The sequence below is a fragment of the Salvelinus namaycush genome, chromosome 4 (genome assembly GCF_016432855.1).
Source record: "Salvelinus namaycush isolate Seneca chromosome 4, SaNama_1.0, whole genome shotgun sequence".
Taxonomy (NCBI): Eukaryota; Metazoa; Chordata; class Actinopteri; order Salmoniformes; family Salmonidae; genus Salvelinus; species Salvelinus namaycush.
In genome coordinates, this window is record NC_052310.1 from 11,242,178 (window position 1) to 11,314,266 (window position 72,089).

Below are 72,089 nucleotides of genomic sequence, written 5' to 3' on the forward strand. Positions count from 1 at the left end.
TAGGGGAACTATACAGTTCACCTCTCATGGCAGACCTTGTGGATCTGCTGCCATATGTTTGGGTTTTCTGTTTAACAAAAATACTGAGTGGAGGGGGAGCCAAGCCATTTAGGATCTTGAATACAAGACATGCATCGGTGTATTACACAAGATTTTCACCAACTCAGGAGCTCATGCTTTCTGAGGATGTGACAGTTGATGATGGCTATTGGGCTTCCTATCAAGCACTTTGAGAGCCTGTTTGTAGACAGACTGAATAGGTCTTACTGTTGTACAGCAAGCTTGGGCCCAACTAGTCAAGCAGTATGTTAAGTGGGGGAGTATCATAGATTTGAAGTACAGTTTTACTACCTCTGTAGTCAAACCATTTCGTATAAATCGGAAATTGATATTATTTATTTTATATTTAACTAGACAAGTCAGTTAAGAACAAATTCCTTATTTACAATGACAGCCTACCCCGGCCAAACCCTAACCCGAGACGACGCTGGACCAATTGTGCGCCACCCTATGGGACTCACAATCACGGCCGGATGTGATACAGCCTGGAATCAAACCAGGGTCTGTAGTGATGCCTCTAGCACTGAAATGCAGTGCCTTAGACCGCTGCACCACTACGGAGACCAAAATTAACTGTCTTACTTCAACACGATATCAGTTACTATAACTCTGTTATAAAATTGATAAGTGCAAAGAATTCAAAGGTGCCTTTTTTCCATGGCTGTCTACCCACCATGCAATATGTCTAATTGGCTTCTCATTCCTGATGCTCATACAATCTGGAATTCAGGTGGAGAAGCAGAGGATACTGCCTGGTCTTGATAGCCTCGGGATGGCATATGTTTATGATGGCGGTTTTAGGAGTCCTTCCAGGTAAGAGGGTGTAGCGTGCCTACCTCTCCATGCAGCAGATACAGCATACCTGTACGTTGTGTGAAAACATGTTTGCAGGATTTCCGCTTAACCTAATGTTACCACCATAAGCTATCTGTGTAGCCGGCGCTTCACTAGCTAATCAATCATACTCCAAAGATTGCTCCTGTAGGCAATAGTATTGCTCTCATATATTGGAAGGTTGAATCCCACCTCATCAGTTAGCCTACATGTGCTCTTTGATACAAACATCTGGAAAGCATACATGCTGCCATTACTGGTAAATGTTTTCATTATATGTGACCTGCTATTCACCTTGCTATTCTCAACTGTGTTGATGGTTAATCCACTTATTTTGTATCTAACAAAGTTCAGAGTCCCCAAATGCTGATTCAATAATCTCCCTATTGGTGTGAGCCTGCCAGCAGTCAATTTCAGGACACCCTCTTCATTTGAGAAGTGAAACATTCTGTATTTTCTCCATCTTGATGAGACACATGACCTGCTCCTGCTGAACTCAATCTCTTGAACCAAGATCACCCGCTGTCCAATTATTGTTTGAGCATGTGGCAAAATGTTTTTTTTTTCTAAACTTGTAGACATTTTATGAGCTGAGTTGTATGTATTTTGTTAGTAGTTAATGTTAGATTGCTATCGTTAGCATTTCTCTATCAGGATTCGCTTGCATTTGGTTAGCATTGAGTTTGTCACGCTGCTCGGCTAGCTATTTTCCTATTCATGTAAATTGCTCATGTTGATGGTATTCATGTTGTTTAACCATTATTCAGCTCTGTACTGTTATTTGAGCACATTTATATTTATTTTACCAGACAACCTTTAGTGGTTACTAACTTAATTTAATGTAAATAAACACTTTTTTTATTCTTCATGGTCCTTTGATCCCCTACATACAGTGTCATTCCTTTTTGTCAGGCAGTATCCTCAGTCAGTGGTTCACAGCCCACCCAGCAAATCAATTGGCTCTGTGAAAGTTACCAGAACATTTGTTAGGTCGCGGAAAATGTTCTCATAACACAAAACTGTCCAGTTATGCTGATGATTATAGAATGCTTTATTAAACATTAGCCTAATGTTGCAAGAACATTCCCAGAACACATTTAGTCTGTTCTTTAAAGGTCCCCAGAATGTTTCATTATGTTGTGGGCACAGTCTGGTGGTGTCACGATCGTCTTCGGGTGAAAGGGAGGACCAAGGCGCAGCGTGATATAAATACATTCTTCCCTTTATTAGAAGAAGACAAACGAAACGAACACTATACAAACAAAATCAAAACAACAAACCGACGACCGTGAAGCTATACAAAACAAATAAGTGCATATACTGGCAACTTACACATAGACAATCACCCACAACCTACCTAATGACTATGGCTGCCTAAATATGGCTCCCAATCAGAGACAACGATAGACAGCTGTCTCTAATTGAGAACCAATCTAGGCAACCATAGACTTACATAAACACCTACACTGTACACAACCCCATGAACTCTACAAACACCCCCTAGACAATACAAACACCCTAGACGAGACAAAAACACACAAACATCCCCCATGTCACACCCTGACCTAACTAAAATAATAAAGAAAACAAAGATAACTAAGGCCAGGTGACAGGTGGGAACATTTTGGGGGGGGGGGGGATCACAAAAGAAATGTTCCCAAAACACAAACTGTCCAGTCATGCTGATGATTATAGAATTTTTATATAAAACATTCGCCTGATGTTGCAAAAACATACTGTACATGGAACACATTTAATCTGTTATTTTAAACATTCCCAGAATGTTTCATTAGGTTGTGGTAACGTCTGGTGAAAACATTGTGGGGACATCACAAAATAAATGTTCCCAAAACACAGACTTTCCAGTTGTGCAGATTATTCTACAATGTTTCTTTTATGATGCAAAAAACTTTCACCTGATGTTGCAAGAATGTTCCTTGTGTCACGCCTAGACCATAGAGAGCTGTTTATTCTCTATGTTGGTTGGGGAGTGACAGTGACTAGGGTGGGTTATCTAGGTGATTAATGATTTATGTTGGCCTGGTATGGTATGGTTCCCAATCAGAGGAAGCTGTTTATCGTTGTCTCTGATTGGGGATCATATTTAGGCAGCCATTTCCCCATTGTGCTTTGTGGGATCTTGACTATGCACAGTTGCCTGTGAGCACTATTGTAGCTTCACGTTTGTTCGTTTTATTGTTGTTTTTTTTGCTTTGAGGTTCACATAGCAATAAAGATGTGGAACCCAGATCACGCTGCGCTTTGGTCCAGTTATTATGATGATCATGACAGAAGATACCACCAACAACGGACCAAGCAGCGTGCCCAGGAGGAAAGCCAGGAGTGGAGGACATCCTGGACGTGGGACGAGATTATGGCAGGAGACAGAAGCCTGCCATGGAAGCAGGCGGAGGCAGCGAGGGAACAACAACGACAACACCAGGGTTCGCGGCCACGAAGCAAGCCCAAAAGACAGCCCGAAATTGTTTTGGGGGGGGGGGGCACACAGACTGTTCGGCGACGCTGAGGGGTGAGTCAGAGACCGAGGAGGAATATTGGGACCGATTGAGCGAGGAGTGGGCGGCAAAAGTTGAGGGGAGTGAACCAGAGACTGTCAGTGAGTTGAGGGAGAATGTGGAGAAAGAAATGTTATTGAATTGGTGGAGGATGCACGACATTTGCCCTAAGGAGCGTGTTATCGATTTAAAGCCACCTGAGTCAGCTCTCCGTACTCATCCTGAGAAGTGTGTTAAAGTTCCGGTACAAGTGTTGCCGGCTATACGCACCAGGTCTCCTGTACGCTTTTCCAGCCCAGTACGTCCTGTGCTAACTCCCCGTACTCGTCCTGAGAAGTGTGTTAAAGTTCCGGTACAATTGATGCCGGCTATACGCACCAGGTTTCCAGTGCGCCTTCACAGCCCAGTACGTCCTGTGCCAACTCCTCGTACTCACCGTGTAAAGAGTGTCATCGTTCCGGTACAATGTGTGCCGGTTCTACGCACCTTGTCTCCAGTGCGCCTCTACAGCCTGGTACGTCCTGTTCCTGCTCCTCGCACTCTCCTTGGAGTGCGTGTCCCCAGTCCAGTACGTCCTGTACCTGCTCCTCGCAATCACCCTGAGGTGCGTGTCACCAGCCCGGTGCCACCTGTACCAGTCCCACGCATCAGGCCTCCAGTGCGCCTCCACAGTCCAGTACGTCCTGTGCCTCCTCCCCGCACTCGCCCTGAGGTGCGTGTCACCAGCCCGGTGCCACCTGTACCGGCCCCACGCATCAGGCCTCCAATGCGCCACCACAGTCCAGAGCTTCCGGCGACAGTTCCCAGTCCAGAGCTTCCGGCGACAGTTCCCAGTCCAGAGCTTCCGGCGACGTTTCACAGTCCGGAACCTCCAACGACGGTCCACGGTCCGGAACCTCCAACGACGGTCCACGGTCCGGAACCTCCTGAGACGTCCACGGTCCGGAACCTCCTGAGACGGTCCACGGTCCGGAACCTCCTGAGACGGTCCACGGTCCGGAACCTCCTGAGACGGTCCACGGTCCGGAACCTCGCCTGTTCTTTTATTAAAAGTTCCCAGAATGTTTCTTTAGGTTGTCAGAGACCTGGCAGTTTGGTGCCTGGACAAAAAGCTCTCCCTCAATGTGAGCAAGACAAAGGAGCTGATCGTGGACTATAGGAAAAGGAGGGCCGAACAGGCCCCCATTAACATCGACAGGGCTGAAGTGGAGCGGGTTGAGAGTTTCAAGTTCCTTGGTGTCCACATCACCAACGAACTATCATGGTCTAAACACATCAAGAAAGTTGTAAAGAGGGCACGACAACAACGTTTCCCCCTCAAGAGACTGAAAAGATTTGGCATGGGTCCCCAGATCCTCAAAAAGTTCTACAGCTGCACCATCGAGAGCATCCTGACCGGTTGCATCACCGCCTGGTATGGCAACTGCTCAGCATCTGACCATAAGGCGCTACAGGGCAAAATGAGGGTGCGTACATCGCTGGGGCCAAGCTTCCTGACATCCAGGATCTATATACTAGGCAGTGTCAGGAAGGCCCAAACAATTGTCAGACTCCAGTCACCCAAGTCATAGTATGTTCTCTCTGCTACCGTATGGCAAGCGGTACCAGAGAGCCAAGTCTAGGACCAAAAGGCTCCTTAATAACAGCTTCTACCACCAAGCCATACGAAAGCTGAACAATTAATCAAATGGCCACCCGGACTCGCTGCATAGTCACTTTACAAATTACCTCCACTAACCTGTACCCCCGCACATTGACTCTGTACCGATACCCCCTGTATATAGCCAAGTTGTGTAATTTTCTTGTTTATTTTTTATTAATTTTTTTCACTTCAGTTTATAGAGTACATTTTTTCTTAAATCTATTTATTTAACTGCATTGTTTGTTAAGGGCTTGTAAGTAAGCATTTCACGGAAAGGTCTACACCTGTTGTATTCAGCACATGTGACAAATGAAATTTTGATTTTATATGACGAGGTTCCCAAAAGACTAAAACTGTCCAGGTCACTTGTGCTGACATTTAAATCATGTTTGTATCAGGGTACATGAAACATTCCTTTGATGTCGTGGGTACATTACAAGAGATAGGTTCCCAAAGCGCAAAATATGCTCAGTTGTGATGACATTCATATAATGTTATAAGAATGTTGACAAAACACCTGGTCTAAGTTCCCAGAACCTTTCATTAAGTTATGCGAGTTGTCTGGGATGTTGCAAGAAAATTATTGTGATATTCGTTTCGGTTGCACAGGACATTACCACAATGTTTCACAATTTCAAACAAGTCCGTTTTTTTTTTATGACGTTCATAGCATATTTGTTTTCGGTTTAACATAATATTCCATTGATGTTCACGCAATATATGGTGAACAAAATAAATATGCAACAGTTCAAAAGATTTGACTGAGTTACAGTTCATATAAGGAAATCAGTCAATTGAAATAAATTCCTGAGTGCCTAATCTATGGATTTCACAACTGAGAATACAGCCTTAAAAAAATGTAGGGGCATGGATCAGAAAACCAGGCAGTAGCTGGTGTTACCACCATCTTCCTCGTGCAGTGCGACACATCTCCTTCGCATAGAGTTGATCAGGCTGTTGATTGTGGTCTGTGGAATGTTGACCCACTCCTCTTAAATGGTTGTGCGAAGTTGCTGGATATTGGCGGGAACTATAACACGCGGTCGTACACGTCGATCCAGAGCATCCCAAACGTTGTCAATGGGTGACATGTCTGATGCATTATCATGCTGAAACAATGGGCCTTGTTGATCTTGCATTTAAATTGCTATCGATAAAATGCAATTGTGTTCGTTGTCCGAAGCTTATGCCTGCCCATACTATAACCCCACCGCTACCACGGGGCACTCTGTTCACAACGTTGACATCAGAAAACCGCTTGCCCACACGACGCCATACACGTGGTCTGCAGTTGTGAGGCCGATTGGGCGTACTGCCAAATTCTCTAAGGCTTATGGTAGAGAAATTATTATTACATTCTCTGGCAACAGCTCTGGTGGACATTCCTGCAATCAGCATGCAAATTGCACGCTCCCTCAACTTGAGACATCTGTGGCATTGTGTTGTGTGACACAACTGCACATTTTAGAGTGGCCTTTTATTGTCCCCAGCACAAGTTTTAAAAATTTAAAAAAAAAATGTATTTCACCTTTATTTAACCAGGTAGGCTAGTTGAAAACAAGTTCTCATTTACAACTGCGACCTGGCCAAGATAAAGCAAAGCAGTGCGACACAAACAACAACACAGAGTTACACATGGAATAAACAAACATACAGTCAATAATACAATAGAAAAAGTCTATATACAGTGTGTGCAAATAAGGGAGGTAAGGCAATAAATAGGCCATAGTGGCGAAATAATTACAATATAGCAATTAATCACTGGAGTGAAAGATGTCCAGAAGATGAGTGTGCAAGTAGAGATACTGGGGTGCAAAGGAGCAAAATTTTATTTTTATTTTTATTTTTTATTTCACCTTTATTTAACCAGGTAGGCTAGTTGAGAACAAGTTCTCATTTGCAACTGCGACCTGGCCAAGATAAAGCATAGCAGTGTGAACAGACAACAACACAGAGTTACACATGGAGTAAACAATAAACAAGTCAATAACATGGTAGAAAAAAAGAGAATCTATATACAATGTGTGCAAAAGGCATGAGGAGGTAGGCAATAAATCGAATAATTACAATTTAGCAGATTAACACTGGAGTGATAAATCATCAGATGATCATGTGCAAGTAGAGATACTGGTGTGCAAAAGAGCAGAAAAGTAAATAAATAAAAGCAGTATGGGGGGTGAGGTAGGTAAATTGGGTGGGCTATATACCGATGGACTATGTACAGCTGCAGCGATCGGTTAGCTGCTCGGATAGCAGATGTTTAAAGTTGTTGAGGGAGATAAAAGTCTCCAACTTCAGAGATTTTTGCAATTCGTTCCAGTCGCAGGCAGCAGAGAACTGGAAGGAAAGGCGTCCAAATGAGGTTTTGGCTTTAGGGATGATCAGTGAGATACACCTGCTGGAGCGCGTGCTACGGGTGGGTGTAGCCATCGTGACCAGTGAACTGAGATAAGGCGGCACTTTACCTAGCATAGCCTTGTAGATGACCTGGAGCCAGTGGATCTGACGACGAACATGTAGCGAGGGCCAGCCGACTAGGGCATACAGGTCGCAGTGGCGGGTCGTATAAGGTGCTTTAGTAACAAAACGGATGGCACTGTGATAAACTGCATCCAGTTTGCTGAGTAGAGTATTGGAAGCTATTTTGTAGATGACATCGCCGAAGTCGAGGATCGGTAGGATAGTCAGTTTTACTAGGGTAAGTTTGGCGACGTGAGTGAAGGAGGCTTTGTTGCGAAATAGAAAGCCGACTCTAGATTTGATTTTGGATTGGAGATGTTTGATATGAGTCTGGAAGGAGAGTTTGCAGTCTAGCCAGACACCTAGGTACTTATAGATGTCCACATATTCTAGGTCGGAACCGTCCAGGGTGGTGATGCTAGTCGGGCGTGCGGGTGCAGGCAGCAAACGGTTGAAAAGCATGCATTTGGTTTTACTAGCGTTTAAGAGCAGTTGGAGGCCACGGAAGGAGTGTTGTATGGCATTGAAGCTCGTTTGGAGGTTAGCACAGTGTCCAAGGAAGGGCCAGAAGTATACAGAATGGTGTCGTCTGCGTAGAGGTGGATCAGGGAATCGCCCGCAGCAAGAGCAACATCATTGATATATACAGAGAAAAGAGTCGGCCCGAGAATTGAACCCTGAGGTACCCCCATAGAGACTGTCAGAGGACCGGACAGCATGCCCTCCGATTTGACACACTGAACTCTGTCTGCAAAGTAGTTGGTGAACCAGGCAAGGCAGTCATTAGAAAAACCGAGGCTACTGAGTCTGCCGATAAGAATATGGTGATTGACAGAGTCGAAAGCCTTGGCCAGGTCGATGAAGACGGCTGCACAGTACTGTCTTTTATCGATGGCGGTTATGATATCGTTTAGTACCTTGAGCGTGGCTGAGGTGCACCCGTGACCGGCTCGGAAACCGGATTGCACAGCGGAGAAGGTACGGTGGGATTCGAGATGGTCAGTGATCTGTTTGTTGACTTGGCTTTCGAAGACCTTAGATAGGCAGGGCAGGATGGATGTAGGTCTGTAACAGTTTGGGTCCAGGGTGTCTCCCCCTTTGAAGAGGGGGATGACCGCGGCAGCTTTCCAATCCTTGGGGATCTCAGATGATACGAAGGAGAGGTTGAACAGGCTGGTAATAGGGGGTGCGACAATGGCGGCGGACAGTTTCAGAAATAGGGGGTCCAGATTGTCAAGCCCAGCTGATTTGTATGGGTCCAGGTTTTCCAGCTCTTTCAGAACATCTGCTATCTGGATTTGGGTGAAGGAGAAGCTGGGGAGGCTTGGGCGAGTAGCAGCGGGGGGGGGGCGGGGCTGTTGGCCAAGGTTGGAGTCGCCAGGAGGAAGGCATGGCCAGCCGTTGAGAAATGCTTGTTGAAGTTTTCGATTATCACGGATTTATCGGTGGTGACCGTGTTACCTAGCCTCAGTGCAGTGGGCAGCTGGGAGGAGGTGCTCTTGTTCTCCATGGACTTTACAGTATCCCAGAACTTTTTGGAGTTAGAGCTACAGGATGCAAATTTCTGCTTGAAAAAGCTGGCCTTTGATTTCCTGACTGACTGCGTGTATTGGTTCCTGACTTCCCAGTATGGGGATGTGGTAGTTGGATGGGCTATTTACAGATGGGCTATGTACAGATACTGTGATCTGTGAGCTGCTCTGACAGCTGGTGCTTAAAGCTAGTGAGGGAGATTTGAGTCTCCAGCTTCGGGGATTTTTTTCAGTTCATTCCAGTCATTGGCAGCAGAGAGCTGGAAGGAAAGGCGGCCGAAATTAGGAATTGGCTTTGGGGGTGACCAGTGAAATATACCTGCTGGAGAGCGTGCTACGGGTGGGTGATGCTATGGTGACCAGTGAGCTGAGATAAGGCGGGCTTTACCTAGCAAAGACGTATAGATGACCTGGAGCCAGTGGGTTTGGCGACGAATATGAAGCAATGGCCAGCCAACGAGAGCATACAGGTCGCAGTGGTGGGTAGTATATGGGACTTTGGTGACAAAACGGATGGCACTGTGATAGACTGCATCCAATTTGCTGAGTAGAGTGTTGGAGGCTATTTAGTAAATGACATCGCCGAAGTCAAGGATCAGCCTTGGGCACGTTGATGAATACAGCTGCACAGTATTGTCTCTTATCGATGGCGGTTATGATATCGTTTAGGACCTTGAGATGGCTGAGGTGCACCCATGGCCAGCTCGGAAACCAGATTGCATAGCGGAGAAGGTACGGTGGGATTCGAAATGGTCGGTGATCTGTTTGTTAACTTGGCTTTCGAAGACCTTAGAAAGGCCGGGTAGAATAGATATAGGTCTGTAGCAGTTTGGGTCTAGAGTGTCTCCCCCTTTTGAAGAGGGGGATGACCGCGGCAGTTTTCCAATCTTTGGGGATCTCAGACGATACGAAAGAGAGGTTGAACAGGCTAGTAATAGGGGTTGCAACAATTTTGGCAGATCATTTTAGAAAGAGAGGGTCCAGATTGTCTAGCCCGGCTGATTTGTATGGGTCCAGAATTTGCAGCTCTTTTAGAACATCACCTATCTGGATTTGGGTGAAGGAGAAATGGGGGAGGCTTGGGCAACTTGCTGTGGGGGTGCAGGGCTGTTGACCGGGGAAGGGGTAGCCAGGTGGAAAGCATGGCCAGCCGTAGAAAAATGCTTATTGAAATTCTCAATTATAGTGGATTTATCGGTGGTGACAGTGTTTCCTAGCCTCAGTGCAGTGGGCAGCTGGGAGGAGGTGCTCTTATTCTCCATGGACTTTACAGTGTCCCAGAACTTTTTGGAGTTTGTGTTACAGGATGCGAATTTCTGTTTGAAAAAGCTAGACTTTGCTTTCCTAACTGCCTGTGTATATTGGTTCCTAACTTCCCTGAAAAGTTGCATATAGCGGTGCTATTCGATGTTAATGCAGTACGCCACAGGATGTTTTTGTGCTGGTCAAGGGCAGTCAGGTCTGGAACGAACCAAGGGCTATATCTGTTCCTGGTTTAAATAAAATTCAATGGGGCATGCTTATTTAAGATGGTGAGGAAAGCACTTTTAAAGAATAACTAGGCATGCTCTACTGACAGAATGAGGTCATTATCCTTCCAGGATACCCGGGCCAGGTTGATTAGAAAGGCTTGCTCGCTGAAGTGTTTTATGGAGCGTTTGACAGAGATGAGGGGTGGTCGTTTGACCGCAGACCCATTACGGACGCAGTTAATGAGGCAGTGATTGCTGAGATCCTGGTTGAAGACAGCAGAGGTGTATTTGGAGGGCAGGTTGGTTAGGATGATATCTATAAGGGTGCCCGTATTTACGGATTTGGGGTTGTACCTGGTAGGTTCATTGATAATTTGTGTGAGATTGAGGGCATCAAGCTTAGATTGTAGGATGGCCGGGGTGTTAAGCATGTCCAAGTTTAGGTCACCTAACAGCACGAGCTCTGAAGATAGATGGGTGGCAATCAATTCACATATGGTGTCCAGGGCACAGCTGGGGGCAGATGGTGGTCTATAGCAAGCGGCAACGGTGAGAGACTAGTTTCTGAAAAGGTGGATTTTTAAAAGTAGATGCTAAAATTGTTTGGGCACAGACCTGGATAGTAAGACAAAACTCTGCAGGCTATCTCTGCAGTAGATTGCAACTCCGCCCCCTAGGGCAGTTCTATTTTGTCTGAAAATGTTATAGTTAGGGATGGAAATTTCAGGGTTTTGGTGGTCTTCATAAGCCAGGATTCAGACACGGCTAGGACATCCGGGTTAGACGAGTGTGCTAAAGCAGTGAATAAAACAAACTTAGGGAGGAGGCTTCTAATGTTAACATGCATGAAACCAAGGCTTTTACGGTTACAGAAGTCAACAAATGAGAGCGCCTGGGGAATTGGAGTGGAGCTAGGCACTGCAGGGCCTTGATTAACCTCTACATCACCAGAGGAACAGAGGAGGAGTGGGATAAGGGTACGGCTAAAGGCTATAAGAACTGGTCGTCTATTACGTTCGGAACAGAGAGTAAAAGGAGCAGGTTTCTGGGCATGGTAGAATAGATTCAAGGCATAATGTACAGACAACGGTATGGTAGGACGTGAATACAGTGGAGGTAAACCTATGCATTGAGTGACAGTGAGAGAGATATTGTCTCTAGACATCATTTAAACCAGGTGAGGTCACCGCATGTGTGGGAGGTGGAACTAAAGGGTTATTTAAGGCATATTGATCAGAGCTAGAGGCTCTACAGTGAAATAAGGCAATAATTACTAACCAAAACAGCAATGGACAAGGCATATTGACATTAGGGAGAGGCATGCGTAGCCGGGTGATCATAGGGGTGCAGTGAGTAGCTCGGCAGGCCGGAGACACGGCGATTCAGACAGCTAGCGGTCCGGGGCTAGCAAGCTAGCAGAAGGGCCTTAGAGGGACGTTGTGACGGAATAAGTCTGTTGTAGCCCCCTCGTGCTGTTACGTCTGTAGACCAGTCGTCATGGATCAGCAGGGCTCCGTGTGTTAAAAGGGTGCAGGCCAATTGGCAAAATAGGTATAGTGGCTGTAATAAATACCATTTAAAATAACACAAGCATATTGCTATTACGTTGTTATAACTAACTTCTTTCAAAACAGGGTTTCTCACAAACTCATAAGGAGATACTGAGACCCACACACACCCAAGGACAGAGGGCTGACGTAAACCTTTCATAAACACTGATAAGAAAAGGGTGCTTGGGTCTGCATTTCACGAGATAATAAGACACACACATACCCAAGGACAGAGGGCTGACATAAACCTTTCATAAACACTGATTAAAATGGGAACATCTACGCACACACAAAATCTCCTGCTTAGCTGAACATTTGGTAACAAAGAACTTTTGCTACAAGACTCAGAAGGATGACGCCCAGCTCATCAGGACCAATCTGAGAAGACAACAACCTGTCCAGAACCAACCAGAGGACCAGAACTTCCAGACTCAACCTACTTTCTGTGCTGTATAAAATGTCTATGCACTCTGTTATCTGGGCTTTTTCTGGAGGTTCCTTATGAGCTGAATGAACGAGTCCGTATACGCTTGTACCAGATATCTTTACTCTTAAATTAAACTGTCGCTTGTCATACAATTTACCACCTTGTCTGAATCGATCCTTGACCGGCTCACCCTTCTCCATATCCCATTATCAACAGAAACTTGGTAGCAGAGGATGGTTGTCTAGATACCCGGTCCAGAGTGGTTGATGTGGATGTGAGGGGGCGAGTTGGTGGAAGGACGGTTCGCGGAGGACAGGTGAAATCTTTGGGGGGAGGACAACAGTTCTGCTCAGCTCGGGAAACTGATCTCCTGGTCGACCATAAACAAGGTAAGCAAGACCTGTTAAATCAAACTTTGCATATTGTCGTATAGTCTATCCAAATTTCGATCAGTATTACCGAGTGTGGGTAAGAATTCTTGTTTAAATTTATGTGCATAGATGACATGTGAATGACAGTGAAGTAAACATATGTGGGAATAATTTATAAGACTTAATCATATAGTCTGGCACCAGTCGATGTGATGATAGGCTGGGTGCACAGTGAGGATTAAGCTTAGTGATAAGACTTAATCATATAGTCCGGCACTAGTCGATGAGATGATAGGCTAGATGTACGGTGAGGATTAAGCTTAATTTGTGTTAGTGATAAGACTTATTCACATAGTCCGGCACTAGTCGATGAGATGATAGGCTAGATGTACGGTGAGGATTAAGCTTAATTTGTGTTGTGATAAGACTTATTCACATAGTCTGGCACTAGTCGATGTGATGATAGGCTAGATGTACAGTGAGGAATAAGCTTAGGAGGATTTCATATAGTCGGGCCATAGTCGATGTGATGATAGGCTAGAGGTTACCGTGAGGAATCCATAATTGTGTTTAGTGTTTAATGTTTAATGTTTAATGTTTAATGTTAAATGTTAAATGTTTACTGTTTAATGTGTAATGTTAACTGTGTAATGTTCATTGTTTAATGCCAAATGAGAGAAACGCTCCATGTACCAATAGGGTCGGATGTGTAATGTTAGCTTAAACTGAGAGAAACGCTCCATGTACCAATAGGGTCGGATGTGTAATGTTAGCTTAAACTGAGAAGGTTCTAAATTAGGACTGAGTGTATAATCTGTTGGTTGCGCATTCCACAACGCCTGATAAATAAACAACACATATAAATATAAAATTCTGAGTGTACGAGGGAGGGGCTCTGAGATAAGACAGAGTACATGTCTCCAGGAATACATCGCTGGTATTAACCGGTGACGGGCTAAGTATATTCAGATAGTCTAATTAAGGTATTTCTTTTTATTAAGCTAATAAAATAAAATATAAATAAGCATAAAATATACGATATATGACAAAATGACGACCCCAAACACTCCAAAGCTTAAATTCAATGATTTTCTTGATCAGAAGATTCGAGATAGGTCAGGGGGAAAAGAACAGTGGAAGTCTATAAAGAAGGTTTGGGAAGGGTTGAAGTTGAAATGGACACAAGCAGGTTATCTAGGAGGGGGACCGCCAAGCCGGGTCCAATTGAGTACGATGGAAGGTGGACTGAGAGGGGCGGTGGAGGAGGCTCGGAGAGCACAACTGAACAAGAAACCAGAAATGATGGGGGTAGTCACCAAAAAGGAAGGAGAGGCGTCACTGGAGGCCCAGCAGGGTAGCATGCCAGACATGGGTTGAAGCCCTGCCCCTGGCATTGATGGCCATGAGAGCCTCTCCAGGGGCAGGCACCCATCTCTCTCCTCATGAGATAATGACTGGAAGAGTCATACCTGGTCCACCAAGAGAGGGAGGTCATATGCCCGCTCTTGATGTAAATATGTGAAAAAACTGACGGAACTTTCTGCAGCTCTCTCCAAACAGATTCACAAGTTCCGAGAGGGGGAGCTGCCAGGAGGCACGCCACCGATGAATGTAAAATGGTGACTGGGTGAGGGTTAAAGTCCACAAGAGAAAGTGGCTGGAACCCAGGTGGACTGAACTGTACGAAGTGAAGGAGGTTACTTCACACTCAGTTCAGGTCAAAGGTAAATCAGGCGCACCTTGGCACCACCTCACACATTGCACTCCAGCTCCAATTCCTTCCAGAACACTGACAGAAGTCAGAGCTGATTTGAGCGGCCTAAATTCGATTCCAAATGAAGACACTCCTGACTCAGGTGATGCGGCATCAAACTCCGCCTCCCCTGAAAAAGGAACCTCACCCAGTTAGAAGGACATTTCTCCCTCCCTGGGCAAGACTAGGGATATCTGGCCCCTTATTTGTGATATTCCTCCACACACTCATAACTCTTAGAATAGTTGGGGGTGGAGAGCTGTGCAGAGAATGGACAGAAGATGGCAGTATTGCAGCACTCAACGGTCTCCCAGCAAACGGGGAGCCTGTTTGAATGCTGGTGACAGAGAAAAACTTAAAACCAATTCGGAGTAGAGAGAATACATTTAATAACTTATTTAGGTTAAATTTACAGACTAATGATATTATTGTTATGGATTGGCTGACATGCGATATAAATTTAGCGAAGTATATGGTAAGTTTACACTTTGGAATGGAGAAAGTTGAGAAGTTGATTTTACTTATACGATAGTTTTGCTGCCAAACTTAGTTGGAGTAACTAGATGTTTTGCCTAGAGGCATGAATAAGACAGTCATTTTTGGTATTATATTGGCTAGTTGCTGCGTTCTGAACACAGGTTGAGCGCTAGGAAACGCATATCTTTATTTGAACTATACTAATCTATTTGATAAAAGTACTAAACCTGTATATTTAACATTTGATAATGATTGGCAAATCCATATATTTAACCACAACTTTGAATTTAGCATTGAGTATTATAGGAGGAACGGGATAAAATGTGTACTTTCCCCACCGGGTGTGGCCGTATTAAATTATGCTAGAGAAAATTGGTTGTGTCATTTAGAGGGAAATTGTGTACATTATAGCTTTGAGATACTTTTCAAAAGTTGCTGAAAGTTATTGGTTTTTGTTTAGGTAACACCAGAGAATTCGAACAATAAGTAAACGTGTTCTAAACGTGATCTGTTTTCATTATGGGGAACAATGAACGACTCGCAACCTGGTATGGCTGGCAGGGAGTTTTTAAAGGGACAGTACACGTTTATCACAGTTGTGTTACATGAAACATCGGGGAAATTTAAAACGAATGATTTAAGGGTATTATCATAATTATTAGGTTTTGTTTTTGTGGTAAACGTTTGGGTTAAGGGGTTTTCCGTGTTCCCAGAGACAAGATATCTTAAAAGAATACACTCATATTGGAATAGGAGTTTTACTTTCTGAGTTTTATTTAGGCAAGGGACTTTGAGAAGATAAAGGGTTCTTTTGGTATGTCTAGATATGGTATGGAACACGAATGTAGGTGTAACCTTTTTGACCTATTTTCGTTGCATTTTCCGGTGACTTGATCACTCACGGGGGAATGTAGTGAGAATAATGAATTTGTGTCATTTGGGATACTAGTTTATAACTCTTGACCATAAGGTTAGCATTTGTTGTGGCCATTAGAAGATAGAGATAGGTTTATTAAGGTTATGTAAGGACTTTAGAGATTGACACTATAAGACATGTTGTTATTTTTAAATCCATTTGGGATAGATAAAGTCAAAACAGTGAGACACTTAGTTAATATTGCAAAAGAACACATAGTTGTTATTGACTATTATTAGAAAAAGGCAGACAGATGGGTCTACCCCGCACTGTTGAGACCTTGAAGGTTTGAGAGTAGAGTGGGGAGGGTGGACCAGGAAATGAGCAAGGTAGGCTGTGAAATAAGATAGGAGAGAAAGGGTTTAACATATATAAGCAGCACAGATACATTTTAAAGTAGATAAGTCACTTGACAGAGAATTGGAAAAGAATAGATATGAATGTACGCCCAAGGGAGAATTGGATATGCGGCGAATGAAAGGGACGTTTCTATATTATAATGTACTAAGTCATTATTTAGAGTAGGTAAGGTTGATACCTGGCCAGAGCCAGGTATCAAACGGGGGAGGGGTACATTGTGGTCTAGGATAGGATGGGGCCTATTGGATAATAAACTAATTTAAAATTTAAAAAAATCTAGCTAAAAAAAATAGGCATAGAAGTTAAATATATAATCAGATAGAACAAATGAGAAACTGTTTGTTAACCAAACCTGTATGTCCAAGATTTTATGCATTACAGGTGAATTAAAGGAGAAGGTGATTCACCCGACCTGGGGGCATATCGCACTTGGAGGGTGAGACACACTGACACTGTCGAATGATCACAGAGTTAAGGAGAAGAACCGTTGCTAATAGAGTTCGGGGGTCAACTCCTTAATGAAGAATTCCCTGCCCCCGACCTTTCCTCACTGTGTACGTTCATAGAAGTGAAAGTGTTGCTTGATCTCTGGCTGATGATGTGTTCTCTGGGAGAGGATGGGGCTTTACAGGACTACTTGTAGTCCTGAGCTGTCTGTTTGGGATACGATGGAGATGTTACCATCACAGTACTGCCAGAACCACCACCAGTTTCAACGGACCAGGGTTCAGCCGGCCTCCTCCACCACTTCAAGACCAAGTCCCACGCCATCACCTAAGCTCTCCAATCTGGTATAGGTAATAAATGTAAAAGACATCTCAGATAGTGACCAATTGGGGACTGAAACTGGTTATGAGGGAAGGGAGAATATGTGGTTGGCCTACAAAACACTTAATAGAAAGGACTGTGTCGTATGTGGACATGCCAGACCTATTCTGGCTGCTCACCCATTTGCCCTAAGTAAGGGGGAAGGTTGGATGTGCATATTGGAAAGTTTAAGCCAAATTCAACCCTGTGTAAAACTCTGAGTCTTGTGTTCCCAGAAGTCCGTCCCCAGAAGACACCATGGGGGGTTAAGGCATATGGGGGATATTACAGCTGTAACACTGGTATAGGTAGAGGTATAGACTATGGGAGGTTCCCTACTACTGCCTGCATCACTAATGTCACTATTAACTAGAGGTGTTGCTGATGTATGGTGGATGTGTGGACCTGCCAGGCGGTTGACCCCATTTTGAAAGGAGATTATCAGGGAACATGTGTTTTGGCCAGTCTGATAAACACCATTGCCTATTATTGAGGTTACAGCTAACCAACTTTTGGGAGCTTCACATGACAGAGGCTTGGGACCAACCCAGGAGACGGCAGAAACGTGACGCTCCTTGGTCCAAGAGTACAGATAACATCCACACCAACCTGTTGGGGGTCCCAATAGGGGTCCCCCACGAATTCCAGACATTAAACAGGAATGATGGCCTGTGGCATCTGATGCCCATCATTGGCCCAGCTATTGTTGATGCTAAGCATAATGCCTGGATCAATTATATCTACTATAATTAATGATGATTTGTTAAATACACCCACACAGCACTTACGGGGATGGCTGAATAATTGGATGCTACCTTTCAAACCAGTAGACAAAATAGACTAGCACTGGACATGATTCTGGCCAACCAGGGAGGTGTATGTAACAATACTAGTCCGGATGGGAGCATTTCAAAAGCTCTGAGTGGGTTGGCAAGGTTATCGGTGGAGGTGAGGGGTCTTGCAGGTGTGGAGGAGAGTGGACTGTTCCCCTGGCTGGGTGGTTGGTTTGGTAAGTACACTGCAATGATGATTACTGGATTTCTGACCCTAAGTTGTTGTTTTTCGTATGCTCATGTTCCGTAATGCCTGTATCATACCTTGTTTGAAGAAGTCTGTTACAGATGTGGAAAGGGCCTATGGTATGATGCCGCTGCTTGATGCTCCAGTTGGAGAGGCTGATACGAAATCAAGCTTTCGCAGGAGAGTGGGCCTGACAGAGGAGGACCCTTGGTTCGCTGTAGTTGATGTTGTCGAATGAATAAAAAGTGATGTTTGTCCTCCCTGTTGTGAAGGTTTGAAGTTCCCGGGTGGCGACGAGCCCACCTGATACAGGTTGTATAGAGGGATGGACCTGAGGGTTTAACATATTCTCGTTTTTTGGTTACTAATGTGTCCAGGGGTAGTTCTTGGAGTGGTCTCCTTTTGGTCCTTGCTCATCCTTATCGTGGGCAAACTTGGTATGTGAGACTAATTATGACTGGTCCAGTTACACCTCTACTACATTAGGAAAACAATGGAGGAAACTCTTGACTTTGACAAAAAACTCTGAAGGACTTAAAATTACTATCCATCCTGGTATTGCATTAGGCTGCCAGGACTTTACACTTGCTCCTTATGTAAGCAGTACCACTGCACCAGTCCATTGGGATGTTCGAATTTGCCATATTAATAACACAAAAGCACAGGCTATTACTGACAATAATAATAAAATTAATTATATTATTTTACTTGCAGCACCGCCTACTCTTGACGGTGCTATCCTTACAGCTACAGGGGTCTCGGGACTTACAAATAACTGGCTACTATTGGCTGAGGAAGCTGGAAAGGCCACCCACCAGAGCTGTGTGGTATGTATGGGAGCCCGACCACTCCTTCGCATTGTACCGGCTACTCTACCTGATGTATGTCTGCTTCCTGTTATGAAGCATGACAACCCAACTGCCAACTGCACTAGCTGGGATAAGGTCTATCCTGTTGTTAAAAGTACCAGACGGGCCCCGATGTTTTCTTCTCGGGTTGCCAGGGCTAATTTTACTTGTATAAATATGTCCCTTGGCCCTCCAATGCTGGGAGCACTACCTTATGAATGGTGCAATAACACCCATAATCCTAATGCCCCTTTCCAACCTGTGTCTAGAGCTGATGTCTGGTGGTGGTGTGGAGGAAATCATCTATATGACCGCCTGCCAGGGAATGCCACTGGTCTTTGTGCTCTTGTCTCTCTGCTTCTTCCTGTTTCAGTGTATCCTATGGAAGTAAAAGACCTGATGGCCCGTGTAGAGAGGGACGGGGATTTATCCCGGTCCAAAAGATCAACAGGAGTGGATCCTGGAGACCCCACCTATATTGACGCCATAGGAGTCCCTAGGGGGGTGCCAGATAAGTATAAACTAGTAGACCAGGTTGCAGCCGGTTTTGAATCATCAGTGTGCTGGTGGTGCACCATTAATAAAAATGTTGACAGGATCAACTATATCCATTTTAATGTCCAAAAACTAGGCAATTGGACCCAGCAAGGCTTTGAGGCGGTACATGGCCAATTGGCGGCTACCAGCTTGATGGCCTTCCAAAACCGCATTGCAGTAGACATGCTACTCTCTGAGAAGGGAGGTGTATGCTCTATGTTTGGTGAACAGTGTTGCACCTTTATACCTAACAACACCGCCACTGATGGTAGCCTGACCATTGCCTTAGAAGGCTTGAGGACTCTTAATGGTAAGATGAAATCCCATTCTGGTGTAGACACCTCCATGTGGGATTCCTGGATGGATGCTTTTGGGAAATATAAAACCCTGGTGTCCTCAATTTTGGTTTCTATCTCAGTGTTTGCAGCCATTTTGGTTTTGTGTGGTTGCTGTTGCATACCATGCATTCGTTCACTCACCACTAGGGTCATATCTAAAGCCATTGACCCAACAAGCCCTTCCCAGATGTTTCCTCTTTTAGGGGATGAAGGCCCTCCATCTTTTGAGGACAACAACATGCCTGCTGCTTTTACCTTTTTCTAGTTTATGTCACGTCTCTTAGGAGACGTGAAGAGAGGGCATATGAAACTTTCTCTTCAAGAAAGTTTCTGCATATACTACTCCTGCTTGATCCCATGTTTATGTCACGTCTCTTAGGAGACGTGAAGAGAGGGAATCAAAACTTTTTCTTCTGGAAAAAGTTTCCCTTCTTGTGCCTGGATTCGCTTAAAGTTTATGTCACGTCTCTTGTGAGACGTGAAGAGGGGGAATCAAAACTTTATCTTCTGATAAAGTTTACTCTAATTTTGCCATTTATAGCTTTTGTCCTAGCTTTTGTCACGTCTCTTATGAGACGTGAAGAGGGGGATTTGTAATAAATACCATTTAAAATAACACAAGCATATTGCTATTACGTTGTTATAACTAACTTCTTTCAAAACAGGGTTTCTCACAAACTCATAAGGAGATACTGAGACCCACACACACCCAAGGACAGAGGGCTGACGTAAACCTTTCATAAACACTGATAAGAAAAGGGTGCTTGGGTCTGCATTTCACGAGATAATAAGACACACACATACCCAAGGACAGAGGGCTGACATAAACCTTTCATAAACACTGATTAAAATGGGAACATCTACGCACACACAAAATCTCCTGCTTAGCTGAACATTTGGTAACAAAGAACTTTTGCTACAAGACTCAGAAGGATGACGCCCAGCTCATCAGGACCAATCTGAGAAGACAACAACCTGTCCAGAACCAACCAGAGGACCAGAACTTCCAGACTCAACCTACTTTCTGTGCTGTATAAAATGTCTATGCACTCTGTTATCTGGGCTTTTTCTGGAGGTTCCTTATGAGCTGAATGAACGAGTCCGTATACGCTTGTACCAGATATCTTTACTCTTAAATTAAACTGTCGCTTGTCATACAATTTACCACCTTGTCTGAATCGATCCTTGACCGGCTCACCCTTCTCCATATCCCATTATCAACAGAAACTTGGTAGCAGAGGATGGTTGTCTAGATACCCGGTCCAGAGTGGTTGATGTGGATGTGAGGGGGCGAGTTGGTGGAAGGACGGTTCGCGGAGGACAGGTGAAATCTTTGGGGGGAGGACAACAGTTCTGCTCAGCTCGGGAAACTGATCTCCTGGTCGACCATAAACAAGGTAAGCAAGACCTGTTAAATCAAACTTTGCATATTGTCGTATAGTCTATCCAAATTTCGATCAGTATTACCGAGTGTGGGTAAGAATTCTTGTTTAAATTTATGTGCATAGATGACATGTGAATGACAGTGAAGTAAACATATGTGGGAATAATTTATAAGACTTAATCATATAGTCTGGCACCAGTCGATGTGATGATAGGCTGGGTGCACAGTGAGGATTAAGCTTAGTGATAAGACTTAATCATATAGTCCGGCACTAGTCGATGAGATGATAGGCTAGATGTACGGTGAGGATTAAGCTTAATTTGTGTTAGTGATAAGACTTATTCACATAGTCCGGCACTAGTCGATGAGATGATAGGCTAGATGTACGGTGAGGATTAAGCTTAATTTGTGTTGTGATAAGACTTATTCACATAGTCTGGCACTAGTCGATGTGATGATAGGCTAGATGTACAGTGAGGAATAAGCTTAGGAGGATTTCATATAGTCGGGCCATAGTCGATGTGATGATAGGCTAGAGGTTACCGTGAGGAATCCATAATTGTGTTTAGTGTTTAATGTTTAATGTTTAATGTTAAATGTTAAATGTTTACTGTTTAATGTGTAATGTTAACTGTGTAATGTTCATTGTTTAATGCCAAATGAGAGAAACGCTCCATGTACCAATAGGGTCGGATGTGTAATGTTAGCTTAAACTGAGAGAAACGCTCCATGTACCAATAGGGTCGGATGTGTAATGTTAGCTTAAACTGAGAAGGTTCTAAATTAGGACTGAGTGTATAATCTGTTGGTTGCGCATTCCACAACGCCTGATAAATAAACAACACATATAAATATAAAATTCTGAGTGTACGAGGGAGGGGCTCTGAGATAAGACAGAGTACATGTCTCCAGGAATACATCGCTGGTATTAACCGGTGACGGGCTAAGTATATTCAGATAGTCTAATTAAGGTATTTCTTTTTATTAAGCTAATAAAATAAAATATAAATAAGCATAAAATATACGATATATGACAAAATGACGACCCCAAACACTCCAAAGCTTAAATTCAATGATTTTCTTGATCAGAAGATTCGAGATAGGTCAGGGGGAAAAGAACAGTGGAAGTCTATATAAAGAAGGTTTGGGAAGGGTTGAAGTTGAAATGGACACAAGCAGGTTATCTAGGAGGGGGACCGCCAAGCCGGGTCCAATTGAGTACGATGGAAGGTGGACTGAGAGGGGCGGTGGAGGAGGCTCGGAGAGCACAACTGAACAAGAAACCAGAAATGATGGGGGTAGTCACCAAAAAGGAAGGAGAGGCGTCACTGGAGGCCCAGCAGGGTAGCATGCCAGACATGGGTTGAAGCCCTGCCCCTGGCATTGATGGCCATGAGAGCCTCTCCAGGGGCAGGCACCCATCTCTCTCCTCATGAGATAATGACTGGAAGAGTCATACCTGGTCCACCAAGAGAGGGAGGTCATATGCCCGCTCTTGATGTAAATATGTGAAAAAACTGACGGAACTTTCTGCAGCTCTCTCCAAACAGATTCACAAGTTCCGAGAGGGGGAGCTGCCAGGAGGCACGCCACCGATGAATGTAAAATGGTGACTGGGTGAGGGTTAAAGTCCACAAGAGAAAGTGGCTGGAACCCAGGTGGACTGAACTGTACGAAGTGAAGGAGGTTACTTCACACTCAGTTCAGGTCAAAGGTAAATCAGGCGCACCTTGGCACCACCTCACACATTGCACTCCAGCTCCAATTCCTTCCAGAACACTGACAGAAGTCAGAGCTGATTTGAGCGGCCTAAATTCGATTCCAAATGAAGACACTCCTGACTCAGGTGATGCGGCATCAAACTCCGCCTCCCCTGAAAAAGGAACCTCACCCAGTTAGAAGGACATTTCTCCCTCCCTGGGCAAGACTAGGGATATCTGGCCCCTTATTTGTGATATTCCTCCACACACTCATAACTCTTAGAATAGTTGGGGGTGGAGAGCTGTGCAGAGAATGGACAGAAGATGGCAGTATTGCAGCACTCAACGGTCTCCCAGCAAACGGGGAGCCTGTTTGAATGCTGGTGACAGAGAAAAACTTAAAACCAATTCGGAGTAGAGAGAATACATTTAATAACTTATTTAGGTTAAATTTACAGACTAATGATATTATTGTTATGGATTGGCTGACATGCGATATAAATTTAGCGAAGTATATGGTAAGTTTACACTTTGGAATGGAGAAAGTTGAGAAGTTGATTTTACTTATACGATAGTTTTGCTGCCAAACTTAGTTGGAGTAACTAGATGTTTTGCCTAGAGGCATGAATAAGACAGTCATTTTTGGTATTATATTGGCTAGTTGCTGCGTTCTGAACACAGGTTGAGCGCTAGGAAACGCATATCTTTATTTGAACTATACTAATCTATTTGATAAAAGTACTAAACCTGTATATTTAACATTTGATAATGATTGGCAAATCCATATATTTAACCACAACTTTGAATTTAGCATTGAGTATTATAGGAGGAACGGGATAAAATGTGTACTTTCCCCACCGGGTGTGGCCGTATTAAATTATGCTAGAGAAAATTGGTTGTGTCATTTAGAGGGAAATTGTGTACATTATAGCTTTGAGATACTTTTCAAAAGTTGCTGAAAGTTATTGGTTTTTGTTTAGGTAACACCAGAGAATTCGAACAATAAGTAAACGTGTTCTAAACGTGATCTGTTTTCATTATGGGGAACAATGAACGACTCGCAACCTGGTATGGCTGGCAGGGAGTTTTTAAAGGGACAGTACACGTTTATCACAGTTGTGTTACATGAAACATCGGGGAAATTTAAAACGAATGATTTAAGGGTATTATCATAATTATTAGGTTTTGTTTTGTGGTAAACGTTTGGGTTAAGGGGTTTTCCGTGTTCCCAGAGACAAGATATCTTAAAAGAATACACTCATATTGGAATAGGAGTTTTACTTTCTGAGTTTTATTTAGGCAAGGGACTTTGAGAAGATAAAGGGTTCTTTTGGTATGTCTAGATATGGTATGGAACACGAATGTAGGTGTAACCTTTTTGACCTATTTTCGTTGCATTTTCCGGTGACTTGATCACTCACGGGGGAATGTAGTGAGAATAATGAATTTGTGTCATTTGGGATACTAGTTTATAACTCTTGACCATAAGGTTAGCATTTGTTTTGGCCATTAGAAGATAGAGATAGGTTTATTAAGGTTATGTAAGGACTTTAGAGATTGACACTATAAGACATGTTGTTATTTTTAAATCCATTTGGGATAGATAAAGTCAAAACAGTGAGACACTTAGTTAATATTGCAAAAGAACACATAGTTGTTATTGACTATTATTAGAAAAAGGCAGACAGATGGGTCTACCCCGCACTGTTGAGACCTTGAAGGTTTGAGAGTAGAGTGGGGAGGGTGGACCAGGAAATGAGCAAGGTAGGCTGTGAAATAAGATAGGAGAGAAAGGGTTTAACATATATAAGCAGCACAGATACATTTTAAAGTAGATAAGTCACTTGACAGAGAATTGGAAAAGAATAGATATGAATGTACGCCCAAGGGAGAATTGGATATGCGGCGAATGAAAGGGACGTTTCTATATTATAATGTACTAAGTCATTATTTAGAGTAGGTAAGGTTGATACCTGGCCAGAGCCAGGTATCAAACGGGGGAGGGGTACATTGTGGTCTAGGATAGGATGGGGCCTATTGGATAATAAACTAATTTAAAATTTAAAAAAATCTAGCTAAAAAAAATAGGCATAGAAGTTAAATATATAATCAGATAGAACAAATGAGAAACTGTTTGTTAACCAAACCTGTATGTCCAAGATTTTATGCATTACAGGTGAATTAAAGGAGAAGGTGATTCACCCGACCTGGGGGCATATCGCACTTGGAGGGTGAGACACACTGACACTGTCGAATGATCACAGAGTTAAGGAGAAGAACCGTTGCTAATAGAGTTCGGGGGTCAACTCCTTAATGAAGAATTCCCTGCCCCCGACCTTTCCTCACTGTGTACGTTCATAGAAGTGAAAGTGTTGCTTGATCTCTGGCTGATGATGTGTTCTCTGGGAGAGGATGGGGCTTTACAGGACTACTTGTAGTCCTGAGCTGTCTGTTTGGGATACGATGGAGATGTTACCATCACAGTACTGCCAGAACCACCACCAGTTTCAACGGACCAGGGTTCAGCCGGCCTCCTCCACCACTTCAAGACCAAGTCCCACGCCATCACCTAAGCTCTCCAATCTGGTATAGGTAATAAATGTAAAAGACATCTCAGATAGTGACCAATTGGGGACTGAAACTGGTTATGAGGGAAGGGAGAATATGTGGTTGGCCTACAAAACACTTAATAGAAAGGACTGTGTCGTATGTGGACATGCCAGACCTATTCTGGCTGCTCACCCATTTGCCCTAAGTAAGGGGGAAGGTTGGATGTGCATATTGGAAAGTTTAAGCCAAATTCAACCCTGTGTAAAACTCTGAGTCTTGTGTTCCCAGAAGTCCGTCCCCAGAAGACACCATGGGGGGTTAAGGCATATGGGGGATATTACAGCTGTAACACTGGTATAGGTAGAGGTATAGACTATGGGAGGTTCCCTACTACTGCCTGCATCACTAATGTCACTATTAACTAGAGGTGTTGCTGATGTATGGTGGATGTGTGGACCTGCCAGGCGGTTGACCCCATTTTGAAAGGAGATTATCAGGGAACATGTGTTTTGGCCAGTCTGATAAACACCATTGCCTATTATTGAGGTTACAGCTAACCAACTTTTGGGAGCTTCACATGACAGAGGCTTGGGACCAACCCAGGAGACGGCAGAAACGTGACGCTCCTTGGTCCAAGAGTACAGATAACATCCACACCAACCTGTTGGGGGTCCCAATAGGGGTCCCCCACGAATTCCAGACATTAAACAGGAATGATGGCCTGTGGCATCTGATGCCCATCATTGGCCCAGCTATTGTTGATGCTAAGCATAATGCCTGGATCAATTATATCTACTATAATTAATGATGATTTGTTAAATACACCCACACAGCACTTACGGGGATGGCTGAATAATTGGATGCTACCTTTCAAACCAGTAGACAAAATAGACTAGCACTGGACATGATTCTGGCCGACCAGGGAGGTGTATGTAACAATACTAGTCCGGATGGGAGCATTTCAAAAGCTCTGAGTGGGTTGGCAAGGGTTATCGGTGGAGGTGAGGGGTCTTGCAGGTGTGGAGGAGAGTGGACTGTTCCCATGGCTGGGTGGTTGGTTTGGTAAGTACACTGCAGTGATGATTACTGGATTTCTGACCCTAAGTTGTTGTTTTTCGTATGCTCATGTTCCGTAATGCCTGTATCATACCTTGTTTGAAGAAGTCTGTTACAGATGTGGAAAGGGCCTATGGTATGATGCCGCTGCTTGATGCTCCAGTTGGAGAGGCTGATACGAAATCAAGCTTTCGCAGGAGAGTGGGCCTGACAGAGGAGGACCCTTGGTTCGCTGTAGTTGATGTTGTCGAATGAATAAAAAGTGATGTTTGTCCTCCCTGTTGTGAAGGTTTGAAGTTCCCGGGTGGCGACGAGCCCACCTGATACAGGTTGTATAGAGGGATGGACCTGAGGGTTTAACATATTCTCGTTTTTTGGTTACTAATGTGTCCAGGGGTAGTTCTTGGAGTGGTCTCCTTTTGGTCCTTGCTCATCCTTATCGTGGGCAAACTTGGTATGTGAGACTAATTATGACTGGTCCAGTTATACCACTACTACATTAGGACAACAATGGAGGAAACTCTTGACTTTGACAAAAAACTCTGTAGGACTGACATTTACTATCCATCCTGGTATTACGCCAGGCTGCCAGGACTTTACACTTGCTCCGTATGTGAACTGTATCACTGCTCCAGTCTCATGGGAGGTTTGAGTTTGTTATATTGATGACGCAAAAGCACAGGCTGTAACTGAAAATGGTAATAAGAATAATTCTATTATTTTACTTGCAGCACCGCCTACTTTTGACGGTGCTATCCTTACAGCTACAGGGGTCTCGGGACTTACAAATAACTGGCTATTATTGGCTGAGGAAGCTGGGAAGGCCGCCCACCAGAGCTGTGTGGTATGTATGGGAGCCCGTCCACTCCTTCGCATTGTACCGGCTACTCTACCTGATGTATGTCTGCTTCCTGTTATGAAGCATGACAACCCAACTGCCAACTGCACTAGCTGGGATAAGGTCTATCCTGTTGTTAAAGGTACCAGACGGGCCCCCATGTTTTCTTCTCGGGTTGCCAGGGCTAATTTTACTTGTATAACTATGTCCCTTGGCCCTCCAATGCTGGGAGCACTACCTTATGAATGGTGCAATAACACCCATAATCCTAATGCCCCTTTCCAACCTGTGTCTAGAGCTGATGTCTGGTGGTGGTGTGGAGGAAATCATCTATATGACCGCCTGCCAGGGAATGCCACTGGTCTTTGTGCTCTTGTCTCTCTGCTTCTTCCTGTTTCAGTGTATCCTATGGAAGTAAAGGACCTGATGGCCCGTGTAGAGAGGGACGGGGATTTATCCCGGTCCAAAAGATCAACAGGAGTGGATCCTGGAGACCCCACCTATCTTGATGCCATTGGGATCCCTAGGGGGGTGCCAGATAAGTATAAACTTGTGGATCAAGTGGCAGCCGGTTTTGAGTCATCAATATGCTGGTGGTGCACCATTAATAAGAATGTCGATAGAATCAACTACATTCATTTTAATGTCCAAAAACTAGGCAATTGGACCCAGCAAGGCTTTGAGGCGGTACATGGCCAATTGGCAGCTACCAGCTTGATGGCCTTCCAAAACCGCATTGCAGTAGACATGCTACTCTCTGAGAAGGGAGGTGTATGCTCTATGTTTGGTGAACAGTGTTGCACCTTTATACCTAACAACACCGCCACTAATGGTAGCCTGACCATTGCCTTAGAAGGCTTGAGGACTCTTAATGGTAAGATGAAATCCCATTCTGGTGTAGACACCTCCATGTGGGATTCCTGGATGGATGCTTTTGGGAAATATAAAACCCTGGTGTCCTCAATTTTGGTTTCTATCTCAGTGTTTGCAGCCATTTTGGTTTTGTGTGGTTGCTGTTGCATACCATGCATTCGTTCACTCACCACTAGGGTCATATCTAAAGCCATTGACCCAACAAGCCCTTCCCAGATGTTTCCTCTTTTAGGGGATGAAGGCCCTCCATCTTTTGAGGACAACAACATGCCTGCTGCTTTTACCTTTTTCTAGTTTATGTCACGTCTCTTAGGAGACGTGAAGAGAGGGCATATGAAACTTTCTCTTCAAGAAAGTTTCTGCATATACTACTCCTGCTTGATCCCATGTTTATGTCACGTCTCTTGTGAGACGTGAAGAGAGGGAATCAAAACTTTTTCTTCTGGAAAAAGTTTCCCTTCTTGTGCCTGGATTCGCTTAAAGTTTATGTCACGTCTCTTGTGAGACGTGAAGAGAGGGAATCAAAACTTTATCTTCTGATAAAGTTTACTCTAATTTTGCCATTTATAGCTTTTGTCCTAGCTTTTGTCACGTCTCTTATGAGACGTGAAGAGGGGGATTTGTAATAAATACCATTTAAAATAACACAAGCATATTGCTATTACATTGTTATAACTAACTTCTTTCAAAACAGGGTTTCTCACAAACTCATAAACAGATACAGAGACCCACACACACACCCAAGGACAGAGGGCTGACGTAAACCTTTCATAAACACTGATAAGAAAAGGGTGCTTGGGTCCGCATTTCACGAGATAATAAGACACACACACACATACCCTAGGACAGAGGGCTGACTACGCACACACAAAATCTCCTGCTTAGCTGAACATTTGGTAACAAAGAACTTTTGCTACAAGACTCAGAAGGATGACGCCCAGCTCATCAGGACCAATCTGAGAAGACAACAACCTGTCCAGAACCAACCAGAGGACCAGAACTTCCAGACTCAACCTACTTTCTGTGCTGTATAAAATGTCTATGCACTTTGTTATCTGGGCTTTTTCTGGAGGTTCTCTATGAGCTAAAGGAACGAGTCCGTATACGCTTGTACCAGATATCTTTACTCTTAAATTAAACTGTCGCTTGTCATACAATTTACCACCTTGTCTGAATCGATCCTTGACCGGCTCGCCCTTCTCCATATCCCATTATCAACACCAGGGACATGAATGTAGGAAAACTTAAATCGGTTTTACCACATTTTTACCAGGATGTCACATGTACCACCAGAGGGAAAAACGCTAGACCACCTTTACTCAACACAGATGCATACAAAGCTCTCCCCCGCCCTCCAGTTAGCAAATCTGACCATAATTCTATCCTCCTGATTCCTGCTTACAAGCAAAAACTAAAGCAGGAAGTACCAGTGACTCGCTCAACACGGAAGTGGTCAGATGACACGGATGCTACGCTAAAGGAAGATGACACGGATGCTACGCTAAAGCCATGGATTACAGGCAACATCCGCATTGAGCTAAAGGCTAGAGCTGCTGCTTTCAAGGAGCGGGACACTAATCCGGACGCCTATAAGAAATCCCGCTATTCCCTCGGACGAACCATCAAACAAGCAAAGCATCAATACAATATTTAGATTGAATACTACTACACCGGCTCTGACGCTCATCGGATGTGGCAGGGCTTGATAACTATTACAGACTACAAACGGATACCCAGACGTGAGCTGCCCAGTGACGTGAGCCTACCAGATGAGCTAAATGCTCACTTTGAGGCAAGCAACACTGAAGCATGCACGAGAGCACCAGCTGTTCTGGATGACTGTGTGGTAACGCTCTCGGTAGCCGATGTGAGCAAGACCTTTAAACAGGCCGCAGGGCCAGATGGATTACCAGGATGTGTACTCAAAGCATGTGCACACCAACTGGCAAGTGTCTTCACTGACATTTTCAACCTCTCCCTGACTGAGTCTGTAATTCCTACATGTTTCAATCAGACCACCATAGTCCCTGTGCCCAAGGAAGCGAAGGTAACCTGCCTAAATGATTACCGCCCCGTAGCACTCACGGCGGTAGCCATGAAGTGCTTTGAAAGGCTGGTCATGGCTCACATCAACAGCATCCTCCTGGATACCCTAGACCCACTACAATTCGCATACCGCCCCAACAGATCAACAGCTGACGCAATCTCAATCGCACTCCACACTGCCCTTTCCCACCTGGACAAAAGGAACACCTATGTGAGAATGCTGTTCATTGACTACAGCTCAGCGTTCAACACCATAGTGCCCACCAAGCTCATCACTAAGCTAAGGACCCTGGGACTAAACACCTCCCTCTGCAACTGGATCATGGACTTCCTGATGGGCCGCCACCAGGTGGTAAGGGTAGGCAACAACACGTCTGCCACGCTGATCCTCAACACTGGAGCCCCTCAGGGGTGTGTACTTAGTCCCCTCCTGTACTCCCTGTTCACCCACGACTGAGGGCCAAGCACGACTCCGACACCATTATTAACCTGTCTGGCTCTGGCGTTCCGCTAGCGGAACTCCTCCCACATTCCACTGAAAAGGCAGAGCGCGAAATTCAAAAGATATTTTTTAGAAATATTTAACTTTCACACATTAACAAGTCCAATACAGCAAATGAAAGATACACATCTTGTGAATCCAGTCAACATGTCCGATTTTTAAAATGTTTTACAGCGAAAACACCACATATATTTATGTTAGCTCACCACCAAATACAAAAAAGGACAGACATTTTTCACAGCACAGGTAGCATGCACAAAGCCAACCTAACTAACCAAGAACCAACCAAACTAACCAAGAAACAACTTCATCAGATGACAGTCTTATAACATGTTATACAATAAATCTATGTTTTGTTCGAAAAATGTGCATATTTGAGGTATAAATCAGTTTTACATTGCAGCTACCATCACAGCTACCGTCAGAAATAGAACCGAAGCAGCCAGAGTAATTACAGACACCAACGTCAAATACCTAAATACTCATCATAAAACATTTCTGAAAAATCGATGGTGTACAGCAAATTAAAGACAAACATCTTGTGAATCCAGCCAATATTTCCGATTTTTTAAGTGTTTTACAGCGAAAACACAATATAGCATTATATTAGCTTACTACAATAGCCTACCACACTACCGCATTCATTCATCAAGGCACGTTAGCGATAGCAATAGGCACGTTAGCGATAGCGAATAAACCAGCAAAAGATATATAATTTTTGACTAACCTTGATAAGCTTCATCAGATGACAGTCCTATAACATCAGGTTATACATACACTTATGTTTTGTTCGAAAATGTGCATATTTAGAGCTGAAATCAGTGGTTATACATTGTGCTAACGTAGCAGCTTTTTCCCACAACGTCCGGATATTTTTCTGACACTTTTTCTGACACACATATTCTGACCAAATAACTATTCATAAACATAACTAAAAAATACATGTTGTATAGGAAATGATAGATAGACTAGTTCTTAATGCAATCGCCGTGTTAGAATTCTAAAAATAACTTCATTACGACATCCAGCTTAGGTATAGCGAGAGAGTACCCAAAATCTGGGCGCAAACGACTAGTACAACATGTTCGACAGATATATGAAATAGCATCATAAAATGGGTCCTACTTTTGCTGATCTTCCATCAGAATGTTGTACAAGGGGTCCTTTGTCCAGAACAATCGTTGTTTGGTTTTAGAACGGCCTTTCTCCCTCTCGATTTAGCAAGCACACTTGCCAAGTGGCGCGAATCTCTCCGTCGTCAACAAACTCAGAGAACGGAACACGGCAAAACTCCCGAAAAAATTTCAATAATCTGATTAAACTATATTGAAAAAACATACTTTACGATGATATTGTCACATGTATCAAATAAAATCAAAGCCGGAGATATTAGTCGTCCATAACGACAGCTTATCAGAAGGCAAATCCAGGTCCCTTCTCGCGCTCTCCAGAAAACAGGAAACTGGTGACACGTCATGCCAAGAGCTATTATTCGAGCCCAGATCAAGTTACACACTCAATTTCTTCTCTCACTGCTTGTCGACATCTAGTGGAAGACGTATGAAGTGCATCTAAACTAATAAATATCAAGGACTTTAATAGGCAGGCCCTAGAACAGTGCATCGATTTCAGATTTTCCACTTCCTGTCAGAAAGTTTGCTGCAAAAGGAGTTCTGTTTTACTCACAGATATAATTCAAACGGTTTTAGAAACTAGAGAGTGTTTTCTATCCAATAGTAATAATAATATGCATATTGTACGAGCAAGAATTGAGTACGAGGCCGTTTAAATTGGGCACGATTTTCCCCCAAAGTGAAAACAGCGCCCTCTGTCCTCAACAGGTTAAGTTTGCTGACAACACAACCGTGGTAGACCTGATCACCCACAAAGATGAGACAGCCTATAGGGAGGAGGTCAGAGAACTGGCAGAGTGGTGCCAGGACAACAACCTCTCCTTCAATGTGAGCAAGACAAAGGAGCTGATCATGGACTACAGGAAAAGGTGGGCCGAACAGACCCCCATTAACATCAGCGGGGCTGTAGTGGAACGGGTCGAGAGTTTCAAGTTCCTTGGTGTCCATATCACCAACAAACTATCATGGTCTAAACACACCAAGACAGTCGTGAAGAGGGCACGACAAAACCTATTCCCCCTCAGGAAACTGAAAAGATTTGGCATGGATCCTCAGATCCTCAAAAGGTTCTACAGCTGCACCATTGAGAGCATCCTGACGGGTTGCATCACTGCCTGGTATGGCAACTGCTCGGCCTTCGACCGCAAGGCACTACAGAAGGTTGTGCGTATTGCCCAGTACATCACTGGGGCCAAACTATCTGCCATCCAGGACCTCTATACCAGGCGGTGTCAGAGAAAGGCCCTAAAAATTGTCAAAGACTCCAGCCACCCTAGTCAAAGACTGTTCTCTCTGCTACCGCACGGCAAGCGGTACCGGAGCACCAAGTCTAGGTCCAAGAGGCATCTAAACAGCTTCTACCCCCAAGCCATAAGACTCCTGAACATCTAATCAAATGGCTACCCAGACTATTTGCACTGCCCCCCACCCCTCCTTTACGCTGCTGCTACTGTTATCTATGCATAGTCGCTTTAATAACTCTACGTACAAGTACATATTACCTCAGTTACCTCAACTAACCGGTGACCCCGCACATTGACTCTGTACCGGTACCCCCTGTATATAGCCTCGCTATTGTTATTTTACTACTGCTGTTTAATTATTTCTTACTTTTTGAAGAAAAGAAAATGTGGGGGTATTTTTCTTAAAACTGCATTGTTGGTTAAGGGCTTGTAAGTAAGCATTTCACTGTAAGGTTGTACCTGTTGTATTTGGCGCATGTGACAAATTCGATTTGATTTGATTTGTGTGTAACTTAAGGCATGCATTGTGTCAAAGAAAGTGGGTGAGAATCATGTGACTGCTGCTGCTCTGCTGCGCTGTGTAAAGACAGCAACACACAGGGGAAACATGCAGTACATCCTGTGTGTGTGTGTGTGTGTGTGTGTGTGTGTGTGTGTGTGTGTGTGTGTGTGTGTGCGTGCGTGCGTGCGCGCGTGCGTGCGTGCGTGCGTGTGTGTGTGTGCGTCTGTGTGTGTGCATGAGTGTGTGTGTGAAATAGAGGGTTATGCATGCAATACTGTAGAAGCAACAGGTGATGCCTGTCAAACGTGATGGAAAGACTCGCACTAATGTCACATATTGATACATCACATGGGGATGGGGTTAAAAGGTAAGTGTGGACAGTAATAGATGTGTCAAAAACAGAGGTGTAGTCACATGAGATAGAAAAGTGTTTGGTGATATAAGGTCATACAAGACCAGCTACAACTAATTGTAACTCAGTAATTTAAAGAAAATAACAAATGTGCATATTATATAATTATATATATAAAATTATATATATATAAAAAAAATATATATATATAAAATTAAGATTATTGTTAGGAATCCTGGGAGGGAGACATTTTCCAGGTGGCCATTTTGTATTTGGTGAGAAAGACAATGAGAAAAAAAATTGTCAATTCAGCTAGCCAATTACCCTGCAAAAATGCAAAGCCTCACAAGTGTGGTTGATCTCTCTTTGGTCAACGTGGTGTTGCATACTATCTAATGATCATGAACTATCTTCCTATGTGATGCTTTCATATTATACCCTAACAGAATGGAGATGTTTATGTGTGTTCTCTTACATGACATGGTTACTAAACAAGCAGGCCAGAGGTGCTGAATGTGCAATGGACAGGAATGTGAGGCAATCTACTGGGCACACCACGTCATTCCAAAGTGGAAATTTGGTTAATATTTGAGTAATAATGAGTTTTCAACCTTTATTCACCCACTCAAAAAGACAGGCAGAAGTTTGTTGAATTCCCATTGTGTTATCACTATGGTTTCAACCATCCAAAAGCACAACCAAATTCCTACAGAAAAACTATGTAAGATTTTTGGTTTAGTTGTCTTCTAAATGTGTTATCACTTCGCTATCATCCATTTAAAAGCACAACAAAGTTCAAATGGGAATACAATGTCAGATATTTTGTATTTATACAACAATGTAGCATGTTATCACTGTGCTTCATCTAATAGCACAACCAAACGATCTGGATTATAGCTGAGATTATATTAAAAGTACATAGCGCAAGTGATTAATTCTGTTCGAGATTCTGCACAGATTATTATACTGTGGCAATATTGTGAAGATCTCCACAGACCTGCGACCTTTGCATGATGTCTTGAATATGCACGCTTTTTAAGATTACATAAGAAGACATTTATAGTTAGTTACCTCAAAATGTCTACATATTAATAATAATTGATATGTTGGGTTCACGTCTCCATCTCAACCAAAAATCTAAGTTAAAGAATAGGACTAAATCAAATCAAACTTTATTGAAAGTGCATTTAAAGTTTGATTTAGGCCTATTCTTTAACTTGAAATTATAGCCAGACTAAGTTAAGTGGCACAGATGGAACAATCTTAACAGAAAATATACAGTTGAAGTCGGAAGTTTACAAACACCTTAGCCAAATACATGTAAACTCTGTTTTTCACAATTCCTGACATTTAATCCTAGTACAAATTCCTTGTTGTAGGTCAGTTAGGATCACCACTTTATTTTAAGAATGTGAAATGTCAGAATAATAGTAGAGAGAATGATTTATTTCAGCTTTTATTTATTTCATCACATTCCCAGTGGTCCAGAAGTTTACATACACTCAATTAGTATTTGGTAGCATTGCCTTTAAATTATTTAACTTGGGTCAAACGTTTCGGGTAGCCTTCCACAAGCTTCCCACAATAAGTTGGGTGAATTTTGGCCCGTTCCTCCTGACAGAGCTGGTGTAACTGAGTCAGGTTTGTAGGCCTCCTTGTACATGCTTTTTCAGTTCAGTTGTGATGGCCATTCCAATACCTTGACTTTGTTGTCCTTAAGCCATTTTGCCACAACTTTGGAAGTATGCTTGGGGTCATTGTCCATTTGGAAGACCCATTTTGTGACCAAGCTTTAACTTCCTGACTGATGTCTTGAGATGTTGCTTCAATATATCCACATCATTTTCTTTCCTCGTGATGCTATCTATTTTGTGAAGTGCACCAGTCCCTCCTGCAGCAAATCACCCCCCACAACATGATGCTGCCACGCCCGTGCTTCACGGTTGGGATGGTGTTCTTCGGCTTGCAAGCCTCCCCCTTTTCCCTCCAAACATAACGATGGTCATTATGGCCAAACAGTTCTATTTTTGTTTCATTAGACCAGAGGACATTTCTCCAAAAAGTACGATCTTTGTCGCCATGTGCAGTTGCAAACCGTAGTCTGGCTTTTTTATGGTGGTATTGGAGCAGTGGCTTCTTCCTTGCTGAGCGGCCTTTCAGGTTATGTCGATATAGGACTCGTTTTACTGTGGATATAGATACTTTTGTACCTGTTTCCTCCAGCATCTTCAAAAGGTCCGTTGCTGTTGTTCTGGGATTGATTTGCACTTTTTGCACCAAAGTACGTTCATCTCTAGGAGACAGATGATGGCTGCGTGGTCCCATGGTGTTTATACTTGCATACTATTGTTTGTACAGATGAACGTGGTACCTTCAGGCATTTGGAAATTGCTCCCAAGGATGAACCAAACTTGTGGAGGTCTACAAATTGTGGAGGTCTTGGCTGATTTCTTTTGATTTTCCCATGATGTCAAGTAAAGAGGCACTGAGTTTGAAGGTAGGCCTTGAAATACATCCACAGGTACACTTCCAATTGACTCAAATTATGTCAATTAGCCTATCAGAAGCTTCTAAAGTCATGACATCATTTTCTGGAATTTTCCAAGCTGTTTAAAGGCACAGTCAACTTAGTGTATGTAAACTCCTGACCCACTGGAATTGTGATACAGTGAATTATAAGTGAAAAAATCTGTCTGTAAACAATTGTTGGAAAAATGACTTGTGTCATGCACAAAGTAGATGTCCTAACCGACTTCCAAAACTATAGTTTGTTAACAAGAAATGTGTGGAGTGGTTGAAAAATGAGTTTTTATGACTCCAACCTAAGTGTATGTAAACTTCTGACTTCAACTGTATTTACATTCTCAATTTATTTTCCTTTTGCACCAAATAAACTCCTACATTCCTATTATTACAAAGTAAAGGAACCAGGCTAATGTATAAGGTATATATTTGTGTCAGATTTACTCCCACCAATTGATTGTAAGGCTCAGGCCTTTTTCTCTCCTTCAAATGAGCTACAGCGGTGACTTGAACTTGCTGCAGCCCTAATCAGTCTTGGGACCTGTCAATACCAAGTGACTCAGAGTCCAAGTGAAGTCACGGATCCATCTGTATGATCAATACAGCATCAAGTACACTGAATTGTGTAATGTATTTAAATCCATTTTTGAATTCCCAAGTACATTGTTGTTTTAATCATGGACCAGCCCATCTGGCATTTGTCCAAAATGCCAGATATCCAGTCCAACCCTAGTACACTACCATGTCAATAAAGTTTGCAGATGACACAACAGTGGTAGGCCTGATCACCGACGACGATGAGACAGCCTATAGGGAGGAGGTCAGAGACCTGGCAGTGTGGTGCCAGGACATCTACCTCTCCATCAACATCAGTAAGACAACTGATCGTGGACTACAGGAAACGGAGAGCCCCTATTTACATTGACAGGGCTGTAGTGGAGTGGGTCGAGAGCTTCAAGTTCCTCAGGGTTCACATCTCTAAGGAATTAACATGGTTCACACACACCCACACAGTCGTGAAGGCTGAAGAGATTTGGCATGGACCCTCAGATCCTCAAAAAATGATATAGCTGCACCATTAAGAGCATCTTGATGTGCTGCATCTCCGCTTAGTACGGCAAAGGTTTGGCATCCGACCGCAAGGCACTTTAGAGGGTAGTACGTACAGCCCAGTAGATCACTGTGGCCGAGCACCCTGCCATCCAGGACCTCTAGAGGAAGGCTCAAAAAATTGTCAAAGACTCCATCCACCCAAGTCATAGACTGTTCTCTCTGCTACCGCACGGCAAGCGGTACCAATGCTCCAAGTCTGGAACCAACAGGACCCTGAACAGGTTCTACCCCAAAGCCATAAGACTGATCAATAGTTAGTTAAATAGTTAACCAAATAGCTACCCGCATCCACCTTTTTGCACACACTTTTTTTGACTCATCACATATGCTGCTGATACTGTTTACTACCTGTCACTTTATTCTTAGTTATACTGTATGTACATATCTACCTCAATTACCTCGTACCTCTGCACATCGACTCGGTACTGGTACCCCCGCGTACATAGCCAAGTTGGTGTTACTCTTTGTGTATTTATTATTACTTTTATTATAAAGGTGTTTTACTTTTCTATTATTTCACTATTGTATTTCTCTCTGCATTGTTGGGAAGGGCCTATAAGTAAGCATTTCACTGTTAATCTACACCTGTTGTGTACAAAGCATGTGACAAATAACATTTGATTTGATTTAACACAGCCCTGGACAGAATTGAGGGCATGTCCTGTCTAAGACTGATGTAAATGGCTGAAAGGTGGCTGACACATATCAACTTATTGATTGATACATACAATAATACATTCGATAGGAATAAGAGTTACTCCTGAAATATAGCTAAATGTATGTTCATTGAGTTTCTATTTACATGTGTGTTGAATAGCTGGATACTGGCCGGTCCTACTTCATAGTGGACTAAAGCTATGTAATAACAGGCTACTTATCACACCAACACTGTTTGAAGATATGAAGACAAATGGTTATGTAGGCTAAATTTGTTTTGATGTGTTGGTGAATAGGCTATTTGTTTTATTTTATATGCTAGGTAGCTTAGGGCATAGGCTTTTATTTTAATATATATATATTTTTTGAACCTTTATTTAACTAGGCAAGTCAGTTAAGAACAAATTCTTATTTACAAAGACGGCCTAAACCGGCCAAAACCGGACGACGCTGGGCCAATTGTGCGCCGCTCTATGGGACTCCCAATCACAGCCGGATGTGATAAAGCCTGGATTTGAACCAGGGACTGCACTGGGATGCAGTGCCTTAGACCGCTGCACCACTCTGAAGTTGCCACTCTAGGCTACTTCAGATCCATAGGTCCACAGGTCCACAGGTTCCTCAACCAATACCATACCTCTGCTCGGTTGATGAACCCAAGGTTCAAACTGGTTGAATCAACGTTGTTTAAACATAATTTGTCAACATACTGTTTGAAACAACTTAAGATCTTCAACGTTATATCCACTATCAGAAAAAAATACAATAGGCTGGACAGCACCTCCTACTGGAGAGTTGATCTATCTACAGCTATCCCTTTGGTCTCCCATCCAGGGTTTTAACCAAGCCCAGCTTTGATATTAGTCATTGACTACTACCAATTTGCTATTGTGAGAATGATTATTGAGGCATCTCTTAATAACTAAATAGACTCACTGTCGCTATCGAAGTCATTCCAAAGGGTAGGTTAAACAGAGCAAATGAAATGGGACCATACTTATAATATATCATCAATGAGACTATTTAGGCCTATATACTGTAGCATCATTTTGTGAAGTCATCAACATCTATTGTTTCTATTCAACCCAGGGTTCAACAAAAAATATACAAAACATATAGGCCTATGGTTTCAAGCTTTGGTTGATTTCAAATGTAATCATCAAGTTACTAATTCATATGTTGAATTCACGTCTCCATCTCAACCAAAAATCTAAGTTGATTTGATTTAGTCCTATTAAAGCCACAATACTGTATGTAACTTTTTGGGCAACCCGGACAAATTCCCATAGAGATGTGTGTTATAGATCTGTCATTCTCATTGAAAGCAAGTCTAAGAAGCGGTAGATCTGTTCTATGTGCACTATTTCTATGTTCTCCGTTCTTAAGTTTCTTTCTTGCATCTTTTACTTTTGTACACCAGATTCAAACAGCTGAAATTACTATATTTTTGGTTATTGAATGTATATTCCACAGTGGTTAAATGGTACAATGATTCTCTACACTGTACTTGCTTGTTGTCACAAAACCTGAAATTAGGCAAACTATTAGAATTTATGCAACCAGGAAATGGCGGAGCGATTTCTGCATAGTGCATCTTTAACTTAGATTTATGGTTGAGATGGATACGTGAATCCAACATCAATTGTTAATTTGTAGACAAACTGGATGTTGAGTTGTGTTGGTTGTCAACGCAACCAGATATCAACATTTGAAGGAGATGTATATTTTGTGCCACTGACTTAGTCTGGCTTTAATTTCAGTTTGTCTACAAATTAAAAATGTCTATGTTGGATTCACATTCTCCTTCTCAACCAAAAATCTAAATGAAAGAATATGACTAAATCAAACAAAACTTTAAATAACTTAGATTTTTTGTTGCGATTGAGACGTGAATCCAACATATCAATTACTAATTTCTAGACGAACTGGAATTAAAGCCAGACTTTGTCAGTGGCACAAAATATACATCTCCTTCAAATGTTGATATCTGGTTGCGTTGACAACCTAACACAATTCAATATCACTTTTGCAATACAGTAAATAGCCTATTAACTTTACGAAAAGTTAACAAATGATATGTTGGATTCACATGTCAAACTAAACCAAAAATAAAAGTTTAAAAAATGGCTCAGATGAAACTATCCAAGCATTAGATAGACCTACATGTCCCTTAAATGTTGATATTTGGTTGCATTGACAACCAAACACAATTCAATATTACTTTTGTAATACAATAAATAGCCTAAAGTTAAGGCTATCTTACAAACTAACGTAACAGTATTTATTCAACCTTTAAATGAGTAACATATCCATGGCCACATTTTGAGGTTACCTTAACTATAAATGTCTTCTTATGTCATCATAGAACGCTTGAATGTTCCAGATGACATGCAAAGGTCGCACACTTGCACTATGTACTTTTAATGTAATCTCAACTGCAATCCAGGCCATTTGGTTGTTCTATTATATGAAACACAGTAACAACTCATTGAGTTTTTGTATAAATACAAAATATCTGACATTTAATTCCAATTAGGACTTTCTTGTTCGTTTAAAAGGTTGAAAGCGCAGTGCTAACACATTTATATGACAACTAAACCAAAAATCAGACATTGTTTGAAATTTGGTTGTGCTTTTAGATTCTTGAAAGCATAGTGATAACACATTGGGAATTCAACAAACTCCTGGCTTTTGTTGAGTCGTGAATAAAGGTTGAAATCTCATTGATCAACTTCTCAACCTAATATTACCAACATTTCCACCTTGAATTGAAGTTGTGTGCCCAGTGGGTTGTGTTAATCATATTATAGACAACATTTTACTGGACTACAGAAGTTGTTAATTGAAGGCTGCGTCCTAGTTTGTGTCCAATCAGAGTGTATCTGTCGTGGAATGAAAATAAAGCAGCAATGCGTAAACAAGCGCTGGATCCTCCTCCGCCGCTCTCTCCTATCATCTAGCCTATATTCTGAAACCAGTTCCGTATTCAGCGCTACTTTAATGTAACGTCGGTGCGCACACCATACAGCGTATAGGTTGTATAATTATCGGATAAGATCACACCATCTCGACCATGGAGCCTTGAACTGGAAGGTAAGCAATGCGTTTACTACTCGATACTCAGAAGCCGAGCAAGCTATGCTTGTTCGTATCCTTTTCCGGTAGGTGCTGTGATAGTAAAGTTTGGGGTGGGTTGGGAATGCGATCATGTGTCATATGGGCTATCAAGTTATGGACATGTGCGTTTTGATCATAGTCAAGTGTGTGCCGTGGCGTTAGTTTATTTTATATCTTAGTGATCGACGTAACGGTGTAAGGTCCCAACAATTTGCCTACACGACTTCAATGGCAGCAACTTAAATCTTAAGTCAGTTTTTCAGGGTATGTAGCCTACTATGTCAAACTCACCATCCATAATGTTGTTCGCGCAATATCGTGGGTGACGCAAAGAATGACGCGTATGATTTCCTGGTGATGATGAGAGGGACATAAGACACAATTATGTCACTGTAAAGGGAACCATCCTCGATGTATTTCCTTGCTGCGTATTGACGATTTTTTGCAGTCAAATCTGTGACAATTCTATCATATGACATTTCCTCTCAGAATATTCTAGTCAGTGCCTGAACTCTAAACTGTTATTGTAAATAACGTTGGGATCATGCAACTGAGCATAATGATGCTGCAGCGAAAATATCTTGCAAGTCCAATGGGTACATATTGTTCTCGATACATTGTGTCATTCCGCTTGAATAGGCTAACCAAAGTAGTCTCCAAACGTTGGATTCCAAAATACTATTTCCATTATATTACTGTTACTATTAAGGGGTTAAACACTTACATCATAACAATCTTTGGAAGGAACTAAAGTTGCTTTCGATTCTAAGAAAACATCGAGGGGGCGGGGCATAAAGGTGAAACTCACGTATGCATGCACCTGTATCCATTTGTTTTGGTCAAATATGAAGAAGATGAAGTGATGTCTTGGTACATGTTTTAAGTTTATTCAATTTCATTAAAATAATGCAACTTTGCAATTTGCATTTGAATTGTACAAATATCAAGTTGATATATTTATGTCATAACCATGTCATACGTGTAGCATGGGATATACCCAAATTACACTGCTTTCTACTTTAATTCACAGACACCCACAGCACCACAGAGATGAACATGCAGCACACTTGATATCTCCCTGGAGGGGAAACCTGAATTAAGATGAAGCGACTGAAGGGGAAAACCCAACAGTGTGGAGTATTGCAGAAAGTCCTGTGAACGCTGACCTCCAGCCCCCATCCTCCCATCATTCCTTTCCCCCAAATACACAACACTCCCATCACCACTCCTGCTCTGGTCCAAGATGACCTCACCGAGAAAGCACCTGGTCAAGGATTTCAACCACTTTATCACATGCTACGTGTGTAAAGGATACTTGATCAAGCCCACCACGGTGACAGAGTGCCTGCACACCTGTAAGACCACCCCCCTTCTCTCTTTCTCTCTCAGGTGCCACATTCATCATGACATCATGTAATGTAGGCTATACCAGAAAAACACAATTTCACTATTGCATAGGTTATAGTATATCCAGGCATATTTGTGTATTCTATTAGATATACATTACACCTAACATCCCCTACTAGAAATTCTTGTTTATTTTGGTGTAGTACGGACATTGAATAAAATGTCAAATGGCATCTATGGCACCACTAAAAGGTGGCTGGGATTTAGAGCTTACAGAATCAGTTGGTTGTGTTATTTGTTGTTTTACACATTGGCCTTGCACAGTCACAGTGCTATGAATGTCAAGAGCGCGCTCTGTCCATCTCCTCTGTGTCATCCTGCATGATTTACATATCATATTACATGGTCTCCCTCTCCATTTCTGCCCTCTCCATCTGAACTGAATGTTTTATTGGAAGAGAACGGCAGATGCAAAAGCTCACTTCCAGGAATGACACATCTCAAGTGATCAGTGGGTTCAGTCACCATGACAACAAATATCCTCCACACAGGATGAGCAGTTTGGGTCCAGTTTGTTTGAAGCCAAAGTCACTTCTTTACTGTCATAGAAGTCAGATTGAACCCTAGCCCTAATGAAAAATATCAGCAGCTGCTTAGCACAGTATGGTTTGGCTGTTTAATGATTGCTTTCCCTGTGTATTTCAGTATATTTCAGAGATCCCCAGCAAAACATGTCTTTGATATTAGTCTACACTATTTCATTTTAACCTCCAGAGTGGCGCAGCGGTCTAAGGCACTGTATCTCAGTGCTAGAGGCTTCACTACATACCCAGAATCGATTCCAGGCTGTATCACAACCGGACGTGATTGGGAGTCCCATAGGGCGGCACACAATTGGCCCAGTGTCATCCGGGTTAGGGTTTGGCCGGTGCAGGCTGTCATTGTAAATAAGAATTTGTTCTTAACTGACTTGCCTAGTTAAATTTAAAAAATACAGTAGTCAGAATGCAATTAAACAGCTATACATTAGTTTACTTTATATGGGACAAGTATAACCACTTTGACACATTTAACAAACAATCGTCCAATGCATTCCACTATAGTGTTTCTAGCTCACATTTTCAACACTCGTCCCTAAATGGACTTTAATGGAAACAAAAGTGTATGCGGCGGTGTGCTGGCTATTGAAAGAACATGTGACATGTTGTTCTGACATACTATTGGTTGATTAAGACAGCAGATGTATGTATGTGAGGATTGTTTATTTGTTGTTGTTGACTTTATTAGGATGCCCATTAGCTGACGCCAATGGCGACAGCTAGTCTTACTGGGCTCCGTCACATAACGAAAAATACATTACAGATAAAATACATTTTTTCAAGACGGTGCATTCGGAAAGTATTCAGACCCCTTGATTTTTTCCCAAAATTTTGTTATGTTACAACTTTATTCTAAAATGGATTCAATAGTTTTTCCCCTCCACACCTTATCATTACAAGCTAGGTTTTAGGATTTTTTGCAAATTTATACAAAATAAACAACTGAAATATCACATTTACATAAGTATTCAGACCCTTTACTCAGTACTTTGTTGAAGCACCTTTGGCAGCGATTACAGCCTCGAGTCTTCTTCGGTATGACACTACAAGCTTTGCACACCTATATTTGGGGAGTTTCTCCCATTCATCTCTGCAGATCCTCTGAAGCTCTGTCAGGTTGGATGGGGAGCATCGTTGCACAGCTATTTTCTGTTCTCCCAAGAGATGTTTGATCGGGTTCAAGTCCGGGCTCTGGCTGGGCCACTCAAGGACATTCAGAGACTTGTCCTGAAGCCACTCCTGCGTTGTCTTTGCTGTGTGCTTAGGGTCGTTGTCCTGTTGGAAGGTGAACCTTCGCCCCAGTCTGAGGTCCTGAGCACTCTGGAGCAGGTTTTCATCAAAGATCTCTCTGTACTTTTCTCCATTCATATTTACCTCGATGCTGAATAGTCTCCCAGTCCCTGCCGCTGAAAAACATCCCCACAGCATGATGCTGCTACCACCACCATGCTTCACAGTAGGGAAGGTTTCCTGGCATTCAGGCCAAAGAGTTCAATCTTGGTTTCATCAGACCAGAGAATCTTGTTTCTCATGGTCTGAGAGTCTTTAGGTGACTTTTGGCAAACTCCAAGTGGGCTGTCATGCACCGTTTTACTGAATAGTGGCTTCCATCTGACCTGATTGTTGGAGTGCTGCAGAAATCATTGTCCTTCTGGAAGGTTCTCTCATCCCCACAGATGAGCTCTAGACCTCTATCGGAGTGACCATCTGGTTCTTGGTCACCTCCCTGACCAAGGCCCTTCTCCCCTGATTGCTCAGTTTGGCCAGGCGGCCAGCTCTAGGAAGAGTCTTGGTGGTTCCAAACTTCATATATTTAAGAATGATGGAGGCCACTGTGTTCTTGGGGACCTTCAATGCTACAGAAATGTTTAGGTACCCTTCCCCAGATCTGTGCCTCAACACAATCCTGTCTCAGAGCTCTACGGACAATTCCTTCGACCTCATGGCTTGGTTTTTGCTCTGACATGTACTTTTTTTAAGGGACCTTTTTATATAGACCGGTGCCTTTCCAGATCATGTCCAATCAATGGAATTTACCACAGGTGGACTTCGATCAAGTTGTAGAAACATCGCAAGGATGATCAATGGAAACAGGATGCACCTGAGCTCAATTTCGAGTCTCATAGCAAAGGGTCTGAATACTTATGTAAATAAGGTATTTCTGTTTTTTATTTTTAATACATTTGCCAAAAATTGTAAAAACCTGTTTCGCTTTGTCAGTATGGGGTATTGTGTGTAGATTGCTGAGGATTTTTTATTTTATTTAATCCATTTTAGAATAAGTCTGTAACAGCCTCCCGAGTGGCACAGTGGTCTAAGCTTCGTCCGGGTTAGGGGAGGGTTTGGCTGGCAGGAATGTTCTTGTCACATCGTGCACTAGCGACTCCTGTGGCGGGCCGGGTGCAATGCATGCTGACACGGTCGCCAGCTGTACGGTGTTTCCTCCGACACAGGCTGGCTTCTGGGTTAAGCTCTCGACAAGACTGTAACTACCAATTGGATATCATGAAATTTGGGAGAAAAGGGGTAAAAAGAATAAGGCTGTAATGTAACTAAGTGTGGAAAAAGTCAATGGGTCTAAATACTTTCCAGATGGCACTGTATGTACATTTAAAAACATTTACATGTAACGTGTGTGTGTGCATCTATCAGTTACACACATGTCAGTTTATACACACAAGTAGGTCACATGAGAGTCGCCGTGACGTGTTGCTTTATCTGTTTTTTGAGATGGAACGGCTCTGTATAATACTATACGTTGATCTAGGCTATAGGCCAGTGCATAGTGAATAAGCATATACTGTTTACATGGAAATTGCTAGAGGACAGACTGTGACCTATATTTCTGCTTCTTCTGACAGATATTGCTGATCTGATTTTTTAATTTTATTTTTATTTATTTTTTTTCTGACGTTTTGGTGACGTCACATCATAGGATATAGGCCTAATCCTCAGCTCAGTATTGCATGGAATCGGATTAGGTGTTCTTCAAAGAAAGATACATCTATACATTATACTGTATGCAATGGTATATGTGTATGTTGTGGTATTGACCGCTGTTGCTGTGTGTCTGTGTGATCTGTCGTATTGGCTACAGTGTGATGGATGCATCTAGAACCGGCCAGGCTATACCCACTATTTCCCTGCTAGTCAACAGTTTCAATTTCAACTGCAGGACTGAGTTTTTAGTCATGCTTCAAGGCTCAACAGATACTCTGATGTGTATCAAGTTCAAACTTTAGAAATTAGATATTAGAATGCTATTCCTTTTGATTTAACACAAAATCCTTTTATTGTGAAGGTTATCTGAGAGAAATGGATACGAAAAGAGAAACTGCAGTCATCTTGGCATTTCTTTGCCACCTGAATGGTGTGATAAAAATCCATATTTACTTTAGGTCTGTATTTGGAGAAAATCAACCATTCTTTGTCTCTCTCTCCTTTAATCTGTCAACAGTTTGTAAAAGTTGCATCGTCCAACACTTTGAAGACAGCAACGACTGCCCCAAATGTGGCATCCAAGTCCATGAAACCAACCCTCGAGAGATGTTAAGGTAATACACCTAATTTGACATCTAACAGAATCTCATCTGCATTTATATTTTCCCTATTGAGAATCACAGGATGATAATGAATGCTACTGAATAGATTACCATCAGTAAAGTAAAAACATGCTGGCCTTTGCACTACTGAACTGACCCTAGCCGGATTCTGGCAGATCTGAGTTTACACCCTTTAGTTGTCCACCCGACTAGTGAGATGGTAAGGCTGGTGTGGGCTGGGCTGGGCTGGGGGAGGATGGGGTGAGATCCAGGCAACAGCTAGACTCCATTCTGGAGCCAAGGTTACAGCTGAAGACCTCACCCAGTGCCCAGCCCACAGATACAATGTCTGGGAATAAGTGTGTGTGTACTTTTATTCTTCCTTTACGTCTCATTCTATCACCAGGTTGGACAACACTTTAGAGGAAATCATTTTCAAACTCGTGCCTGGGCTAAGAGAAAGTGAGTGATGTCATTTTAGTATCCACCAACATCAGATATAAATCTAGCATTTGATCGTAGGCCAAGCTGTTTTCTATTTGACCTGAATGATATAACCCCTACCCTGTGTATTCATATATTCTCTTTTTGTTTATTGACTAGAGGAACAACAGCAGGAGATCGAGTTCTGGAGGAGTCGGAAGTGGAAGGAGAATGGAGAAGGTACATTATCTGTGTTAGTGTATCCATGAAGACCAAGACCCTCCTCAGGAGGGACCAGAATGAACCCACTCGGGTGGGCAGAGGTGGGCTGTGATTGGTTATTGAGGCGATGGGTAAGGAGGCTCTATGTGGGGAGAGATCAGTGAGCAGACAAAGACAGAGAGGAGTTGTGACTCAGGTTGCATTGTTGCAGTGACTGTAGGTGGCTGAGAGAGGGAGAGAAGGGGAGGAGGAAGGGGAACGTTTTAACAGCACTCTCTACAAGGCACTGACGAGATCCCCCTGTTTATGATGTACAAATCACATGGAAACAACAGAATGACTAAAAAGATGGATGGATTCGGTTCGCCAGACGCAAATGCCATCCCCATGGCAATATGATGATCGACAGTTTGTCCCAAAGGCCTTTTATGATATTGCATTTCTAGGTGAAAAGCGAAAGACATCGGCATCAATCAAAACCGCCCTATTGTGAATTGTCTTTTCACAGTTTTATATGAATTCAAGGAAAACAAACTCAACTTGTATACTCTCTTGCTCACACGTAACATACAGTACTTATCCATTTATTTTGTCATAGAAGACGGCCCCCGATCGAAGAGATCCAGGCTGGATGACGACGATGATGATGATAATGATGGTGGTGGGGATGGAGACTACCACAGGAGTGACCCGCAGATAGCCATCAGTCTTGACTGTCTACGCAACAGCAGCCTGGTGGGAGAGAACATTGTTAAGGTAAGTCATGGTGGAGAGGTATCTCTTCCCTGCTGCTCTGTTCTTTTTTCTGCTCCCTCTTCCCTGTCTCCCTAACATTATTCCTCCCACTTTTTTTATGTTGATGTCCTTCTAACGGTCCTTTATGTCCTTCTAACGTTCTAACATCTCAGAATGTGAGTTGAATAGAATATAGATAGACAATGATGCTGTGCCCTTACAACAACAAAAAGCACATGTTAATTTTGCAGTTTCACATGTGAAATAGCTGTTTTTCACGTTGAGCTTAAATTTCACACGTGAAACCGTATTTACTGTATTCAATTTAGATTTCACATGTTAACTCCACCTTTTTCACGTGTGAGGAGAATAACATGTTTTCACCTCATAAGAAAATTGGATATGCAGTTTTACATGTGAAAAACATTCACATGTGAAAATCTCATTTTCACATGTGGAAAACATTCAGGTAAAAATCTCACTTTCACATGAAATTGCTTTTTCACATGTGAAAAACATTCACATGAAAATCACATTTGCAGTTTCAGATGTAAAACGCTGGTGAAAAACTCACTTTCACATGTGTGGTTGAAATAATGTTATTCTCCTTACAAACTCAAAATGACGCTCACAACAAAGGGAATTAGCAAAGCAAATCACTGACAACCAAAACAAAAACGGATACAGTTGGGTTTTAGTAGGGGTTCTCAAAGAATCTCACGAGGATTGTCCACTGAACGTTGACTAGCAACAAGAGTCTGGATCCTAAAAGGCACACACCACGAATGCCCACTAAATTTGCCCAAGAAAAGACTAACCAAAATAAAAACCCACACCAAGTTATAATATGGAGCAAACCAAAGGGAGAACACATGATAAAAGGCTTTGTTTTTATCACACTCAAAGAGGAAGTGCTATTCCGCGTTCAAGCACTTCTAACATCTCTCATTCCCACTCTCTCAAGAACCACCGGAGCACTGGCCCAGCCACTCTTAAATACCACCTGGGCTAGCACCTTCCGACTAACGAGATGGGCAAGCCAGCACTGGTGTAACACGTACTTACTAATGAGGTGACACCAATTGGTGCACCCCACCTGCTAACATGCTACCTCGAAATATGAAAGGAAAACCCCGAATCTGGAACAGGTGACCACATCTAAACAGCCCAAATGCGGGACAAGGGAACGATTTTGCAAGACATTCACAGGAACAGTGGACAGAATATATGTTTTGGAGGCAGGTTAATGGATCACGTTCAAACGAAGAGACAGTTCTGCTGTATGAAGGTCACTGCCTGTTAAAGGGGCAATCCTTAGTTGCCACATACATTTTTGGACTTCTAAGTTAATGAAATGAACCCATTGATTCTTAAATATAAAACGTATAAATGCATCATGAGCTTAGTTCAACTGTCGTACCCACCAGAACCCAAAATATACACTTGTTTTACTCCATTGTTTGTAAACAAAGTAAATGTAAACGACCGCTGTATAGGCTAAAACATGGTTAAAACTATAATGTTGATATCATGGATGGTCAGTCCTTGCATCCATAGCGTAGTCAATGGAGTTGAGTGGTCGCATTTCTCCAGCCCCATCCCTCAGGTTTTTACTGAAACTGTGGCAGGGAGTAATAGTGTTATTATATGGTGCAATCCTCTAGTGAGTGAGTTACTTTTGTGCCAGTAAGATCAAGGAAAACTACTGAAGTCCAGAACAAAAATTCTTAGGATTTCAAACAAAAAATAATGACATCTAAAGAAAAACAGGAACCCAAAAGTTTTGACAACAATATTTTGTTTTGCTAGGAAATTATTTTCAAATGCAAGAACAAAATGAATTGTAAATGGATGCAAAAAAATGTTTTTAAGTGATAAAAAAATTAAATAAATGACAATGTGATTCAATAAAATGCCTCCCTTTTCCCAGAAATGTTCCCTATCTTTGGTTATGTTACCCTGGCCTTTGCTTTCGCTGTCTTTTTTCCAGTTGCAAGTTTTGGCATATTCATTCCAGCAACATAGTACCCTGCATCCCACTGCTGGGTTGCCTCTGAAGATAAGCAGGGTCGGTCTCTGGATGGGAGACCAGATGTAGCTGGAAGTGGTGAAAATGAAACGTGAAAAATAAACTTGCGGAAAACAAATGTCACGTGGGGATTTTTTTTCACGTGAGGGTAAAAAACATGTAAAAAAATTTACCTGTGAAACTTCACACTTGTCCGAAAACCACGTGTCTGACTCGTGAAAAATATAAATAATAATTCTGATTTGTTCACACATGTTCACATGTGTCTGAAAACCACATGTTTCTTTCATGTGAATTTTTTTATGTGTGGTTATCCTTTATTTCCTGGGGTGTCATTGAAAGCTGGTCAGTGAATATGTGGTGAGGAGGGAGGGGAGGATGGAGAGAGGAGAGGAGAGGAGAGCAGGAGGGAGAGAGGATCATAATGGTTTCATATTGAGGTATAATATAGAATGATTCTCTGTGCCAAAGGGATGCTATTAGTATTAAATGCACTAACTGAACTTAATTATGCATTCATAAAAAATAAAAAAAAATGAATCAGAAGATGGCTCTTTGAAACGTATGGATTTGCATGCTCTTCACATAATTCTGAATAAATGTGCCTGAATCATTGAATTCATCTTCTGAACCTCCACTCTAGGGCTTAATGAAGAAATTTATACGCTGCTCGACTCGAGTGACAGTCGGAACAATCAAGAAGTTTCTCAGCTTGAAGTTAAAGCTTCCAAGTTCTTATGAGGTAACAAACTAAGCTTTTGTACGTGCTCTATACCCTTTTGTATGTATCTACTGTATGACCAATATTAAGCTCATGCTATTGAATATTAGTTTTGTGTGGGCCTCACATAAAGCAGTCTCCTGCAGCCTCTCCTGTGTGTTGAGGGGGAAAGGGCTGGCCTTGTTAGCAGGCCCCCTGCTGTACAGAGGCTGTACTTACTCTCGCTGCACTCTTAGAAAAAGACCTGCACTCTTAGAAAAAGACCTGCGCTCTTAGAAAAAGACCTGCGCTCTTAGAAAAAGACCTGCGCTCTTAGAAAAAGACCTGCGCTCTTAGAAAAAGACCTGCGCTCTTAGGGAAATACCTGCGCTCTTAGGGAAAGACCTGCACTCTTAGGGAAAGACCTGCACTCTTAGGGAAAGACCTGCACTCTTAGGGAAAGACCTGCACTCTTAGGGAAAGACCTGCACTCTTAGAAAAAGACCTGCACTCTTAGGGAAAGACCTGCACTCTTAGAAAAAGACCTGCACTCTTAGAAAAAGACCTGCACTCTTAGAAAAAGACCTGCGCTCTTAGAAAAAGACCTGCGCTCTTAGAAAAAGACCTGCGCTCTTTGGGAAAGACCTGCACTCTTTGGGAAAGACCTGCCATCTACAACCTAAAAGGCTTCTTCGGCTGTCCCATAGGATAACCTTTTGAAGAAACATTTTTGGATCCAGGTAGAACATTTTTGGATCCAGGTAGAACATTTTTGGATCCAGGTAGAACTCTTTTGAGTTCCATGTAGAACCCTTTCCACAAAGGAATCCAAAAGAGTTCTACCTGGAACCAGAAAGGGTTCTCCTATGGGGACAGCGGAAAACCTCTTTTGGAACCCTTTTGTTTTCTAAGAGTGTGGGGCTCCAGAGCACTAAGATTGTATAGATGCCATACACACAATACCACTTTCACTAACTATTTAGAAGTAGTGACTGTCCCATTGATACATTTGCCTTCTAGCATTTATAAACATTTGTAGGCATTTAAAAGCATTCATACACATTTCTAATGGATTATTAATGAAAGCTATTATAAAATGTTACCCAGCTTTCTCTATGTACAATGTCTGTCACATTCTCTCCATAAAGAGATATTTGAGTCCTTGTCCTTTTGTTTGAACAGTATGAGAAAGAGAGATATGTCTAACTCTAGTCCTCTTCTCTAGCAGCCTGTGCTCTGACTGTCATCCCATAGTAGTCTAATTCTTAGTCACCAGCCTCTGTGTCCCCTTGCAGCTAGACGTCCTATGCAACGGGGAGATCATGGGAAAAGACCACACCATGGAGTTCATCTTCATGACGCGGTGGAGACTTCGTGGTGAAACCGTAAGTAAACCCCCAATGATATCAATGCCCCCCCATTCCCCTCGTTTATAAAGATGCTAAGCCTCGTACCTTTCTCACCAGGGGATAAGCTGTGGCCGCTGAATGACGGTGCTGTAGTCTTACTAGTCTCCATGAGAGTCAATGCTTGCTTGGCTTTAAGCCGATTGGCTGGTTAGCCGTCTAAAATGCCACCATCACTCTACTGTATGAACTGATACACCAAGCAGGAAGTAGCAGTGACATGGTTAGCAGAGCTTATTACAGGCTGTAAGATGTGTCTGGTACTATAGGTTCGCATCAAAGCATGTTTGGATGCCTCGTCCGTGAAAGAAAAAAAGCTGCAAAGTGGAATGGTGAATTTAGTTGTTGTTTCACAGTGTGTCATAATGGTACTATACAGTATTGGAGACATTTGCAAGGCTAGTAAGGTATTGCTAGGTTATGGTAAAATGCAGTTGAAATATGGCTGCTTCTCTTCCTCAATTAATCCACTTTCCTCTTGTTCACCTCACAAAATATAGGCCTATGTTGTGGTCACTATATTTTCACCTGAACTTCAGTCAACCATGCTTAAACCTAACCAAGTGCCCCCAAGTCTTCTGCAAAGTGTGCTAGGCTAACTAACTAACTAGAACACTAACTAACACACTAACTAACTAACTAACACACTTCAGCTTGACCTCATAAGCACTTTTGCTAGCCGGCTGCTCATTCCATTGCTCATGATTGTCACTTTTAGATGGGCAGGTCTGGGCTCCGGCAGCACAGGGTCAGGTCATGAATCACTGCATTGGTCCAAGAAGACAGGTGAGGAAAGCAGTGAAGGCCCCTGACAGCTGCCCCAGCAGGGTGCCTGTTCCTGGGCTCAACGCCTGACACTCTACCCTTCCACAGCCAGTTTATCACCACTGGCTCAATAGAGGGGTCTTTTAATAGTGCTGAGCGATTAGTGCTTTTTGAGGTCGGTTCGGTTTCAGTTCGATTCTAAAAAAAATATTCACCGATTTCAGTTTCTATAATTTTTAACAAGAAATTCACTTTGCATTATGTGGGTTGAATGCTCTAACTACACAAAATAAAACAATTAATACAAGTTCCATGATGGTAGTAATTATTAGCCATAATTTATTCACATTACTTTAATTACATTTTTTAGTTGTGTATTTTACATTGGTTTTATTTGATGACATCATTTCATTCCAATTGATCATCTCTATAGAGATGCTGCCTATGCTGTCTGACAAAATCAATATTTTAGTAGTTCTTCAAAGTAAATAAGGCATACTTTTATGACTGCTGAATACCTACTATCAATCACCAAGATCATGTATTTTCAGGTAGAGATACTTCGTGAAACAACTGCTCTCTATCCTCTCCATCGCGTGTTCTTCTTCCGTCTCTTCTCTCTCCCGCTCTGTCTGCCATACACAGACCGGACAAGTAGGCACGCAATGGATTATGGTCATTGTAGTTAATTACCAAGTTTTCTGCCCAAAACTATGTAGAATATCGGCCTGATGGAAACTACAACTCCCTAACACATCGCACAGTTTGGGCTTGATCTGATTTCTCTCTAGAGAAACTGTGCATTGAGCTCACATGAAAAAGTAGAACGAAATGGAATTAAAATAAATGAACTGTCAGTGGGACAATCTGTTAAAAAAAATTACCAACATTTTGGTTAATCATTCAGCACTAGGCCCTGGTTTAGTTACAACATACAACACCCCTAAGGCCAAGTAAACTGTACAGTTTTAATCATTCAATTGATTTCCCTGTTTTGAATGATACTCTGCTAATTTAGGCTTGTGTTAAAGACAGGTTCTGGCAAGCTTAAAATACCCTCGTCTTCACTCCTCAGTCCTTACGCAGAATGTTCTGATTCCAAGAACAGAATCCAAGGAAGGCAGCAGTTGAACCCCCCCCCCCCCCCCCCCCCCCAAAAAAATCAGATGACAGTATTACTGACCTCACATGACCAAATTTGGCATCTGGGGCAGATTGTCCCACTGTGCAGAATAGGTGATAGCTCTGTGCCTAGAATGAATCCCTGTCCTCCCCTGGACCAAATGACCAGAAACTGGGTCAGTGTTGGCCAACTAATTTCCCTTCTCTTTGGGATTGTACGTAAGTGTCTCCTGCCTACCGCTGCTGCATGTCTACCGGCCTGTCTAAAAATAGACCCGCTTGATATGATGTGTCTGTGGAGTGTCTTTCTCTTTCACCTGCTTTGGCATCAGACTTCTCTCCTCATCACGCTCCCTCTGCTCTGCTCTCTTACCTTTCCTTCCACTGCAGCATATCCTGGCTACAAAGGTACAATCCGTATAGATGAAGCAGCACATCAGATTGTGTTGTTTTTGTGTTCTAGGTAGAAAGGCCCCGTGCAAGCCTACTGTTTATATGCTATTCTTACAATGCAGTGGTGTAAAGTACTTAAGTAAAAATACTTTAAAGTACTACTTAAGTCGTTTTTTGGGGTATCTGTACTTTACTATTTATATTTTTGAGAACTTTTACTTTTATTTCACTACATTCCAAAATAAAATAATGTACTTTCTACTCCATACATTTTCCCTGACACCCAAAAGTACTTGTTACATTTTGAATGCCTTGCAGGACAAGAAAATTGTTCAATTCAAACTCTTAAAGGGAAAATCCCTGGTCATCCCTACAGCATCATATCTGGCGGACTCACTAAACACAATGCTTCATTTGTAAAAAAAAAAATGTTTTTACTCAAGTATGACAATTGGGTACTTTTCCCACCGCTGTTACAATGTTAGAACGTCTACGTTACTTATTCTCTGATTATTGTCTCCATTGTAGTGGATTCTGTCCAAGGGTGATCAATGTCATCTCTCTCTTTCAGGCCTACCCAATGGTACTAGAATATCGGCCACGGATAGACTTTGGTTGACGGAGAGAGACGTGGGACTACTCCTGCACTAACAGCCCATTGACAGACTACACAAAGAATGGATGTGCCTGGCACAAGAGACAAGGACCACGTCTTCCTATCATCTGCATGCAGTAGTCCGTTATTGCCTCTAATCTCATTCTATTCTTGTATGTTATCTTCCAGTTTCACAGATTTCTTTCTAAAACGCAACAAGGGTTTAAGAACATGCCTGGATATCATGGCGTATTAATGCTTGGAAACGTACCAAAATGTAATTGACTGAAGAGTGAAGACCTGCCGTTGGTCCACATCACTTGAAAGTGTTCAGAATAATACAAAGTGAAATCACTAGTAATCCACTGTTACGCAACACAAGAGAGATATTCCAAGACACTGGCAAACGGCCCATAATATTTCCCCCTATCTCCTATCTATGCTGGATTTAGTGTCTTACATGACCTCTCCCCTTCTGTTTTTAATCATTAAAGGGGCAATCAGCAGTTGCAACATCCGTTTTTGGACTTATAAATTAACCATACATGATTTGATTAATTGATTCTTGAAGAATATAACTTATAAATGCCTCACGAGCTTAGTTCAACTGTCGTACCCAATCTGAACCCAAAATATAAACTTGTTTAACTCCAATGTTTGTAAACAAAGTAAATGTAAACAAACTGTATATATCCTCAAAACATGGTTAAAACTATAATTGTAATATCATGGAAGGTCAGTCCTTGCATCAATAGCTCTGTCTATTAATTTGAGAGTAGTTGCATTTCTCCAGCCCCATCCTTAGCTTTTACCGAAATAGGGACGGGGGAATAGGCTTTGTTATTGTTTCCACTAATGATTGCCGCTTTAACTATGGTAGTGCCTTTCCCCACATGTCTCTCTTTCAGTGGAGTGCAAAATCCAAACTGCTCTTCATATCAAATTCCTTGTTTAATAGCCTAGCGGAGTCAAAAGCCCCATGTTATAGATTATATGGGTCATTCTACAGAAAATGTGCAAATCGGGGGTTGAATTTTTGTAATAATTTGTATCCTATTTTTCCCAAACTTTCAGCAAACGTCTTCCAACATATGTCAGGTGACATACTGTATATGCTACTTGCACACTTTGTATTGCATATTTTACCTGTATTCCTTACCACCTTACTAAATATGTAACTATGGAAACATCGTGAACAAGTTGCGGTAAAGGGAGAACCATGCACAGTAGTGATCATTTTGATTAACGTATTACAGATTTTATTTGCATAACAAAATAGTAAAAACATAAATATAATCTTTATTGTTCTCTGTGAAATGTTGATTGTATGAATCTTAAACTTGTTGATTGATTGAATTGCTTATGCATCTTAATTGTGTTTTTAGATGTTTAAATTATCACTTTACCTATCTTTATTTTGGCAAAATACCAGGTGTTTCTGTGTCAAGTGTCAATCATAGAGATCCACGGAGCATTCTAGGTGGCTATAACCCTGAATTGATGTGGTTTTGAGTTCATGAGCCCTTTATTAAATTGTAAGAAACTCAAGTAGGATGAATTTGAGTACAGTATAGTAGGGTACAGTATAGCACATTAAAGGTGTCTATGTTTTGGCCAAATAGATGTCAGTGTTTGGCTCTTGGAGGGTTGGAGCCCCCCTGCTGGCTATGCATCTTAATACTTGACACTTTTTCCTGAAGTGTCCGCTTGTCCACTACCCACATGGTGGTCCTCTCTTCCTCAGTTGGTAGAACATGGAGCATACAACTTTTACATGGAGATAGCACGGGCAACACCATTGAGGCTGTCACAGATACCATAATGGCACAGATACAAAGATGAGAACTCTATATATCTGTATGGTGTCAATTGTTTCGGCTGTAACCGTTTTGGTTTGGACAATTTTGACACATTTTGGACCTTAAAGAATCGCCATAGCTAACATATAGCTGGCTATCTTTCATTTGGGCAGATGTACATCGCAGAACCGTACTTGACATATTAATTGATTATACTAGATGTTCGGCAGTGACACTGCTTAAAAATACATGAAGACTTACCAACTTGCACACTCATTTTCTCTAAAATGTTTGCAGACAGACTACTCACCATGTGGTCATGCTGGAGAGGGGTGGGCTAAGACACTGCATTTCAATACAAGAGGCGTCACAGCAGTAACTGGTTCGAATCCAGGCTGCATCACATCTGGCCGTAATTGGGAGTCCCATAGCGCGGTGCACAATTGGCCCAGCGTCGTCAGGGTTTGGCCGGGGTAGGCCATCATTGTAAATAATAATTTGTTCTTAACTGACTTGCCTAGTTAAATAAAGGTAAAAAAAAAATTTTTTTTTTATTACAAATGTAAAAATAACCCCATCACCTGGTGATATGTGTAGGGTTGTGGCTTAAGGCACATTCATTCTACAGTCTTTAAATGTGTGTGTTTCAGTAGTGCCATCAAATGGAGGGACAGCATTTATTTTATTTTTTATTTTTTTATTAAACAAAACTACTAATTAGATCAGGATCTTTCAATGTAATAACTCAAGATGTTCTATTCAAATTGTAGTATAAAAAAATGGCTTTATTTTCAAACATGGAGTTTAGGAGTCAGGGTTTGGGACAACCACATCTCAAAAGAAGTCGCTGGATTAACAATGACTGTACTAAATTGTTTTGCCTTGGATTGAATTAGAACATATCATGATGTAAATAAATGTCCTAAGTTTGGAGACTTAACTGTTTAAAAAAATAATAATTTGGGGGTGGGACTTCAATTTGCACCACTTCTGTAGAATCGCCCATATACAAGTACAAGGAAGCTATGGCTACCTACCATATCCCTATCTAAAAATGAGTTAAATTCTTCTTTTCAATGCCATTTTGATGTTATTACCACATATAATGCAATATGAGTACTGTAAGACTAGATTTGCTGGAAGAAGGTTAGAAAAAGCGGAGTATCGCCTACACTGTCTGAAATGTGTAGCTGTCTGTTTGTGCACTATGTAAAACGTATTGGGCATTATGGTTGACTTGTACATAGTGGAGATTTGTTTAGACTGTTTACTACTATACTGGATGTCCTACTGGATGGCTTAACATTAATGTATTATCACTGCCCTATAAAAACTGTCCAGGCTGGCGTGATAGGGTCCCGCCATAACCCTCACCATTTGTTTCTGATGATGGATCATTAGACAAATGTTTTAAAGGCTTTTTCCCCTTCACATACCATTTCTCTTTTTCTCACTCTCCTCGAAACACCAAAGAATAAAAGCAGACATAGCAGTGGTTGTATTTTATCTGTTCAAGTTTGACAGAGATATTATAATCCATACGTAGACAAATGTTTGGGGTGCATTAAACCGAATGCATTAAACCAAAATGTACATAGACAAATGTTGAGGGTACTGAAGTCATCTTGGTAGGAAACAAAATGTGGAGGTTAATTTGCCAATGTATTAGGACTTTCCATACAGTAGATCTCGGACAATAATAAGTTTATGTTCATTTGCAGTTATGTGGGAGAACCACTCAATGGACAGATTGGACACCAATTTCTGGCAGCCCCTAAAAGTACAAGTCTTTACAAATTTCCACAAGTAAAAGTTGTAGTTGAAGCCTAAACTCTAAGAAAATAGGGCTCCAAAAGGGTTCTTCGGCTCTTGCCATAGGAGAACTATTTTTGGTTCCAGGTAGAACCCTCTGTGGAAAGAGTTCTTCATGGAACCCAAAAGGGTTCTACCTGGAACCAAAAGGATTCTACCTGGAATCAAAAAGGGTTCTTTAAAGGGTTCTCTTATGTGGACAACCGAAGAACCCTTTTAGGTTCTAGATAGCACCTTTTTTTCTAAGAGTGTGCCTAGCATTCTTGTGTACTTTCCTGTTTCACACATGCTTTTTCCTGTTTGAAATGGTATTTCTTATTTTCCTTAAAAACCCAGCTGTAGTGGTTTTAAAAGTCAGCAAAGTAAATGTTTAGACTGAATAATTCTTGAAACGTCCCTGTGCTGCAATGAACAATATGTATTTTTGTAACAAGAAGCACTTGTAGATATTTTCTTTAAAAATGAAATTGTATGTTGTATATTTAACAAACTTAAAATGCTGCTTAGAATAATCTATTCTATTTTTCAATGTCAATGTGCCTGATAAGCATTCCTAGAGAGATTAGAACTGTACATATGCAAGAGCTGCTCTATATGTGACATGATGACAAAAATACCAAAATACAGAACTCATTGAATTAACTTGGTGTCATTTCATAATTTTATTTGTATTTCTTTTTTATTTAACATTTATTTAACTAGGCAAGTCAGTTAAGAACACATTTTTATTGACAATGGTGGCCCAAACCCGAACGATGCTGGGCCAATTGTGCGCCGCCCTATGGGACTCCCAATCACGGCCGGTTGTGATACAGCCTGGAATCGAACCAGGGTCTGTAGTGACGCCTCTAGTACTGAGATGCAGTAGACCGCTGCACCACTCATCATTGACAAGTTACTTATTGTTATCTGTTACTTATTGTTACTTATTGTTAAAAAAATCATGTTTTGGTGTTTCAAAGATTTGGTTTCAAGACTTCTGTTCTTAAGAATAGGAATGGTCTGCATTTTGTGATTGTCATTGACTCCCTCTAAATCTCTTTCTTTCGTATAGAGGCATAGCTGATCTTTCTGATTCACTCCCGAATACAAGAACCCCAAACGGTATCCCAGTTCCTTTCAGTGCTATCTTTCAACCTGACAAAGAGTGACCTAAACCCTCTGCCTCATGGACAAGCATGGCCTTCTCAGTGCTCTACCCTGTATGATGAAGCCTTCAGACAGGTTCTCATACTTTCAACATGATTTCATCAGTGCTTTATCTGCCAAGGATAAGGTTTCTCCTATATTAAAACCAATCAACATCTTGAATACTTCTGCCTTGGCTTTTGGGAGGAGAAAACCCATTAAGAATGTGCTGAAGAAGTGCCAATGCTGTTTTGGAGTGGGGCGAGGAGAGGGGTATTTACTGTCCGCAACCACAGCTGTCCAGGCCAGCTTTTCTATTTGCTTGAAGAACCATGAACCTAAGTTTTAACCCCCAAACCTAACCCAAATTTTAACCCTGACACTAATTTGAACCTTATCCCTAAATCCCCTAGAAATAGCCTCTTTCCTTGCAGGGACTGACAAAATGCCCCTAGTTGGTACATTTTTTTGTTAGTTTACTATTCTTGGCGGGACTTCTGGTCCATACAAGTATAGTTAAACGTGTCCACACACACACACACACACACATACATACATTTGAATGATCCCCTGAGAGTGGTCAACACTGTTTGAATCCTGATCCGGTTGCTTTCCTTGGATTGGCCCAAAATATTGTCTCTGGATTTCCATTCAGCCCCTCAGCCAAACTGTCACATTTTCCACAGGCCCCCATTCTTTCTTCTCTGTCAAAAGACTTCCATAACTAAATGGCTGTGATTGTGGGGCCTGGAAAACAAAACATGGCTGACCTGAGTTAAATGTATTCTCCTTGGAGACAATAGAGAACTGCTGTAACCCAGCTTAGGTTCTGCAAGCTGTGGCATTCTTATCTGTGCTGATAGTAGCGTCAAAGCACCAGCTGGTTTTAAATTAAGATCAATGCATTTTTTTCAATTTTTTTCTCCCTCTGCAAGTAACTGGCTCCTCCACTGATTGGCTATAATTGGAGGAGTATTTACTCAGCTGCAAACATTTACATGTCAATGCCGAGTCCCCCTATGTTTTCACATTACAGGTCACATTTACTACTGGTGTTGTGCTTGCATACAGACACACACTATGGACAGTGTAAAAAAAGAAAAAAAGAAAACGGAGCCAATAGTTTAATCAGCGTTATTCTGTAAGTTGAATAGACTTCAAAATAGCATTATAGTCGATTCAACTTAAAATATTTTAAGGCAACCATCTGTAATACAATTTCTAGTTTGCTCAACACCATATTTTAATTTGCTCAAGATTGTTCTGTGTGTGAGGTGCACTTTTGAAAAAGCTTGTGGAGTAAAATTACAAATTCATGTTTGCTCAAAACCACTCCCATCATTATCATTTCCCAGCATGCTCTATTGCAGGTTGATTGTTTGGAATTCCTCATCACTTTGCAAGTCAGCAATATGTGACTTGCAGGCTCGATGTGGCCTGTAAACCAGGAGTTTCAGATTCCTGTGTAGGGTGTAACTAGGCACTCAAAGAAAGGTCTTATGATATACAGTTGAAGTCGGAAGTTTACATACACTTAGGTTGGAGTCATTAAAACTCGTATTTCAAACACTCCACAAATGTCTTGTTAACAAACTATAGTTTTACAAGTCAGTTAGGACATCTACTTTGTGCATGACACAAGTAATTTTTCAACAATTGTTTACAGACAGATTATTTCACTTATAATTTGCTGTATCACAATTCCAGTGGGTCAGAAGTTTACATACACTTATTTGACTGTGCCTTTATACAGCTTGGAAATTTACAGAAAATGATGTCATGGCTTCAGAACCTTCTGATAGGCTAATTGACATCATTTGAGTCAATTGGAGGTGTACCTGTGGATGTATTTCAAGGCCAACCTTCAAACTCAGTGCCTCTTTGCTTGACATCATGTGAAAATCAAATGAACGATGACCCCAAGCATACTTCCAAAGTTGTGGCAAAATGGCTTAAGGACAACAAAGTCAAGGTATTGGAGTGGCCATCACAAAGACCTGACCTCAAATCTCTAGAAAATGTGTGGGCAGAACTGAAAAAGCGTGTGCGAGCAAGGAGGCCTACAAACCTGACTCAGTTACACCAGCTCAGTCAGGAGGAATGGGCCAAAATTCACCCAACTTATTGTAGGAAGCTTGTTGAAGGCTACCCGAAACGTTTGGCCCAAGTTAAACAATTTAAAGGCAATGCTACCAAATACTAATTGAGTGTATGTAAATGTCTGACCCACTGGGAATGTGATGAAATAGATTAAAGCTGAAATAAATCATTCTCTCTACTATTATTCTGACATTTCAAATTCTTAAAATAAAGTGGTTGTCACAATTCCAAAAGTGGTGATTGAAGGAGTCAGGCGCAGAGAGCAGGGAGTTCAGAAGCAAGTGGATTTAATATTCCAAAAATAACAGCGAGACGGCTACGCCACACACACAAGGGCGCGTCAAGTCACAGTCCAAAACAAACAGGACTAAATCTAATCGGAACAGACACCACAAGAAATAACGAAACACCACAAACAGAAAAACAAGCCCGTACAAAAGTCGGCGGGCCAACTGGGTTTAAATAGCCCACAATAAACCTAAACACAAAACAGGTGCAACAAATCAGACAAAACTAAATGAAACAGAAAAGGGGATCGGTGGCAGCTAGTAGGCCGGAGACGACGACCGCCGAGCGCCGCCCGAACGGGAAGAGGCACCATCTTCGGCGGGATTCGTGACAGTGGTGATCCTAACTGATCTAAGACGGAATTTTTACTATGATTAAATGTCAGGAATTGTGAAAAAAAATGTATTTGGCTAAGGTGTATGTAAACTTCTGACTTCAACTGTATGTAATGTATTGTCATAAAGAGATTAATTTGGTGGCACACTGGGAAATATGCAAATAAGGTAGAATACATTCTCAAGTTCAATTGTATGTCGACTCAAACTAATTCTGAACAACTCAGTTTGAAAATGTATGTTGGTTCAGCAAATATGCCCAAATGTTGAGCGAACTAGAAATCCTATTGCGGCTAGTTGCCTTGATATTTTACTGTTGCTCAACATCTTTTTGTTATTTTTTTGGTTCTATTTTTTTTTTATACAGTGAATGTATGTTTTGCCAGGAGTAGTTGCAGGAGGAAGGACTTTGACAGCACTGTCTTATATTGCTATTAGAATCACTTCAAAACAACAATGATTGTCTGATAAAGGCATAACTTGTCACATTTGTCATAAGGAGTAGACCAAGATGCAGCGTGGTATATTTCCATCCTTTATTTTGGAATAGAAAACTTCAACGAACAAAACAAACAAACGAAACATGACGCTAGAATAATGCTCACAGGCAGCTATACATAGACATGGTCCCACAAAGCACAATGGGAAAATGGCTACCTAAATATGATCCCCAATCAGAGACAACGATAAACAGCTGCCTCTGATTGGGAAGCATACCAGGCCAACATAGAAATATAATTCACCTAGATAACCCACCCTTAAATCACACCCCGACCTAACCAACATAGAGAATAAAAGCTCTCTATGGTCAGGGCGTGACATTACTGCCAAAACGCGTCAGCCTGCCCGGCTGAAAATAAAACAATTTAATGAGGTGATGTATTTTTGTCATACATTGTTTTGGGGGGGGGGGGGGGGTGATGCCGTTTCCCAATGTTTCTTCAACTCGGGATTTCATTTGACTTCAAAACAACAGTCTGTGACTAATTCTTAAAAAAGAGCTTCAGTGCCACTAAACTTATACATTCCACTTAAAGCTGCACAATATACAGAAATCGCTCCGCCATTTCCTGGTTGCTAAAATTCTAATAGTTAGCCTAGTTTCAGTATATGTGACAAAACAAGGAAGTATAGTGTATTGTATTATCATCTGTTTAAAGCTGGTGTACAAAACTGAAAGTAAAAGATGCAAAAAGGAAACTTAAGAACGGGAACCATAGAAATAGCACACATAGAACAGATCTACAGCTTCTTAGACTTGCTTTCAATGAGAATGACAGATCCATAACTCACATTCTACGTGAATTTGGTCAGGTCATCCAAAAAGTTACATATTGCAGCTTTAACATGCTGTGGCGTAGGTGCTGAAAAACTGTGCTTATTTGTATGAGTAATCGTCATTGTATACACAGCAGTGGGTGATACTATACCAAAACATGCAGCAATTATATCTCTGAGAGAGGCTCTGTGATATTATTCAATTATTGCCTCAGGGTGAAAGACCCAAGCCCACTTCTGTCAGTGATCATAGCGCTAGCATTGAACAATTGCCTTTTTGTGACTACAGAATGGAGTTTCAGGGTTGCCAGCTAAAGGTTAGGACATTTGCAATTCTACAGGAGGACTTCGACAAACATACAGCATGCTACATGACCTGAGACATCACCAATGAGTATGCACACAGCCAGTTAGAAATATGAGATAAGAACGCAATCTTTGCTTCGTCTGACCATGACTATCTCTTTTGCCTAGATAGGTTGTCATGTGTAGCATGTCCTTCTGTCATCAATGGTATATTTCATCTGTGGAATCTGAAGCGAGGCCCCATGGTTACAAATCACACTCAACTGACCATACAGTGTAGGCCTATTCTTCAAGATCAGAACCCTTCATAGTTAGATCTCTGTTAATCATACACAACACGTTACTATTACACTGGCTTCTGATAAAAGATTCTTGCCTTTTTCCTAGATGTGATCTGAGGAATGATTTAAATGTTAGGTCATTCTGTTTCGGTTTCTTTATGAAGTCTCACTTCCATAAAATTTTCCCATGACCTGTGTAATCTTGTAAATCCAGCTTGTGCGTCTCTGTCCATGCCCACACAGAGAGTACAGGGGAGGTCAAATCCAGTGAGAATATGTGTAGTCTATATTGAGGCCATATTGTTTCATCATTAGCTACCTCATTAACTCTCAGTGCTGTTGAACAGTAAATGCTGCCAAGGCCCCACGATACAGCTGCCCCTTCTCTTCAATGGGTAATTAGTGATAGAACATATGAACTGTAATATTGTGTGGGAGCTGGACAATTGAGAAGTGTTTATGGTTCTAAGAAACTAATAACCACCAGACTGTGACGGAATAGACGATTGATTCTCAAACTTCTAAACAGAGCGTGGACGTGAGACAGGTGTCGTGTTATAACAGTCCTCTATCCAATTTCAAGTTGGAACCTTTGTTTTTGTGCCCAGCTTTCAGTTGAATTTTTTACCAGCGTTGGAGGTACAAAAGCAATCATAGAAATGCATATAAAGCTAACCCCAACCCATTCCCCCCATCAGTCCCCATCTACCCCCCTCCCAACATAAAAAATATTTTCACATAACCCTCCCCTTACAGTGTAGAATTTCTTGTACACCCTCCCCCTCGTAGAATTAACTCAAAATAATGTTTACAACCATAAATAACAATAACTGTAGCGACCCTGTGTTTATAAACATGGATATCGACTTTATCGACATATGTAATTACATAGATACAGACACATTACAGAGAAACAATCAAAAAAATGCTTGACATCCAGATGAGTATGAGGGGAGTTTAAGTACAATTTTTTAAGTACAATTTATACAAGCTTTTTTGGCTGGTCTGTAGCTTATTCTTTAGATGTTTGGGGCTGCTGGTGAACCATGATGTGCAGGCATAATCAAAGTGACACTGGACTAGCACACCTGCCAGAGTCATTAGGTGTCTATAGCTAGGTTTCCATCCAATTGGCTACAGATTTATATGCAAATATTCGAAAGTCTGCATAAAAACAATATGCGCATTTCAGAGTTTCTGTTGCCGGACAACGTGACCGGGAAGATTTTAATTGAAAGACTTTTGAGAAATTTACCGGACATCCATATACAGTTGAAGTCGGAATTTTACATACACTTAGGTTGGAGTCAATGAAACTTATTTTTCAACCACTCCACAAATGTCTTGTTAACAAACTATAGTTTTGGCATGTAGGTCAGGACATCTACTTTGTGCATGACACAAGTAATTTTTCCAACAATTGTTTACAGACAGATTATTTCACTTATAATTCACTGAATCACAATTCCAGTGTGTCAGAAGTTTACATACACTAAGTTGACTGTGCCTTTAAACAGCTTGGAAAATTCCAGGAAATGATGTCATGGCTTAAGAAGCTTCTGATAGAATAATTGACATAATTTGAGTCAATTGGAGGTGTACTTGTGGATGTATTTCAGGGCCTACCTTCAAACTCAGTGCCTCTTTGCTTGACATCATGGGAAAATCAAAAGAAATTGTAGACCTCCACAAGTCTGGTTCATCCTTGGGAGCAATTTCCAAACGCCTGAAGGTACCACGTTCATCTGTACAAACAATAGTATGCAAGTATAAACACCATGGGACCACGCAGCCATCATACCGCTCAGGAAGGAGACGCGTTCTGTCTCCTAGAGATGAACGTTCTTTGGTGCAAAAAGTGCAAATCAATCCCAGAACAACAGCAACGGACCTTGTGAAGATGCTGGAGGAAACAGGTACAAAAGTATCTATATCCACAGTAAAACTAGTCCTATATTGACATAACCTGAAAGGCCGCTCAGCAAGGAAGAAGCCACTGCTCCAAAACCTCCATAAAAAAGCCAGACTACGGTTTACAACTGCACATGGGGACAAAGATCGTACTTTTTGGAGAAATGTCCTCTGGTCTGATGAAACAAAAATAGAACTGTTTGGCCATAATGACCATCGTTATATTTGGAGGAAAAAGGGGGAGGCTTGCAAGCGAAGAACACCATCCCAACCGTGAGGCACTGGGATGGCAGCACCATGTTGTGGGGGTGCTTTGCTGCATGAGGGACTGGTGCACTTCACAAAATAGATGGCATCATGAGGTAGGAAAATTATGTGGATATATTGAAGCAACATCTCAAGACATCAGTCAGGAAGTTAAAGCTTGGTCGCAAATGGGTCTTCCAAATGGACAATGACCCCAAGCATACTTCCAAAGTTGTGGCAAAATGGCTTAAGGACAAGTATCGGAGTGGCCATCACAAAGTCCTGACCTCAATCCTATAGAAAATGTGTGGGCAGAACTGAAAAAGCATGTGCGAGCAAGGAGGCCTACAAACTTGACTCCATTACACCATCTCTGTCAGGAGGAATGAGCCAAAATGTACTCAACTTATTGTGGGAAGCTTGTGGAAGGCTACCCGAAACGTTTGACCCAAGTTAAAGAATTTAAAGGCAATGCTACCAATTACTAATTGAGTGTATGTAAACTTCTGACCCACTGGGAATGTGATGAATGAAATAAAGCTGAAATAAATAATTCTCTCTACTATTATTCTGACATTTCACATTCTTAAAATAAAGTGGTGATCCTAACTGACCTAAGACAGGGAATTTTTACTAGGATTAAATGTCAGGAATTGTGAACAACTGAGTTTAAATGTATTTCCGACTTCAGCTGTACATTCAGATCCGACCTGGCGCATCCAGCGCCATCAATAAACGAGGGATATTGGCCAAAGGAGTCACATTTACATGTCCTTAAAAACAGCCTTTAACCAATTACAAAAACACTGTTCCTTGTGTTTTGATGTGTAACATATGCAAAACTTTATAGACAATTTTTTAATTGGTTTTTAGTTTCCTAAAACAATAATTGTCCATCTCACGGTTCATCTGTCAGAGATTTCAGCACTAAATGCATCAGGGCATTACATGCATAGGCCTATAGGCTTAGGCGTCCACTGTATGATATTAATAATAATATATATATAAATGAAGAGAAGCTTAGGCCTAGAGTGTCACACCCTGATCTGTTTCACCTGTCTTTGTGATTGTCTCCACCCCCCTACAGGTGTCGCCCATCTTCCCCATTATCCCCTGTGTATTTATACCTGTGTTCTCTGTTTGTCTGTTGCCAGTTCGTTTTGTTTCATGAAACCTACCAGTGTTTTTCCCTCTGCGCCTGTCTCTCGATTGTTCCTGTTTCCTATTTTTTTCCGGTGTTGACCACTCTGCCTGCCCTGCCCTGACCTGCCGTCCTGTACCTTTGCCCCACCTTTCTGGATGACTGACCTTTGCCTGCCCTGACCCTGAGCCTGCCTGCCATCCTGTACCTTTGCCCCACGTATCTGGATTACCGACCTCTGCCTGCCCTTGACCTGATTTTTTCCTGCCCCTGTTCGATTAATAAACTGTTGTTACTTCGACGTTGTCAGCATCTGGGTCTGACCTGAAATGTGATAGTTCAAAATGGCCCTGACTGACCCAGCAGACTCGGACCAGCTGCGCAACGCCATCTCCTCCCAAGGAGCCACCATTGGTAGGCACAAGGAATTGCTGCATGGCTTTATGGAGGGGGTCCACACCTTGGCCGAACGCAATGACCGGGCATTGGACATCTTGCTGGAGCAATTCCACAGGTTTGCTGGGGGGCAGCCTACTACGACGGTAACCTCACAGCTCCTCAGTAACTCGGCTGTTGGCAGCGCCGCATCACTGGTCACTCCTCCTTCCCAGGAGCCCCGCTTACCTCCCCCAGAATGCTTCATTGGAGAGCCGGGCACCTGTCGGGCGTTTCTAGCTCAGTGTACACTCATCTTCAAGCTTCAACCCTCCTCCTTCTCCTCAGTCCGCTCTAAGATAGCTTACTTTATCACGCTGATGTCCGGGAGGGCGCTCCCCTGGGCTACAGCTGTATGGGAGCAACAGCCGGCCATATGCGTCAGTCTGGAGGAGTTCATGGGAGAGGTCAAGAAGGTGTTTGATGCCCTATTATCCAGAAGAGAGGCTGCACGGAAGCTACTCAAGCTTCGGCAGGACTCCCACAGTGTGGCAGACCATGCGGTGGATTTCCGCACGTTGGCAGCTGAGAGTGCCTGGAACCAGGAAGAGCTGTTTGACATGTTTTCCGCATGTAGTCTCGGATGCATTTCAACTCCTACTGATGGTTTTGTCACAACAAAATGTTGTGAACTGTAGGTATTGTGAATGTGCCAACTCTGCTATTGAGACATGCACTCCAGCAAACAGCTCACAGATACAGTGCAGGTATAGCCTACTACATGATGAGATTATTATGGACAAGTGTGAGATTATTTTTATTTGTCAAATGGCAGCCAAGCATCGATCATCATGTCACCAGAATAAGACCCATGATATTTATTGTAAGGAGCATCAAGCTCATCACTGTGCACTTTCACCACCCTTTGAAATTCACCATGACTTTTTTCATCTGTAGCCTAATAAACTGCATGCTTTCCCATGATGTCCTGAAATGTTTTATCTGACATGTAAGCTACTTTACTCGCATTAAAAGGTTGGATAGAAACCTGGTTAATGTCAAGCCATTTTGAGGATGCTGGAATGATATTTTGGATGAAGGTGCGTATGTCTACAGGAGACTTTTGAAGTAGCCTAATCAGATGAAAACATTGTGACTGGTTGTGTTTATGCCACATATAAAATGTAATACATTTTAAAAGTGAAATGATTAATATTTCGGCTATATTGAAGCGTTGGGTTTCTAGGTGCACAAGGAACAGTCACCCGGATTGGAGAGGAGGCAGAGCACATGTTAAGCTTTCCTGAATAAGTGGGCCTGCTGGAGCATATTTGGCTATATTATTATAGGAGGACTTGGAAGACTGATGATCTGCAACAGATTCAGTATCAGAAGTAAAAATACAGCCAGACTGGCCTGTTACTGTGCCTTTCTGGATCTTATAAACTGTCGAGTAGATCCACAACTGATCCAAAGGGAATGAACATTTCAAATCACAGGACTTTTGTGCCATTATTCAAATGACATGTTCACTGCAGCCGAGAGTAGAATTTTGTACTCACTTGAAAACAATAATGCAATTATTCATTGCATTGGGGTGTTGTAGGCTAGTCTAGGTAGGATAATTGTATTGTCCCTAAAGAAGATCAAAAGGGGAGCTTTTTAAGCTGTGTGTCTCATGTCTTCACTGTTCTTAAATGCGCAATGATGCACCTGGCCTCTCCGCTGCCTATCAGCTATTCCTATTTGTTTTTGTGGATTCATATTGAAAATTGATACCATTTTGAAGGCTTTTATGTATGATTGCTAGTTAGTCTATTGCAGATCTGGACAAACATTCCGCTTACCACTATTGTTGCTATGAACGGTGGATAGAGTGCAGGATAGGCAGTTAGACTATATTGACCTGAGGTATAGTAAAAATCAGTACACGGAAAAGCGTAGTGCACAAGGGAAGTACTAAAACACTGCATGCAAGCAGATGAGGAAATTTGGCTAGGATTGTCACGTTCTGACCATAGTTCTTGTGTGTTTTGCTTGTTTGAGTGTTGGTCAGGACGTGAGCTGGGTGGGCATTCTATGTTGTGTGTCTTGTTTGTCCGTTTCTATGTTTGGCCTAATATGGTTCTCAATCAGAGGCAGATGTTTTGTGTTGTCTCTGATTGGGAATCATATATAGGTGGCTTGTTTTGTGTTGGGGATTGTGGGTGGTTGTTTCCTGTCTTTGTGTTTTCGCTGCACCAGATAGGGCTGTATCGGTTTGCCACATTTATTATTTTGTAATTGTTAAGTGTTCACAGTTTCGTATTAAACATGTTGAGCACTGGCTACGCTGCGTGTTGGTCCGATCCTTGCTACACCTTCTCTTCACGTGAAGAGGAGGAAGGCTGCCGTTACAAGGATGGAAGAAATTATATAGTAAAACCTGCAAAAGAGTGAATGTAAGCCAGGGAGGAAACACACTACATTTCCCTGTACCCAATAAAAAAACACACAACCTGGGGCGGCAGGTAGCCTAGTGGTTAGACCGTTGGGCCAGTAACCGAAAGGTTGCTGGATCGAATCATCAATCAATCAACTTACTGGCTTTCTTGATGTCTATAGTATTCTCTCTGGTATGCATTCTGGTTTCCGCTCAGGTTATGGATGTGTCACTGCAACCTTAAAGGTCCTCAATGATGTCCCCATTGCCCTTGATTCTAAGCAATATTGTGCTGCTATTTTTTGTTGACTTGGCCAAAGCTTTTGATACGGTAGACCATTCCATTCTTGTGGGCCGGCTAAGGAGTATTGGTCTCTCTGAGGGGTCTTTGGCCTGGTTTGCTAACTACCTCAAAGAGTGCAGTGTTTAAAGTCAGACAATCTGCTGTTTCAGCCACTGCCTGTCACCAAGAGAGTACTCCAAGGCTCGATCCTAGGCCCCATGTTCTTCTCAATTTACATCAACAACATAGCTCAGGCAGTACGAAGCTCTCTCATCCACTTATATATTTTAAAGTTTGGTACGGAGAGTCCTCCTACGTCTTTCCCTCTTTGTAAATTTTATCTGGGATAGTTTACATTTTTACATTTGACATTTTAGTCATTTAACAGACGCTCTTATCCAGAGTGACTTACAGTAGTGAGTGCATACATTTTACCTTACCATATACTTTTTGAAACCATATTATGATTTTTCCCCCCCAATAGCCAGAAGGGGGAGCCATGGGAAGCATTGAACTACAGAAATTCAGCTGTTGCACTATACAGTATTTATTTTGACAATTGATATTCTGCCAGTTAAAGCAACTGGGGTATTATTCCATCTACTGAGGTTGGATTGAATTGATTTGAGCGTTCTATAAATGTTTCTAGAAATGGTTTTATCTAAGGAAGGAAATATATCTACTCCTAAATATTTAAAGTGGGGAATGATTAGGATTCCATAAGTAGTGGATTCCTCTATCGGGGTCTTGAGAGAGAATAGGGCTGATTTGGTTAGATACATTTTATAACTTGAGATGAAGCTGATTTTATCTATGATCTTCAATGCATTTGGGAGCGATTGAGATACATTGTCTGGATATAGTCAAATATCATCTGCATATAATGAGATTAAGTGATCTGCAGATTTGAGGGAAATGGGTGTTATTTCCGTTGATTGACAAATTGCCTGGTCCAGGGATTCAATGGATAAAAAGAATAGCATTGGTGATTTGCCT

At 42.0% G+C, this 72,089-nt stretch overlaps 1 protein-coding gene across 2 annotated transcripts; it reads left to right on the plus strand.

Annotated features, from left to right (window-relative positions):
- The first annotated feature begins 41,345 nt into the window (after positions 1 to 41,345).
- Positions 41,346 to 55,972, plus strand: LOC120045442 (polycomb group RING finger protein 5-B-like). Of its 2 annotated transcripts, none has more exons than XM_038990325.1 (9): positions 41,346 to 41,486; positions 42,541 to 42,865; positions 46,914 to 47,010; positions 47,405 to 47,460; positions 47,602 to 47,661; positions 48,242 to 48,399; positions 51,051 to 51,149; positions 52,403 to 52,492; positions 55,365 to 55,972. In XM_038990325.1, exons 2-9 carry the CDS (start codon positions 42,754 to 42,756, stop codon positions 55,410 to 55,412), a joined length of 720 nt encoding a protein of 239 aa, XP_038846253.1. In that variant the 5' UTR covers positions 41,346 to 41,486; positions 42,541 to 42,753; the 3' UTR covers positions 55,413 to 55,972. The 2 variants fall into 2 exon arrangements, with proteins under 2 accessions (XP_038846253.1, XP_038846254.1); XM_038990326.1 differs by having other exon boundaries at positions 48,245 to 48,399.
- Positions 55,973 to 72,089: the final 16,117 nt, after the last annotated feature.

Excerpts from the sequence above, each read along its gene's own strand:
- LOC120045442 (XM_038990325.1), top strand. The coding sequence starts at position 42,754 with ATGACCTCACCGAGAAAGCACCTGGTCAAGGATTTCAACCACTTTATC. Across the intron at positions 47,461-47,601 it reads CGTGCCTGGGCTAAGAGAAA|AGGAACAACAGCAGGAGATC; the intron begins GTGAGTGATGTC and ends TTTATTGACTAG. Across the intron at positions 52,493-55,364 it reads GGAGACTTCGTGGTGAAACC|GCCTACCCAATGGTACTAGA; the intron begins GTAAGTAAACCC and ends TCTCTCTTTCAG.